The following is a 72089-nucleotide window of genomic DNA, read 5'->3' as shown; positions in this document are numbered from 1 at the left end:
TGATGCTTTTCAGTGCCGGATTGTCAAATGCTCCTAGCGACAAATCCGTCACTCCATCGCACTTTTCCAGCACCAGATCTTTCAGCTTCCTTAAACTACTTATTCGAGTCGTTCCCAGAAAAGCCCTTTCGGTAACTTGCTTACATTTGCTGAGATCAAGGCTTTCGAGTTCCGGTAACGATAGGAAGATGAGTTGAACCGTTTCATCGATGACGGCTTTACCACATTCGCTGAGGTTGAGTGCCTTCAGGTTCGGGAAGCTGATCGGTATCTGTCGAACGGCTGGCAATTGAAGTTCCTTGTAGCATATGCCCAAGGACTTGAGATTAGGCATATAGATCTGATCGAAACAGTGTTCCGTCAGAGCTACTGTGTTGCGGTTTTTGGTCAAGACTAGATTTTTCAATTTCCGTAGTTTCTGAAGATTCTCCAAACCACCATCGGAGTTGCGTGACATGTCATAGTAAAATTGTTCCAACTGCTCCAAATTGTCACAGATGGCCCTCAGGTACTGATCGTTACTGGCATCCAGGTTGGATTCAATTGCAATTTCCAGTTTCTTAATTTTCCTTTGTTTTTCCACAAAAGTATAGAACACTTGATCATCTTTCCGTAGCTTCAATTCTCCGAAAACGACCTTCTCCAGCTGAAGTTCGTCATCATCAAACAGAAGTTTTTTCAAAGCAGGATCATTGAAACTGTCCGCCTTGAACGACTTCATAGTTTTCTTGTGGTGCTTAACCATTCGAGCTACTGCTTTCACTTGCTCCCACAAGTCGCTATCTAGGTCACCAAACATTTCATTAACGAGCAGTTGGACCTTCAATTTGGCCAAACAGCACTGATTATTTGCCATATTGTAGTAGATATGACCCGATTCAAATCGCTGAATTTCGTCCTCGGGATATTTGAAGTTAAATTTCTTCAACTTCGACAACTGAAGTGTCTGACCCGTATCGTCCCCAGCAAAGATGCACTCTTCCACTTCCAGGCTCATGAGGTCAGGTATCATGCGAAGAAATTCGAAAAGTCTGTTACGTTCCAGGTGACATTTACAGAAAGACAACATCTGCAGGGAGTCGGCGAATTTCGATAGCAATCGACGAAGTTGACCGATAAACCTGACATCCTCGTAGATGACATCCTGGCGGCAGAGGTTACGCTTCGATTTGGAAACGTCGTAGAACGGAATGGACGTGAAGCAGATATTTTGATACAGGCATTCACTTTTGAGGAACAGTTCAATCGTGTCCGGTGTGAGTTCCTTCTTGAAGTGGACCGCCATCTTGGACAGGAACGATGACCGTTGGTAGACATTGTACCAAAGGTGGCAAACTGCCGACGCTTGCTTCAGGTCACTGTAGCGGAGGTTTTTGAAGATTGTCTCCAAAATCTGAAAGTTGTTGATTCAACAATGCATTAGATTCTGAGTTTCCTCACTTTTTAGTCAAGTTTTTTTCATTCATTGTCGTACAGCAAGAATGATTTTATTGTGTTTATATTCATTCGAAAAATAGAGGTGTGGTAGGACCTATTGATAATGTTTGTTGGTCCAATAATCTGGAAGATTTTTTTACTGTATACGGAATAACTGACGTGCACATTAACTGATAAAATATAATTTATTACTTAGCTAAAATACACGCGACTTTCTACTGACGAGTTAAAACGGAAGTCAATCCTGGATAATGACTGATAATAACTGAATGGAACTTTTTGAATATTTATAAAACTTCGTTTTGATTTTTCTAAAAATATTGTGGACATCGAACATAAAAAATAAATCAGTTTTTTTCCTATTTTTCGAAAGACTGGACTAAAAAAAGGTCGATTTTTTTATGATGCGAATATTTTTAAATGTAAATTTTGTCAAGAATCTAAGAAAAACACAAATTTTCTTGGATTTTTGATATATTTTTCCAATATTTTTGGAAAAATCAAAACATGCTAGAAATATTATTATTTTTTGGCGGTTAACTTTCTCTTAATTGATGAATTCGACAGTGAGCATTCATAAGGGCGTATACGCGATGATCGATTCTCTTCATCGATTTTCTCTTTGCATTGCTACAGCTAAGCGAAACAATTTTCTAGAATTTGTTCAATGCAGAGTTGTAACAGGTTGTATTGGCTATCAAAAGCAACAGCAAACGCACCGAGAAACGGTAGTTCTAGCGAGTTATTAACAAAAGAGATAATCGACGAAGAGAATCGATCATCGCGTTTACGCCCTTATGCATGCTCACTGTCGAATTTACGGTACGGTCGACCAGCAGGTGGAAATGATGTGAAAATGATAATGACGTTTTGCTACCTGTCAAATTGTATGGAATATTTTTTAGTACATCATCAGTTATGTAACTGCAAATCTGAAAACTAGGTGTCGGATGGGTAGTTTTACCTTTGCGTAAATTCATCAGATAAGAAAGAGGGATTGACAACCTCCCTACACTTCTTTGGCTAATTAATACACAATCAATTCGACAGTGAGCATGCATAAGGGCGAATACGCGATGATCGATTCTCTTCATCGATTTTCTCTTTGCATTGCTACAGCTAAGCTAAACAATTTTCTAGAATTTGTTTAATGCAGAGTAGTAACAGGTTGTATTGGCTATCAAAAGCAACAGCAAACGCACCGAGAAACGTTAAATCTAGCGAGTTATTAACAAAAGAGAAAATCGACGAAGAGAATCGATCATCGCGTATAGGTCCTTATGCATGCTCACTGTCGAATTGGTGAATCTACGCGAAACTGCACCAGTGCATGCGACACCTAGGTTTGAAATCCAAAACCACAAAAGTGATGATGTACTAAAAAATATTCTATACGATTTGACAGCTAGCAAAATGTCATTATCATTTTCACATCATTTCCATCTGCTGGCCGACCGTAACGTAGATTCATCAATAGAAATACTCAGAGGGAGAGATGGGCGGAGAAAACAAAATACAATTCAGCAGCAGGGATTTGTACCTAAATTATCTTGCAAACATGCTAGAAGCTGGCAATTCACATGACTTTTACTTTTGATTCGATTTACGTCCAAAATAATAATTGATGAATCTACCACAGACAAACAGACATAACACATTGAATATTTATCACTATAAAACATCGTCGCTAAAACATTACCGCCATCTGTTGAATACACTGTGGTGGGTAGTACGCTGAACAGATGGCGGTAGTGTGCAAACGTCAAACGCAAGGCAATTGACTATGCGCGCCACAGGTGGCGGTACTACCAACTACGATACTTTTAAATTGACTGTTACATCACAGACAAACAGACGTAACTCTTTGAAAAACTTGTTCTTGAAAACATAGTATCTCAAAACATATAACCTCAGTAGCGACATCTCTCTGGCTTCTCGCGGAAAACAAGCTGGCTCAGATTTTGACAGTTAATTTGACTCAAAACATTATCTCCGCCCATCTCTCCATCTAAGTATTTCTAATAATCAATAAGCATGAAAAAAGTGTCTTACCTCAACTGGTAACATCTCCATGGCGCTTCGTCACACCTTCGAAAAAGCTATAATTGTCGTAGCAGTTGAGTCTAATTGAATATGAAATTTGAATAACATTTTTTAAAGATTCTTATTGCAAGTTGCACTTCACGGTGAAAATGAATTGAATTACTCACGGTGACATGATACTCGTGGTCACTATCACTTCACTTCATTTTCACCGTGTTATAAAGACCAAAATGTTTAATAGCGGCACTTATTAGGAGTGTCAGCTCACCTAATGACCATGCATTTACCGAGGATTTAATCAGCGGCCTTATTGGGGAAGTCGAAACGAAGCATTTTTCATTCAACAGTCGTTTTGACTTGGTTCCATAATGAGGGCCCAGCCGTTGAATATTTGAAAAACCTCACCCCAATGGAGATGCTCTAATTTTACCTCCAAAATTCAATAAATTGCTTTACGAAAAATCGACACTCATTTCTCAGTGGAAAACATACCTACCTACTTATTCGTTATTGGCAGTACCATTTACCTCCGTTCAACACCGCATCGCGAGCTATTTCACATAGAAAATTTAAATTTTGAATCTGCAAACACTTCAAATACCGCGACCTTGAAACATTTTTTCGTTTTGTTTACTACTTTCAACTGCCCACCGATTTTCACCTAAACCCTCATGCCCAGTGAGCACTTTCTTATTTATGCCACCGTGGAGTTTGACAACTGTACGGCAGCCGCCCGCTTTACATGCTGTCAGTGACCTCAACCCTCACCTCATTCGTCCTTTTGCACTCATCGAAATCGAATCACTTTTGTCCAGATCATTCATTTTTTTCCATCGCAGATCGCATCGGTAATACGGAAATTTTTGAATACGGCGAGATAATAAGGTATATTTGTGACAGAAAACGAAGTGTAATTTAGTGCTAAAGACCGGTACCGGTATCGCTTGGTTAGGAATGTGGTCTAGCCGGGGTAGAGAAAGTGGCTGGCTGCTGCTGGTGCTGTCGGTGTGCAGTCTGGGGATTCTAGTACTGACGGAGCTGCCTCGTCCGCGGGGGGTTTCGATTTCCCGAGCCAGCCTCTATCCGGCCGACAATGGGGGTAAGTTTGTGTGTTTGGACGGACGGAAAACGATTCTGTGGGAGCAGGTAAACGACGATTATTGTGACTGTGATGATGGCAGTGACGAACCCGGTACGGCTGCCTGTCCAAATGGAATGTTCCACTGTACTAATGCCGGGTACAAACCGATGAATTTTCCGAGCAATCGCGTGAATGACGGTATTTGCGACTGCTGTGACGCTTCGGATGAGTATGCGTCGAGGGCCAGCTGCATCAACACCTGCAGCGAACTGGGGAAGGAGGATCGGATTCGGGAGAAGCAGCGAACTGAGATGGCCAAAATGGGTAACCAACTGCGAACCGAAATGAGTCAGAGGGGAAAGGCCATTAAGGAAGAGCAGCGCGTTCGCTTTGTTGAGCTGGAAAAAGCCAAAACGGAAGCCGAGGCACTTCGGAAGGAAAAGGCTACCATCAAGGAGGACGCCGAAGCGCTGGAAAGTGCCGCATTGAAGGTTTGTATTGCTTTATTAGATTTGCTGAACTATAGACGCTAACTAATAGTGCACGATTTCTCACAAGGTCTACCGCGATCGCGAGGAGGAAGCCCGTAAATCGAAACAGGACGAGGAAGCGATGAGCAATCGAGAGGAAGCGGTGGACATTTTCCGCAAGTACGATTCCAACCAGAACGGCTTGCTGGAAGTGGTGGAGTTGCAGACGCGTATCGTATTCGACCGAAACCGAGATGGAGCGGTAACGGTGGATGAGGCTCACTTTTTCCTGGATAATAACGATCAGGTCGATTTCGAAACGTTCGTCACGTTGTGCTGGCCGAAGATCAAACCGTTTCTAATGTTGGATTCGGGACTGTTCAAACCACCTAGCGATGTGAATGAATTGGAAAAGGATGAGCGCGAAACTGGTCAGTACGAAACCGAGGAAGCAGAACTGCAAAACGAACATGACGAAGGTTACGATCTAGATGGAAGTGAGCCGACTCAGCACTACCACGAAGAAGAGGGGGCAGCCGATCATGAAGAGGAAGAGGAAGACGACGAAGGGATGGACGACCAGGAAGTCGGTGAAGGGCAGGTTGAGAATGCCCAGGAGCCTAAAGTGGAATACGATCCGGAAACGCAGGAACTCATCCGCAAAGCCAACGAAGCTAGAAATCATCACAGCGAAGCCGATCGTCACGTGCGCGAAATCGATCAGGAAATGAGAAAGATCGAGGACCTGCTAAACAAGGACTTTGGAAAGGATGAAGAATTCGCTCCTCTGAATGGGGAATGCATCAATTTCGAAGACCGCGAGTACATCTACAAGCTGTGCCTCTTCGACAAAGCCATTCAGCAGCCCAAGAGCGGTGGCGCCGAAACTAGGTAGGTTGCATTTCCTCCACGTTTGGATAGACATAAAAATCGTTTTGTTTTTCGTACTTACAGATTGGGCACCTGGGACAAGTGGGCCAACGACGATTACACTGCCATGCTGTACGCCAACGGGGCTACCTGTTGGAACGGACCGGCTCGCTCGGCCATGGTCCTTCTGGAATGCGGTCTGGACACCAGGATTACCGCCGTCTCCGAGCCGAACCGTTGCGAGTACGAGTACCGCGCTCAGACGCCAGCTGCCTGCTCGGTGGACGATCCCAACCGGGACCAACAGCACGACGAGCTGTAGGCGGGAGAAACACAACAGTAGGGAATCATCGAATAACTACATTTCTGTCAAACAAACAAAAAATTCAATTCATTCGGCTTTTGGTCATCGTTAGAATTAGAAGAGAAAAAAAGATGAATCCCACCTAATGGGAATAAGAGAATGTTTTAAGTAGGACACGTGATTAAGTTTAAAGTTCGTTTCAATATTGTTCAACCGTAGGGCCGGCTCATTGATGTATGTATATTTGATTGACTAAATTGAGCAGATGTAGGGACTGTCGGAGTAAATTTGTCTCAGGAAAGTAAGGAAGTCTTGTTTAGACGATAATTTTTCGGTTTACTTTTGGATACACATTCCTTATTCTTTTTATCTTGCTGGAAATGCAATCATAGTAGAAAAAAAACGTGGTAATATCGATAAATCAGGTAGATGACTAAGCAAAGGAATCCTAATTGTAAGGGCGACTTCAGTGCACGATATTGGATTACACCTTTCCGATGTGTTTTACTTTTTGAATGGGTGAATAAAACACGAACATGAAAATGCTCAATTTTTTTTTGTCGAACCGGCATTTTATCACTCCCCAACTCAGCAGTAGATAGCATCTCTCCCATAATCATAATGTGGCGCGAGGCAAGGCAAGGCCATCTTGCCTAACCTTACAGCTTTTAACTCAAGTCCAGCAGACTTGGCAGCGAAAAAAAAAAATATGGGCGAATCCAGAGACATCCGGCAGTGAGAGAGTCTCCTGGACGAATTGAGCAAATTTAGCGGACCACTTTGTCAAGCAGTTTTAGTGTGACTTTCTACCAGCGATTTCACAGAACTGGACCAACTAATTCCATTTTTTTATGAAACGCACAAATGATGACTACTTTTCTCGTGGTTCTAGAAGAAAAAGTTTGAAAATAATGTTTTATTTCAAAGTTCGAATGGTAGTAAACGTCATTTAAACTACTCGAATAAAGTGGTTTAGCGGACTAATTAAATCAAGAGACCCTCTTACTCTTTGTGCGAAGAAGATTCCCAAGGTAAGTCTATAGACCTTATAAGGTTGGCGATAGGAATGTGTCGTCTCTCTCATTCTCCAGATATTCTTAATTGTAATTGTAATTGTTCAGTGTATAGGCTGTGCCAACCGCTAAGTTGGCTTATCTAGGAACTAACCCCCTAGTCTATACACCTATACTGTCCTTCCCGTTGCACTCGTCAGCTCGTGCGATACTCTAGACACACATGGGTAGGTTCGTGTCCTTCCAGGTTCTGGTACATTAACTTATATCTATGCATGGTAATTATACTTTGCAACTCACCTTTTGATTATAAATGTCGATAATGCTGAAACTATATGAATGTTAGTGATCATTATTAGGTGTGTGCTGCAATGGAGTAGTAATTGAAGGAAATGAGGTTCTCATGTGGCTTATAGGTAATTCTAAAATAGGTAAATCATGTAAGCACACACCTTTTCCAATTCTTATCCTACTTACCAGTTCCGTCCAGTATAAATTGGCTGAGTTTCCAAATGGCCTAATCCTTTCTGACTGCTTAGGTACTCTCTTACGTTTTTTCCTTCTTCCTATTGAAAATCTGGCCGTGTTCCCATTTGTTCTCAGGTAGGTAATATTGGTACATGAGGGGAAGAAAGAAATAGAACAAGTTAAGTGTGAGCCGCATGCGTTGGTTAGTCGTTTGGGTCTTGGTGTTGTGTTCCCTATTTTATTTGCTTCTATTCAGCTCTCAGATCGCCCCCTCCCCCCAAACTATTGCGGATGAGAAAAAGAACCCATATTTGGTAACCTCTCGCGAGCTGCAATGCATAAGATATGAATAACAAACAAATCTAGAACGGGGCTTAAACATATAACATTTAACATAACATTTTCTAAGACTGAACATGATTAGTATAGTATGAATAATGAGAATTGTATGCAGAAAAGACGATCCCAAAGAAAGTTCCCTAGCAATAAAACTATTACCACAAACGAAGTGACAGACGACTAACTGGCGAAGAAATCCATTAAAATAATGTGGTTCACTGTAATAGAATTTTCTTGGAAGCTTGTGCCATCATCCACCAGATGGGTTAGTTTTTTTGTTTTGATTTGAACAAAGTTGATTTTGTGTATAATGATTCTTTGACAGTGTGCAAAGAGTGTATCATTTTGTCATTTTTTTTATGCATTTCAGTTTTGAGTAGAGTGAAAGAGATAGAACCAAAACATTCTAATACATTTGGTGAAAATGCTAGTTCAATCTAGTAGTAGCACAAACGAAGTGACAGACGGAGCGGCTCGAAAACTTTGGTGACTAACCTGCTATTGCAATTTTTCAGTGTACCACATGGCAACACCACTACCACTGGATTGTACCACATGGCAACACTACTATTAGATTGAACTAGCATTTTCACCAAATGTACTAGAATGTTTTTGTTCTATCTCATTCACTCTACTCAAAACTGAAATGCATAAAAAAATGACAAAATGATACGCACTCTTTGCACACTGTCAAAGAATCATTGTACACAAAATCAACTTTGTTCAAATCAAAACAAAAAAACTAACCCATCTGGTGGATGATGGCACAAGCTTCCAAGAAAATTCTATTACAGTGAACCACATTATTTTAATGGGTTTCTTCGCCAGTTAGTCGTCTGTAACTTCGTTTGTGGTAGTAGTGTTGCCATGTGGTACAATCCAGTAGTAGTGGTGTTGCCATGTGGTACACTGAAAAATTGCAATAGTAGGTTAGTCACCAAAGTTTTCGAGCCGCTCCGTCTGTCACTTCGTTTGTGCTATTACTCTGTGCTACACACTTATGTCGTTTTCGTTTTTGCGATGTAGCTACACCGGTGCTACACTGCCGTACACCGAAATATTTTAGGGTGTAGATATAGGATGCACCATTGTTTACAAACAAATGATGTTGAGCTGTCAAAGACTCGCGCTTATTCCTGCTTACACTACACCAGTGCTACACCGCCAAAAACGAAAACGACATTAGAAATTATTACCGTATTCGGTAATTTTTTACCGAACTTTCAACAGCTGAACGTTCGGTAATCCGTTCGGTAAACGAAATGACTACCGTGCGGGACCGAAATCGAGAATCGAGAGAATCATTAACGGTCAATACTAAATAATGCTATCACTTTATGCTCTGTATCACATCTTTTTCCTATACATTTATCTTTATTTTACCATTATTTGCAAACACCAGGTCTTAAAATTACCTTTAATTATAAGAAAAAAGTATTTAAATTGCACATCTCTTGAATCAAAATCCGTACAGCGTTCTACGATTGAATCAAAATCCGTGCAATTTTGAATCGAAATCCGTACACTGTGTTGAGGATGAATCAAAATCCGTACAGTCATGAATCAAAATCCGTACATGCATGTAAATCGATCTAAATCAATGAAAAAAAAACATGTTGCTGTCTTGAATAAAGTATTTTTTTAGAAGTTGCTTGGCTAGGAGTCCAAAACATGTTTTTTTTTACGCGGTTTTTTTACACGGTTTTCCACGATTTACACGGTACGTTTTTAACGATTTCTCGACAACGATACAACCTATCGACTTGACTCCAATCACATTATCCGTTTCAAGCTATAGGTAATCGAATGGCATACTTAAAAAAAATCACAATTTTTGGTGTAAATACAGAAATTTTTAAAATATGTCTATATGGACCATATCATGCTTTAATTAAAAATGGCATGAAAATCCGATTTTTTAAAAACTTTTAAGCATGCGAAAAATCAAAATCTCGTAGGTTTTTTTTACACGGTTTTTTTTTTACACGGTACGTATCATCCCCCGTGTAAAAAAAGACCTGAGTGTATACTCGTTTAAATACACTATTTGAACTTTGTACGCTGATGGTCATTTCCCATGTAAAATCGTGCGCTGAATCCAAAAATGTAGTCCAAAAAAATCTCAGTAGGACAGTTTTTGAGATATAGCTAAAAAATGAAACATCACTTTAAAAAAAAAACGTGTTTACTACAACCACAAATACCTCCGGCTGTAATGAACGAAAAATTTCTTACCTCTAATTTAGCGTTAAAATAATTGACATTTATATTGTTGGATTCAGCGTACGATTTTACATAAGAATCATTCGTCAACAGTTCAAGTTCATTTTTTTTACTTTTATTTTTTTAACTAGTAATATCAGCGTTAGATGAATTGATGCTCCAATCGATTCAAGGGAAAGGTAACTGATTTCTTTTTATTTAAGAAGGTGACTGCTCTGGATTTTCATGCTAACTAATATCATGTTTAAGGATTCATTTCCTCCTAATTTTATTCTATACCAGTGCTTTGGGTTAAATATTATTACTAGAGCTTACCTCCGATCACAACTTCGAGGTCTTTGAAATTTGACATGTGGTAACGTGCAAGATGCGCCATACTTTGGAACTTGGGGGCACTCCAGCTCAACGCTACAAAACATTATTAACCGGGCCTAAACTGGGCGGTGTAGCTTGGACAATGTTGTCGAATCAATAATAGCAAACTGAAGAGAAGACTGCCGAAACATCTTTAATACACCGATAATGGAAACGCTCCACCAACCCACTGGCATCAAGCGATAGAATAAGCGGTTCCTAAGATGGTAGCCCTATAATGGCGGATAAGTGAAAAAAAATAGAACCATCTTCGAAACCAACAAAAAATACAATGAATTACCATCAAAGATTAGTTTTTGGTTTTGTACATGAAAAATAAAATAAACGTAAGTTAACTACTAAAACTTAATTTAATTTAAAACGTCAAGAGAGTAATAATCATAAAAATGCAGATCTTTCATTGCTTCTGTTCCGCAGCTTTCTTCTGCTTCTTCTGCATTGTTGCCATTGCTTTTTCAAGTTATAATGCTTTCTTGCTTCCAGCTTTCTTTCCTCTTCTGCCTCTTCTTCCTCCTCTTCATCTCTCGCTCAACCTTTTTCTTTTGTCGTTCCTCAATCCTTTGTTTCTTTGCGTTCTCTTTATCAATTTTCTCCTGTTCACTTTCATGTATATTTCCGGCCATTCCTCGCTGATGGCTACTGTTGGGAATGCTCTCTTGCCCATTTCTGTCTGATCTCTGTAATTTGTATATGCGTGTTGGTGTAGGGGAGCTGCGCTGTTTTCCTTTTCGGCTGGTTCTTGACGCTCTTCATTAAAAGATATTAATAATATAACATTTACAATACGAATAAAATAAGAGCGTAGCGATTCAATACGGCATCTCTTATGGTGGTGAATGGAACGGCAAAATCCCTGGATGCTTCTCGGTAAGATTTCCCAAATCCTCCGGCGTGTATTTAGCTTCCATGATCTGCTGAAAAACATTGGATAAAGTGGAGTCGTCATTGTTAATACACAAGTGTACGGATTTAGAATCAGCTGTTATATATGGATCGAAATCCGTACAGTACTAATTTTGATAAATAAATACCATATGAATGATCCATTACTTAGAATTGAGATATAAAACGATAAACACTTACATTTCCGATCGACCTTCAGGAAACTACTTGCAAAAATCACTTAAATACGCTTAACAACTGGAAGTAAATCCGAGTGATTTTCTTAGAAAATCGTTAAGAACGCAACCGATTGATAGAAATGCCCGACACATGATAAGGTTTTTATTTTTCTTATTTTAATTGCACGACCTACTGCTTAATTGTTGACGTAAACATCAAGCTAATGCATGAATTTGTATTCATGTATAATATTTACATTGTTATGATGCATATAAATAAACAAATTCAACAGGGTGTACGGATTTCGGTGCTGTACGGATTTCGGTCCCGCACGGTACCGAACGTTCCGTAAACACTTTTTTTTTTTATGAAATGTCAAAATTACCGAACGATTTGGTAATTTTTACCGAACAGTTCGGTGATTCTTACCGAACGATTCAGTATTTTTTAACGAAAGGTTCGGTGCTTTTTACCGAATTGTGCCGTAAAACTAAAAATATAAATGTTTTGTTTTTTAATTCTTAATTTTTCCGGATTGTTTATATTAAAGGTGCTTTTTTACATTACCATTTCATGTTTTTATTCATCATTAAAATTATGGCCCTTTTATGATTTTGGGATACGTTTTAAAAAATTTACTCAACTACAAAATACAAGTTTACTGCAACGCGTGCATAAATTTTGTTCCTGTTGTTTCAACGCTAATCATTGCTCCGAAGAATAGGAAGAATTGTTTGTCTGACGGTGCCGGTACAGTATCAAAAACGAAGAACGTTTGGATCAACATTTCAAACGCTTCCCTCATTCCATGTCCAATTGGAATCGCCAGATTTTTCCAGCATATTGCGCAATCGTCCGAGTCTTCCAAAAATGGCCCTCTTACGAACAGAATATGAAGCACCGTATTTTGATACGTAAAGTTGTCTTCGGCCTATAAAAAGGTTATTATTTGCATTATTAGATGAATTTTACGTGTCATGATATAATATCAATACTGTACCTCAATCCATTCAACAATCCCTTTAAGAGGATTTTTCCTCGATGCATTATTCTGCTGGGTTTTTCAGGATCCACGGGATGGGTTTTTCTCCCTTACAATCGCCAGCACCCGGATGAAATCTAGTAGGCAGAAATTAAAATTTTGAAACTCTAGACAGAGCTGGAATTAGGGCGGAACAGCTTTTGTAAACAATGACTTCTCTCGATGATTTCTCGGAAGTCATGGCTCTCCTTGGCAAATCGACATCACCATCGAGTAGAGGAAGACTTCTCCTACCCGATGGATATGTTGGTTTGTGTAGGCGTGCCTTGAATTCCGAGAAATCAACGAGAGAAGTCATTGTTTACAAAGGCTGTTACGTCCTAATTACAGCTCTATCTAGAACTAATGTTTTTTTCAGTGGCTGTCAGTGTTACCGTTGTTGATCTCCTTGAACAAATCGTTGAACTGAGTTAAAATCTTCATTTCAATTGGAATCAATTTATCCACAAGTGTAATCGCGTTCGGTTTCAATTTCCTGAAGTCGATTGTGATCTGAAAAAAGAAGCTTAAAACTCCTTGCGGCCGAAAATACGTCTTACCAGTTCTCCGTTGAATGCAGTAAACACAGGATATTCCATTACGTATTGATAAAAATCACCTTGTTCACGGAAAAGCTGACGATTGCCGAATGTTGTCGCCCATAACTCAACAATACGCGTCTTGGATTGTTGGTTGGGGACAATTGTCTTCAACTCTAAGTGTTTATAGGAAAGTTTGAACATACTGAGAGGTAAGCACATATCATCGGTAAGAGACATGTGTGTGAGAAAATTTGCGAAAAAATCTAAGGGCACCGGTGGGATTCGAAATCACAATTCCCATTCAGTACACGGGTGCATTGCCAATTATACAACGGTGGACCTATTGTTCACATCGACTGATACTGAGTGGTTGCGGTACAAGCACATATCGTCGATAATAGACGATTGTTGTGTATCAGAGAACGCTTGCGCAGAAGGACTAGGGTGGGGAACGGATTCGAAACTCAAATGTCATTAGCCAAATACATCCGTAGACCATAGGTCCACCGTTGTATAATTGGCAATGCACCCGTGTACTGAATGGGAATTGTGGGTTCGAATCCCACCGGTGCCCTTAGATTTTTTCGCAAATTTTCTCACACACATGTCTCTTACCGATGATATGTGCTTACCTCTCAGTATGTTCAAACTTTCCTATAAACAATTAAATTGACTGCAAAGTCGCTAAACCGTAAAATTCAACTCTAAGATCTGCAATTAAAGTAACACATTACGAACTTGAACTAATTTTTCCTTTATTAGGTATACCACTTCCTGAAGATTCTCATGTTCTGGATCATCCAAAGTACCGCTTGTGTCAGTAGTCGGTAGCGAGGGGTCTTCGATACGGCGACGTTTTACTACACGCTCATCCGATTTTTTGGCCAGATACTCCATGTGGTAATGGATGCGACCGGCGTGACGATTAGTTCCCCTTGCGTGAGGATGGAACCAAAGAGCCTAGATGAATAGCCGGATATTACTCGTCATGATCTCAAACATAGTATAGGTCATACGTTACCTGTGGAACATCACCAGTTTTAGTGGCCGGGTTGGGATACGTTCGCACAAGGGATGTCGAAATCTTATTTTTGTAAAAGTTGCTTGGACGACTATGAATATACATACAAGATGGTAATTTTTGACTACCAGTAATGGCTATACGTTCAAATTATTAGTTTGATTTAATTATTGCCTATTTATATCCACTTGACATGATTAAAACATACCATAGTAGAAACGTATAGCTATGATTGGTTCATCTAACCAACCTAGGATAATCTTAAAATAGCAGACTCGAAGTTATAAAATGGGAAGCTGTCGTATCGGTTTAAAATGTTTTTTTTTAAATTCGCTTTTATATTCGATTGGAGCTATAGAAAAGCTATTATGGTCATACATTTTTGCAGATGTTCAAATGTTTCCTATAACATCCATGAAATCAAACTGACAATAGTATTAATCTCGTGTGTCGTCACGTTTCCGTGCAAATCAAATGAAGAGCTACGTCATACGAGGTGACTATAGACGAGTGCACGGATGGATTTGAGTTCACTCACTCGACAAAAAGTGACACAACAGCGGGGCCCTGTTTACTAAAAATGAACACATGAATAATACTCGCGTAACATTTGAAATGGGCCTATAAACTTTTGAACACAAAACTTGTTGAGCCCTTTTCGCGCGAACCGAATACGCCCACACAAACTAACAATACCATCGGGTAGGAGAAATTCTCCCCTTCCCAATAATGCTCTTGGTTTACGTGAGTATACTTCGGTTCTCGTGAAAAGGACCTAGCAAGTTGTTTACAAAAATTGATAATCCCTTTACAAATGTTATGCGAGCATTATTCATGTGTTCATTTTTAGTAAACAGGGCCCCGCTGTTGTGTCACTTTTTGTCGAGTGAGTGAACTCAAATCCATCCGTGCACTCGTCTATTAGGTTTTGCACCGTCGGGGTTAACCTCAATCTGATGACAGTTCAGTGGTACCACAAACGAAGTGACAGACGGAGCGGCTCGAAAACTTTGGTGACTAACCTGCTATTGCAATTTTTCAGTGTACCACATGGCAACACCACTACTACTGGATTGTACCACATGGCAACACTACTATTGCATTGAACTAGCATTTTCACCAAATGTACTAGAATATTTTGGTTCTATCTCTTTCACTCTACTCAAAACTGAAATGCATAAAAAAATGACAAAATGATACGCACTATTTGCACACTGTCAAAGAATCATTGTACACAAAATCAACTTTGTTCAAATCAAAACAAAAAAACTAACCCATCTGGTGGATGATGGCACAAGCTACCAAGAAAATTCTATTACAGTGAACCACATTATTTTAATGGATTTCTTCGCCAGTAAGTCGTCTGTCACTTCGTTTGTGGTGGTACTGTTTACGTGGACTTAGTCGTTTTTTTCTTGGGTAGATTTTCTCGATAATTTTTCAGACTGCAGTGAGATGTAAACCACACTTCTGCATTGTCCACGAGCAACATCTTTTCACCGCGCTGTTCCTCGACAATTTTCAAGTTAAAATTCGGAAATTTTAGAATTTTTTTTTTTCGAAAAAACGACTAAGTGCTTGTAAACAGTACCACTGAACTGTCAAAAAGGTTCAGCCTATTAACACTGAGTTCATTTGTGACGTCACGCTACATTCTTCGGGTTCAAAATTCGCGCGATGTTGTTCTTGAATTTTTGTTTTAATTTGATCATTTTTGTGGTCATGCTGAGTCTTTTGAAATCTTGTTCATTGAGTGCCATGAACGTTTCGATATCGTCGATTTCTTCTCTCCCTGTTTAAATACAAACAAAAAATTAGAGCATGTCAAGTTTCTCATGTAACATTGTAATTACTTTTGGTTTGGTATTTGCCATTAGTAATCTTGATTGTATAATCTTCTTGATATATATTTCTGCATACTGCCATACGGAGACCAAAATGAAAATGTAGTGTGTGTGTGAAACATTCTTCCATCTGAATGAGTTTATCCTTATCCGTTTGGTTAATCTCATATGCCTCAAAAAAGTTATTATGCCATGTCGTATGGCACATACGCAATAAAAACATTACTTTGCTGTTCACGACCACAATTTCTCGAACTATTCCATATGTGGGAAACATATAGTTTTCGTGTTTTATTAAAGAAATCACAGATTTTTTTCGAAATTCAATGCCATTCAATGTTGCGGTGTTCGGGACGAAAACAAACTCCGTGCTTTGATCCAAGTATGTCTCACTTAAACATTCTGTACGTTTGACAAATCGACCCGATTTGTAAGTTAATTTGTCACAAAAAGGATTGTCCAACAAACCGACAATCATTTTGAAACATTGCCTTTTTGTCAAACTAAAACAAATGTTTCTAAAATTTCGGCAAGTAGCAGCTTGGTTTTTTCCGACTTTGTTGGCTTGTTCAAATTGCAAGCAGTTGTACTGTTTCATTGTACCACTTTTTAGAATACAGGTTACATAATGTTGTAAATGGTGAAGTTTATTGATTTTCCTATTAAAGTTAGCATAAAAGGTCTTTTCGAAAAAAATGATGTGCTCATCTAGTTGACATAGCAGATGTTGTGAAACAATAGGTGACCAAATGATTCTCACGACATTGATGAGGTGACCAATCATCTGCATATAGTGGCAGTTTTCGGGGACTAGGTGACCAAATAAGAAAGGAAAGCTTCTTAAAAGCAGAAGGGCTTGAGCTGCGGTTTGTCTCATCTTGTGCTTGGTAGGATCTGTAATCATATCATTCGTGAAATTGGCAGAAGGTTTGTTTTTTCGATCGGTGAAGCCATAAGTAAACGTGTTAATCCGGTTGTTGATGTATTCGACGTTGATTTTCAAGTCTTTCTGTTTGCAGTAGCGGGACAGTACCAACTGGATGGTCAATGGAATCACTCCTTCAGCTAGGTCATGCATACCATCAAGGGCGAAGTTATTGGTTGTAAGAAAATGATATTCACACACAATAATGTAAAAAATATTCGGCTCCGCAAAGCTAACGCATTTGAGCCTTGACAAATAAATGGATTATAAAAAAAAATCAAGGGCGAAATTGTCAGTGATATGATAATGGAGCTGATGCATACAGTATACAACCTGAAGCTTTTAGTCCACAATCTTTTGGGGTTATAGATCCATTCCGTACTGCTTCTAAATTAGTATCGTACCAAGCTTATTGGAAGCTCAGTAAACGGGTCTTCATGAAATTCTTTGCTTGATACCTGGCATACACGGCAGAAATAGTTTGCACTTGGCCCCAATAGTCCAAAAACGTCATGCACGGCTAATGTGTCTCCACAGAACATAGTGACAACTGCTTTGAGTAAAAACGGTTCATTACTATAGTAGACAACAATGCCCTGTTCCAAAAGTTTTAAGTCCTCGATCAATGGTTCTAGGATTTTCCTATAACCGTTTTGTTTTGCATCTAGAGTAGTGCAAAGTAGTACAGGGAAACCCGTTCGTGGTGAGCTGTTATATTGATCAGGCATGTTTTGAATTTTAATGCAAATGTTGGAAATTTTATTAATACCAGCCCTTGAGCTTAGGGCATTACCCAGCTCCACATCATATAGGTATATACTTAATCTGATCGCATCAGATTATTGGTTATGTATTGGTTATGTTTAGCTCTTTCAAGTGTTGTCTCGTACTAGACTCTCTGAAAATGAGTTTGAATATGTCTATAATACTGATGTAAGAAGAAGTTTCGTTAACCAGTACTTTTTTTTGGAACAGAATTTACATGACGAACGTCTTCTCGACGGCTCAGCAATATTTCCTTAGGAGCTGGTGTGGTTACGGCTAGCTTGTTGAGGAATTTAGATTGTTTAGAGAAAGAGCTCACTTTATTAAACAAATCATCCAGGTGAAAAATATTCCATAGTTCTACCTCTTTTTAAGACTCCAGGTGAATGCCTTTTGATTCAAGAAATTGCAGAGTGCGCTGTTCTAAGTAACCAGTAATGTGTTGGGTTATTGTGTCACATAGTTTAACAAATTCTGAGATTTTGGTTTGAGGTAGTCCCACATCGCATGTCATACGACATACACTAATATTTATTATGTTTTTAATCTCTTCCAAAGTATTTGGCTTCTCAAACCGGTCCTTAGATATTGGATAGGAGTCATCGCATTGCGCAACTGGTATAGAAAAACGCTCTCTGAATCCCGTAAACTGGCATTTTTCCGCCGCAATGCTGGCGGATCCAGCAGGATGTTTTTCTATAATATGACGCTTTAGTGAATAGAAATTGCCATATCGGCAGTTGCATTTTTGATAGGTGCAATCAAAAAATATATTTGGCACATAACCTAGAACTTTATCGTGGCAGAAAAAACACTCTATCGATGGTAATTCCTGGAAATAATCGAACTTATTGAATAAATGTTTACTTACAGAAAATTTCAGTGATGCGTTCATTCTGGTCTTGTATTTGTTTCCATACCTGTTCCATGATAAAAATTACACAACTTTCACTTGACACACTTTACACTGGTCTCGCTTCTTTCAGCTTGCGGTTATGTGTAAAAAAAGCCGTCCCACGATTTGACAGTCTGAATTTACGGATTTGACATTTACAGTGTGTTCGGTATTTTTTTACCGAATTCGGCGTTTACCACATTTTACAGATCGTATTGCAAATTTTTTTACAGCGTTCGGTAATTAAATATTCAGATTACCGAAACTTCGTTTAAACTTTACCGAATATTGGTAAAATTTTTTACCGAAAAATCGTGAAATTTATATCTTCCCGATAAAATTGCATAATATTGACTGCTTCTATATATACCGCCCATTATTCTCATTAAAAATTCACGTACAAATTACATGAAAAGCATTTTAAACAAAACGGAATGTCACGTAAAAGTTACCAGATGTCCAGTAGTTTTCACCCCGATTTTACGTAAGCAGTACGTGGAAATCAGGTCTTATTTACCTGTCTAATCACGTAGATAATTGAAGCTGAATTTTGATCGGCTACGTGCAATTCCGGTAAAAGTTACGTGAAAAATAGGGTGGACGAAAACCACCTATGTTTTCACGTCAATCAGATGTGAAGATTTTTCAGAGTGATAGGCAATGAGAAGTGTCATAAAGTCTGGTCCACGTTATTGATTGACTGAGAGAAGTGTAATTTAATCAAAGGTATTTTATAGAACGTTCATAAAAAAAAATTGCAAAATTACACGTTCGGATGATCTCGCGGACTTTCTTTGAAATTCCCGCCATCATCTGCCGCACAATCAATCGACAGACATTACTCGTATTCATCGGACGTGTGCAGAGATGAACTAGCCTAATACCCCGTTCACATTACAGCCTATATCACGTGATATAGGCTGTCTTGTAATGAGCACTCATACATAGGATTTCCAGTGAAAACTAGATGTATGAGTGCTCATTGCAAGACAGCGTATATCACGTGATATACGCTGTAATGTGAACGAGGTATAAGGCTAAAAATCTCTTTAATAAAGATTGAAAAAAAAAATCGGACGTGTGCTCTTTCTGCTCTGCTTGACTGGTGAAATATTGTAGCGAAAATGATTTTATTTTTCAAGTGAGCTAGAAAACATCTTGAAAATCTTCCGAAGTTTCAAATTGTTTTGCTGAAACAGCTCACGAAATTGTATATACATGCTGTCAAATGAACTCTTGGCTCCTCCTCCTCTGCTCCAGAAATAACGTATACATGGTGATGGGAGTGCACCTGCCATAAAGCTCACCTGACTCTTATAAAGTTTGATTGCATTCTTGTTTCAGCAACCCAGTTTAGGCATTATTAATATCAAATAAAAACACTTTTTCGAGCATCACGCTCGATGATTTACATTATCCGCCTACTAAGGTTGATGTTTCGACAGTTTCATAATTATAATTCTTAATTTGTTTTCAGTAGGTGGCAACACTTTTACTTGTGGTTCAAAAAGTAACTACCTACGTGAATTCTGAGCTCTTTTGAATGTTTGGCTTCCGTTTGACAGTTTGACTCGGCTCCCAGATGACAAGCATTTTGAGTTAGTTCGCAGTACTCAGGTATAAACGCACTACATACTGTCCTATGTATAATCAATGTTTATACTAAGTTCTTATTCTCTCTCTTCATTTTTAGCTAGACCCAGGTAAATAGCGATTAAGTGAAACTTTTACCTAGTTAGTTTAGATTTTATCTGAGAGTATCCATGAAGTTGCGAATCATCGACATATATCCAAATCTTCAACATAAGGAAAATGCTTGGGGAAATTGCTCTAATGTTGGCCTTTGGATCTAAAATTGGGCCCATCGCTAAAAATCTGCTCTTTGAGTCTTAGTGATAACCTTGTCAAGATGAGAGTTCCAGTTCAGTTTCCTATCCGTAACACCTAGGTATTTAACTTCATCCGCGAACTGAATTCGAAGAGCTGTGTTGCTGTGGTGTTGCGTCGGTCGGTTTTTCAAGTAGCTAGTTTTTGGTGCATTGCCTCCCTCCCAACAAGAGTTTTACGGGTATTTTTTTTTTTCTTGGTGCTGGCGTTCTTCCTTCCGGAGGATGCACGCGAATGAGGTGTTATACCACAGACAGACATACAAATTAGTACCGTTGCACTTCTTTAATCCAGTACCTCAAAACGTACAATTTGTGGTACTTGCTTAAAGCAGTACAATCAACAATCAATACGAAACTAACGATTTTAAATTGGCTCACCACTTTAGTAGCCTATTGGTCCCATTATCTCTATGGTACAATGGTAGTACAACCATAGAGGTAACTCTAAGACAAGTAGGTCCCGAAGAAACGTGCTCATCTTTGTGGCTCACCTCTGGTACTATCTTCGGTCCCAAGCTAGTCGAATCACCCCTCGAAACATAAGAAAATCCAATAACCCCTCATTTTATCTGTCAAACTTTCATAGCGAATCAAAACAAACATTGTGTAGTACTAGAATTTTGACTAGAATGGGATACGTTAATCGATTTGCTTGGGACCAATAGGCTAGTCAAGCAGTGAGCCAATTTAAAATCGTTAGTTTCGTATTGATTGTTGGTACAACAGTGAACTTTGTATGTCTGTACAAGGTATTAAGCAAAAATTCGGTGCAAATGAAAAACTTCGAATGTAATTCAAAATGTCGTGTCGGGTTGTAAAAACAACACGGAAGATTTTTTCTATTACCGCGAGTGAACAAACCGGTCCTTTTTCGGAGGCAGAATTTGGTGAGATCCATCTGATTCATAATCAATCATAAATGCATATTTCCATATATTACTAAATACACGCCAGATTTCGAAACATCACATTTCGAAATCTGGAAGTGTGTTTGCAGTACCATTATTCATATGATAACGGTAGTGTTTACATGCGGGGCTTATTGTATGTGAAAGTAACCTCGGAATGGACGTGAATTACCAGGCATTCTGAAATGGGTTGCTGAATCTAGTAGAGCTATCGCTTTCTAACTCCCGGACTAAACTTGCTTTAAGTTATTACATCAAGGATTGTTGTAAGCAAATTTCTTCCATAATACCACTACCGGCCAGTGGGGGTTAGATTGAGCACACATCGCTAAAAATCTGCTCTTTATCAATTTTATCTAGATAAACGCGTCATTGTGACGGTACTAATGGATATTTTTGGTCGATAGCCAGTTTTCCATGCTCGGTAATGGCGGCCTGTTTGTATGAATAAATGTATCCTTCACTGTGCTTTTTGACACTAACTGGCCGGCGTATGTTGTTCCATTTTCTTCTGTTCCTGGGAAAGGGAAAGGGAGGGGTTAAAATCCGAACCTCCAGATAGCACAGTGAAGGATACATTTATTCATACAAACAGGCCGCCATTACCGAGCATGGAAAGCTGGATTGAAAATTTAGTCGATTGCTGAATTTATGTATGGGCCCAAATTAGGGGTATTTAGGCCGACATTACATCCATTTCCTCTATAAACGATTACATTTTGGAGAAAATTTATGGAAAATGTTTTCTAATATGCTCACTTCGTGGCTCCCGATTATGTTTTTGACAGCCCGCTACGAAGTCTTATAAAGCCTACCATGATGGAAAAATGTAAATATTGCCAATTCAGAGAAAAATTAACATTTTGCGTCACCTTATCAGCTTTATACCACAGACAAACAGACATAACAGTGGCAATTTGTTCATCGAATACGCATTCAACAGTCAATTGAAATGTTTTTAGTTGGTAGTACCGCCACCTGTGGCGCGCATAGTCAATAACCCTTGCGTTTGACGTTTACACACTACCGCCATCTGTTCAGTGTACTACCCATCACAGTAAACTCCAGATGGCGGTAGTGTTTTAGCGACGATGTTTCATATTGAACAATATTCAATGTGTTATGTCTGTTTGTCTCTAAGACTAGAAGGTCTTGAAGAAACGTGCTCAACTTGTTGGGTCAGCTCTGGTACTCTCTTCGGTCCCAAGCTAATCGATGCACCCCTCGAAACATAGGAAAATTCACGAACCCCTCATTTTATCTGTCAAACTTTCATAGCGAATCAAAACAAACATAGTGTAGTACTAGAATTTCGACTAGAATGGAGTATGTTAATCGATTTGCTTGGGACTACTGTGTTACCTGACTTATAACGAATATACATTCTATGCGAGTACCCCGAATACAACGTATAGTTCGTCTAATTTTACATTGCAAATGCTATGCAAAATTAGACGAGTCATATATGTATTCGGGGTACTCGTATAGAACGTATATTCGTTATAAGTCAGGTAACACAGTAGCCACAAGTAGTGAGCCAATTTCAAATCGTTAGTTTCCACCGGTTGTTTAACCCCGTACATGCTATGGCTTATATTATGTAATATAGGCTTTCTTGCAATGAGCACTCCTACATCTAGTTTTCACTGGAAATCCTATATATGAGTCCTGATGAATGTGGGCGTCTTAGTGGAATACCTGTATAATGAGAGAGAGAAGGATTAGTATTTTCCATTTAATTCCACTACTTTATTTGCTTATCCTTGACAGATACGCGTATTTCGTCTACAATGTGCAGACTTCTTCAGTGTCTTGTACTAATACTCGACTGAAGAAAAACATCGCATTTACCGAATATATATTAATGCAGGTATATTTTCTCTTAGAAACTAGGTAAACTTAAATTTAATTTTCTATAGGAACAGGTACTCCGCTGCTTACTCGTTGATATGTCCTAGGTATTTTTTTTTTTTTTTGCTTTGGTTTGTTTTTTCCGTCGATCTTGTTTTCCGTGCTGAGCACCAATGCTACCGACGTGCCAGGAAGGCAGCTCCCACACCTGGACCCTACCTATCGACCCATCAACTCATGAACCGGGGACCAACGGCTTTACTTCCCATCCGAAGGAAGGCGTGATCAGAGATGTTATGCCTCAGAACATCCCGGCGGCGCCGACTGGGATTGAACCCAGGCCTGCTGGGGTGAGAGGTAATCACCTTACCACTACACCACCGGCGCCGTTATATGTCCTAGGTAGTAACTTGAAAAGCCATGTGTGTCCGTTTCCTTGATCCCTGTTGAGTAAAGTTGAATTACGTTGTTTGTTGATCTCGAGGCTTTCTGCAACATCCAATTTCCATGGTGTAGATACGGTTCGTAAAATCGTGATGTCCTCCGTCGATAGTTGGTGGTCCTCTGTGAAGATGTGTTCTGCAACCTTTGATTTGAAATCATATGTTAGGCCTTTTTCCTCTTGCTTTTTGGCCTTATTAACCTCCGCTATATGTTCTTTAAATCTAGTTGCTAAAGTTCTCTTGGTTTGTCCTACATATACTTTGTTACAATGATTACAGCTTATTTTATATACACTAGGGTGCTTCATTCTGAAAAAAGTGATGAATTTCTGATGGGCCACCCTCCAGTTCGATTCATAGCCCCAAAATATGAACCTGTGCAAAAATTGGTAAAGATTGATGAAGGTTTAGAGGTCGCGCCAATGATTTGAAATTTGTATGGGAATTACTATGGAAGAATTTAAAAAATCGCTTATATCGCTATAACTTTGCTTCTACTTGTCCAAATGTCGAAAAAATTTAGTATGTTATTGCTATGGCAATAAACAAAAAGCCTACAGTTGCTACGCTCAGTTTTGCAGCGTATCAAGAATTATAAAAATGTGAAAAAATGGCAAAATAGGGTAAATTGACAGATGAATATGTACAAGGCAACAACGCCAATTTCATCGCAACAACAACAGGCTTGTTGATCATTGTCATGACAACCACATATTTTTTTTTTTCAACGTTTGGACAACTACAACCAAAGTTAGAGCAATGTAAACGAAAATCAATAATTTCCCATACTAATTCACCAAAATCTCCATACAAAATCCAAATCATTGGCGCGACCTCTAAACCTTCATCAATCTTTACCATTTTTTGCACAGGTTCATATTTTGGGGCTATGAATCGAACTGGAGGGTGGCCTATCAAAAATTCATCACTTTTTTCAAAATGAAACACCCTAATATACACCTGCTTTACCTAAAACACTAACTGGGTCTTTAGTGGATCCTAACAATGATTTCAACTGGTTATGTCTACTGGTGAAAACTAAATCTAATCCGAATTGTTTTAACTGTGGTCTTAGTTTACAAGTAATATCTTGATCAAATGGAACGGACACTCGTTTCAATGGTTCAGGTGCTGTGGACAAGGACGATTACGATAATCAAATGGCAACGAAGATTAACAACGGACCGTATAGACAGCTTCGAGTAGACCCCTTACATAACAAGAACATAGTGAAACGCGTGGAGAAAGCACTGAAGGAGTGCAAATCGATATTAGGAGATGGAGCAGGTCGTATACGGGAAGCCAATCCCATTCTACCCAGGATCAAAGGTCTTCCCAAAGTCCACAAACCAGGAAATGAAATGCGAGAGATCGTGTCTGCAGTTGGTTCCCCCACCCACAAACTAGCGAAGTGGCTAGTCAAAGAGTTCCAGAGTATGCCGAATCAGTTCCAGAGCAAAGCAGTTAGTAACACCCAGGAGTTCACCCAGCAACTACAATCTTCAGGAGACATCAACGAGGACGAGATTATGGTATCTTTCGACGTCACAGCTCTTTTTCCCAGCGTACCGGTCAAGGAAGCGATCAACCATTTGGAGGACTGGCTATTAACACAACGAGAGGATGCAGCATGGAGAAACAAGGTTCGGACGTACCTTAAGCTGACCCGCCTTTGTATGGAAGAGAACTACTTCTCTTTCCGAGGTAACTTCTACAAGCAGACGAAAGGAGCCCCAATGGGAAACCCCCTATCCCCCTTCTTGTGTGAACTTTTCATGGCCAACTTGGAGACAATCCTGAAGGAGAAAGGACTATTACCAAACCGTTGGTGGAGGTTTGTTGACGATATCTTCAGCGTAGTTAAACGGGAAGCCCTTCCACAAAGTTTAGATGAGATCAACAGAATTCATAAGGATATCAAATTCACTCACCAGGTAGAAAAAGACGGGAAACTCGCATTTCTCGATCTTCTAGTCATCAGGGAATCGTCATCATCTTCCTCGCTTGAATACGAAATTTACAGGAAACCAACAAGCACCAAAAGAGTTATCCCCTATACTTCCAACCATTCGTTCCAGCAGAAAATGGCCGCCTTTCACCACATGATTCACCGAATGCAGACTCTTCCACTCAGCGATACAGGAAAGGTTAAGGAATTACAGTACATCTTCGAAACAGCAAGACTCAACGGATACAAGGAGACCACAATCCAGGCAATCATCGATAAAAAAGCGAGAATTCTACAAAGGAGATTATTTACAACCCTCACCACAGCACCTGAACCATTGAAACGAGTGTCCGTTCCATTTGATCAAGATATTACTTGTAAACTAAGACCACAGTTAAAACAATTCGGATTAGATTTAGTTTTAACCAGTAGACATAACCAGTTGAAATCATTGTTAGGATCCACTAAAGACCCAGTTAATGTTTTAGGTAAAGCAGGTGTATATAAAGGGTGATACGGTCAAAATTTGGTCAAGGGAAAACGCGTGTAAATCGGTGAAATCGTTTATTTAAAAAATCAAATTAAATTTCTTTTTCAAGTTCAATTAGTATAAAATTCAGGAAAAATATTCAGTTAGGCTTCCGCTTTTCCAAATCCGAATTGCCGGGCCTTACGCTTGACCCCTGCCATCAGATTTTGTACAGCCACCTTTTCCACCTTCTTCGCCGCAGAAAGCCAGTTTGCCTTGAACTGCTGCTCGCCCTTAGCAGTTTTTTTGGTCTTCTTTAGGTTCCGCTTGACAATAGCCCAGTATTTCTCAATTGGGCGGAGCTCTGGCGTGTTGGGAGGGTTCTTGTCCTTGGGAACCACCTGCACGTTGTTGGCGGCGTACCACTCCATGGCCTTTTTACCGTAATGGCAAGATGCCAAATCCGGCCAAAACAGTACGGAACAACCGTGTTTCTTCAGGAAAGGCAGCAGACGTTTATTCAAACACTCTTTCACGTAAATTTCTTGGTTGACAGTCCCGGAAGCTATGAAAATGCTGCTTTTCAAGCCACAGGTACAGATGGCTTGCCAAACCAGATATTTCTTTGCGAACTTTGACAGTTTCATGTGCTTGAAAACATCTGCTACCTTTCCCCTTCCTTTTGCCGTATAAAACTCCTGTCCCGGAAGCTGCTTGTAGTCGGCTTTGACGTAGGTTTCGTCGTCCATTACCACGCAGTCAAACTTCGTCAGCATCGTCGTGTACAGCCTCCGGGATCGCGCTTTGGCCGTCGTATTTTGTTTATCATCGCGATTTGGAGTCACTACCTTTTTGTAAGTCGATAGTCCGGCTCGTTTTTTGGCTCGATGCACGGTTGTATACGCTTAAAAAACTTAGACCCAGCTTATTTGCGGCATCTCGGAGAGAGAGGTTAGGGTTTCGCTTGAAACTAACGGCAACTCTCTTTGTCGTCTCAGCGGCTTCCGGTTTTCGATTTCCCCCCGATGCAGACTTCCTGGCTGTCGACAAACGTTCCCAAACACTTTAATTACATTTGTAACGGTTGATTTGGCAACTTTTAGCGATTTTGCCAACTTTGCGTGCGAGTAGCTCGGATTTTCGCGATGCGCGAGTAAAATTTTGATACGCTGCTCTTCTTGCTTGGACGGCATTTTGACAACTGAAGAGTGAATTCCAAAATCAAAATAGGAGCAACATTCTACACACACACACCTTCAAAATGAGGGGTGTTCATGTTTTTTAAATGCAAAATTGAAAGAAATACGTCAAGTTGATATTGACCAAATTTTGACCGTATCACCCTTTAAAATAAGCTGTAATCATTGTAACAAAGTATATGTAGGACAAACCAAGAGAACTTTAGCAACTAGATTTAAACAACATATAGCGGAGGTTAATAAGGCCAAAAAGCAAGAGGAAAAAGGCCTAACATATGATTTCAAATCAAAGGTTGCAGAACACATCTTCACAGAGGACCACCAACTATCGACGGAGGACATCACGATTTTACGAACCGTATCTACACCATGGAAATTGGATGTTGCAGAAAGCCTCGAGATCAACAAACAACGTAATTCAACTTTACTCAACAGGGATCAAGGAAACGGACACACATGGCTTTTCAAGTTACTACCTAGGACATATCAACGAGTAAGCAACGGAGTACCTGTTCCTATAGAAAATTAAATTTAAGTTTACCTAGTTTCTAAGAGAAAATGTACCTGTATTAATATATATTCGGTAAATGCGATGTTTTTCTTCAGTCGAGTATTAGTACAAGACACTGAAGAAGTCTGCACATTGTAGACGAAATACGCGTATCTGTCAAGGATAAGCAAATAAAGTAGTGGAATTAAATGGAAAATACTAATCCTTCTCTCTCTCATTATACTATATATGAGTGTTCATTGCAAGACAGTCTATATTACATGATATTATAGTGTATGCCCCTCTTAACAGAGAAGCTATTATTGTAGCGATTGAATAGTTACATTGTACGTAACTCATAAGCGTATGTGTAAAAAGCAAGCACGTAAATAAACGATGCGAGCAGGGTCTCGCTCTCTTAGTGCGTACCCAGACAACCAGAAGTCGTATAACAATGTACAGAAAGTATCGTAAATAACTACAGTTTAAGTCAATATCGCATATAAGTATGACATACATCGCATTATGTTTAAGTTAAATCGTATAGAATGCAAATTTCCGACTTATATACGACGCATCTTTTTTTCATCGTACTGTATCACAAATTAAATCGGATTACATCGTAAGGTTTTTCAAATTGAATTTGTTATTACAGATTGAATCGTATATAATGTCAAATCAACTCGTTTAAAAATAAATTAAAATTTGCACGTATATGGCCTCCACTTTTGTAGGCATAGGCCCTTTTTTTGCATTCTATACGATTTGTTTGTTTGTATATATGTTTGTATATCACAGAAACAACTTTAAATATACGTACATTCTGGTTGTCTGGGTAGTCTGCAGGACAAACAACAAGTGTTTCTGTATAACGTATTCATCCTGGAAACCAAATTAACAATACCTTGTTAGACCGTTTTAGAATCTTCGTTATCATTTTCATTTTATGATGTACAAGGGGGTCAGGGGCCATGTCACCGATGTGAATATTCACACCATCCATAATACACCAGGGAAGGGGAGAGAAGTGAGCAACACAGCATCTTTACCCATGGGGGTTAAAAAAGTTCTGCGAGGTATGGTAAACCAGCTGCTCAGGGATTGTAGAAAGGAAAGGGTTGGGTAGGTTTTGTGTGAAAAGCGCACAAGTTTTTATCGTATCGTTGAAAAATGGCCTCGTTTGGTTTGCGATCTCGTCACTATATAGCGCATCGATTACATCACACCGTCAATGAAAAAGAAATTAAAAGAGATTGAAAGAGATTATTAGTGAGTTTTAAACTGTGAGTTACCTATTAGAAATACATTTGTAAAATTATCTCCGTGTACTGAACAGCCATCTCTCTCGCCCTACCGCCACCTAATACCCCGTTCACATTACAACCTATATCACGTAATATAGGCTGTCTTGCACTCATACATAGGATTTCCAGTGCAAACTAGATGTATGAGTGCTCATTGCAAGACAGCGTATATCACGTGATATACGCTGTAATGTGGACGGGGTATGAACGTCTGAAGGAGTGTGACGTCAAACTCCGTCATCCATTCAATCAGCCGGAGAACGTGCCACCGTACCACATGTTGTTGGGATGATAACCCGAATAGGTTGTTAGGCACTCCTTATGATTATCGTTCATGCGGTGTTTCAAAGCAATTTACATCTAATCAACCCTCTGTGCGACCCAACCCGTGCAATGTATTTAATGTTGAGAGCCTTGTGTGCTTTATCATGAGTGGTCACGGATCTGGCAATATTCACATGACTATGCGTCCCGGTGACGACGACTACGATCCAGCCGGTTTACAATAGGTTTTATACAAGAGTACTAAAATAGATCGTAGTATACTTAAAGTTTTCGACGTTCCCATGTACTCCTTGTTTACCTTCAATACTTCCTTCTCTTGTTGTATTGTGTTTCTGGATATGCCACTTCCATCATCCCTCTGACACAGCTCTGGTACTCTCTTCGGACCCAAGCTAATCGATTCACCCCTAGAAACATAGAAAATTCCAATAACCCCTCATTTTATCTGTCAAACTTTCATGGCGTATCAAAACAAACATTGTGCAGTACTAAAATTTTGACTAGAATAGGGGACGTTAATCGATTTGCTTGGGACCAATAGACTAGTCAAGTAGTGAGCCAATTTAAAATCGATAGTTTCGTATTGATTGTTGGTATTAGGCTGTTTCATTTGAAAAAATTTTTTGTTTAAATTTGACACTTCGAAAATAAATTATTATGTTCGTAAGAAATAAGACTGGTACAATAGCAGGTTTATTTGAAAGTACATATTCCATCTGTCAAATTTACATTTAAATTCACCAAAGCTGTGTTCCATTTGGCGAAATTTTAACCTAAATTTAACACTTAATATAAATTTAAAATGTTCGAAACTCTCTCTGTGTTGCTGATCGGGCGATTTTCGAGAAGATGTCTGTCAGAAATAAGTTTGGTACAATAACAGGTCTGTCAAATTTAAGTGAAAATTCATCAAATGGACCAAAGCCTAATAATGCTGTTGCTGTCAGTTGCGTCGAATTATTTTCCCTGAAACTGGAATATTTTTTCCTTCCTTAACAACAACTTAGGCTGTGAACCATTTGCCGAGTTAAATTTAGCTCGTGGTTAAAAGTGACATTTCGAAAGTTATTTTCTATGTTCGAAAATCCCCCTGCTGTTGATCGGCCGGTTTTCGAGCCACAGTTGTCAAAATTAAACTTCTTGTCTGTCAGAAATAACCATGCTCGGATAGCAGGGTTAATCGATAACTTTTCATCTGTCAAATTTTAACCAAAAGTTAAAATAATCCACCAAATGGTTCAGAGCCTTAATGGGTACTCACGGCAGCCATTAACGATCGCAAAATACTTACTCTCTCACTCAAGTATCCTGTACACTCCTAGTGGTGCATAAGGCCAACGTTGAAAGATTTCCATCCTGGTTGGCAGCTCGCTTTTGCCTGGACCTGGTTAGATTTCTGTCGACTTATTTTATTTCCTTGTTGAGACTCCATCGACGATGGAGCTCAGTATCTAGTTGTGAGGCCACCAGGCATCGGTTGATGACGACCTGCAGCATTTGAGTGTTGTCCACTGATACACACCACATCTCGCTGGCACTGGCGCTGGGACACAGCCTTAGTCGATTTTTTCTTGGATAGATTTTCTCGATAATTTTTCAGACTGTTGTGAGATGTAAACCACATTTCAACATCCTTTCACCACGCATTTCCTTGGCAATTTTCAAATTAAAATTCGGGAATTTTTATTTTGAACCTTATTATCCTATTAGGACCTGCAACTTGACGTCACAAATGAACTCAATGTTCATCGAATGAACTATTTGACAGTTTAGTGGTACTGTTTACAAGTACTAAGAAGTTTTCTCGAAAAAAACATATTTTAAAATTTCTGAATTTAAATTGGAAATTTGTTGAGGAAATGCGCTGTGAAAGGATGTTACATCTCACTGCAGTCTGAAAAATGATCGAGAAAAAGAAATCGACTATGTCCACGTAAACAGTGCCACTGAACTGTCCTCCGATTGAGGTTAACCCCGACGGTGCAAAACCATATTATCGAGCGCAAAATACCGAATTTTTTTTTTCCTTTGGTTTGTTTTTTCCGTCGATCTTGTTTTCCGTGCTGAGCACCAATGCTACCGACGTGCCAGAAAGGCAGCTCCCACACCTGGACCCTACCTATCGACCCATCAACTCATGAACCGGGGACCAACGGCTTTACTTCCCCATCCGAAGGAAGGCGTGATCAGAGATGTTATGCCTCAGAACATCCCGGCGGCGCCGACTGGGATTGAACCCAGGCCTGCTTGGGTGAGAGGTAATCACGCTTACCACTACACCACCGGCGCCGTTAAAATACCGAATAGTCTTGTTATATAATAGACCTATAGAAAGAGTAGAGAACGGCTATGAATGAATATGATATTATCACTGAACAAAAACGTACCATTCACGTCTAAATTTTCATTAGATTACGAGTTTATTCTACTCTCTTTGATCTGTCCCGATTTTTTCCTCTCATTAGATTTTGATCACTCCGAACCGAGTAAGAACGCGAAATTCGCTTCGCAACAGAAGGTACGGGGAAAAAAAATAATCTAACAAAAAATATTCATAAACGGTTGAATGCTTGGTGTTGTGTTGCAAAAAAAAAAATAATCTTAATTTCGAAAATGCTTGCATAATAACAGTACTCGGTAGTTTTTAGATAAGGTTTAGTTTGGTTTTACGCATGGAATGTACTTAGTTAGTTGCTGATGTTTGGCTTGCATCCAATCAGTTAAAACTGACAAAAAATACCGACCTAACGATCGAACATAGGTTGCTACCTAGTTGGCTTAATTTTGCTTTTAAGATTTCTTTTTTTGCTTTAAATTTCGAAGGGCACGGGAGAAAAAGCCAATAACAATAAATAAATCGCCTAACGCTAATACATCTACCACTTTCCTCGTCAAATATAAATAATCAAGCCAAATCATTTTTTGAAAATGACTTCCATTGGCCACATTTTGTTTGCTACATTTGCATGGATTAATACTTCTTCTATCTCTTGCGTTTCGTCGTTTTAGTTGAGTGAATAGTAAAAATTCTCACCTCATCTCTAAATGTATGCTTGTGTGAGCTGTGTTTGAGTGTATTTGTATTGTGGGTGTGAGTGTGTTTGTTTGTGTGAGTGAATATTATTTGAGTGCTGCTGCTGCTGCTGGTGGACAATGCTAGGGCAGCTTCCAAAGTTATCTTCCGTTGCTTTGCACTTAATTGAAATAAATATCAGTAGATCGGTTTTTAGACTAAACCCTTCTTGTACAAAAAGCAGCGAACTTTCGCACAAAAGACGAACAGTACAGTAATAATGGGTTGTCTTTCTCACTCTTATAATACGATCCTTCGGTAGCGATCGGTGGTTGCTGACCGAGTATAGATTTGTACGGAGATTAGATACGGAGAATTTAAGACAGTGTAGGCAGAATGCGAAAACGCCACCCCATTCAGTTCGTTTCCCTATTATAGATCAGTGCCCGGAACCTAGCCTAAATTTCCCCACACACGAAAGAGAGCAGGATTAGTAATTTCCATTTCAGTTCACTACCTTATTTGACACTGAAGAAGTCAAGAAGTCTGTCAAGGATAAGCAAATAAACTAGTGTAATTAAATGGAAATTACTAATCCTTCTCTCTTTCTTTATAGTTCTAATGGGCTTTCAAGAGCAAAGGGCAACTTTTACGTGCACTGATCTATTCTCTAGATCTGGATCCAGCAACAACTTCTCATTGGGCAGCAGCAGTGTTTAGTGCTTGAAATTCCTAGAACTTTCAAAGGGCACCCAACCAAGTAACAATTTTGGTTTTATGCGAGTTCTTTGGACCATTATTGAAACTTGTAGAATGCTTTAAAACCTTGCAATTTAAAGAACGCCCCATCAGAAAATAAAGTTTCAATTATTAACAAACGAGCTGATTTCAACATGAAGTAATATTTGTAAGCTCAATCTGCTCAACGCGTAAATAAACAGCGCGCCTTGTTCTATTTAAAACGAATTCCAGAACATAACCCCTCAAATCCAAGCCCGGTCAGAAACCGCCGCGTACACAGGTAAAAACGGATGCCTAACTTATATGTATCGTTACCGCTAAGCTGCATTCGGAATATATTAATCATCTGTGATCTTACCGTACGTCCTACCCTAGTATAATAATAATTAATCATATAAATATACTTTGTTGGAGTCGATTTCTGCTTGCCGTCAGGAAATAATAGCATTCCCAAACACGCGTGGAAATTCACATACACATCTTATAAAAAAAATAGTACTCACACTTCACGACGAAGACGTCGCGACGACGGGGGGGATCTCACAGTTGCGAAGAAAAATCAGACTTGAAAGTAGTCACTGACGCCGGTGGTTTCTAGCTCGCACACCGACGGCGTCTGCGCTGCTGCTTCGGCCGGAGGAGTCTCGGAACCGGTATCCTCCGTCGCCATCACGGTCGACTCGTGCAAGCCGGGCGTCGCCGAGGAATCGGACGACTTCGAGAGCGAATCGTTGGACGATGGACCGGCCGTCGAGGGGGTTTGCCCGGAGGGTTCGTTGTGTAGCCGTTCGTAGGGATTTTCTTTGACGTTGAGATACTTGACGGATTCGTAGTTTGGATCCGATTCGCTTCCGGTGAGAGATTCGTAATTGGAAGAAAGTCGACTGTTGCTGTTGTTCGTTGCGGTGTTGTGCTGTTTGGTGTAGCCTATCAGGTTATCCGGCGAGCTGGTGCTATCAGTGGAAGGAGTAGTACGGGTTTCCGAGATGCTCGAATAACCGGGCGACGAGGTGAGGTTCGGGGGTTCCGGAATCGTGGAGTAATTGTTAGAAAGAATCGCTGCCGAATTGACCACGATAGGAGCGTTTGTGATGCTGGAATAGATGTCGGAATCTTCACCCGGATCCAGATTGTTATTGTTGAGGGTTTGCTTTTTCCGCTTCGTTTCCTCGGTGATACTCGCGTAGTCGTGCACCACCGGCGGTTTCTTCTTTTCCGTTATCACACTGTAGCCAGGATCGTAATCGATCTTCTCCTTTATACTACTGTACCCCGGGGTGCTGTCAGTGTCATCATCCTTCCCGAAATCGAGCCGATTCTTGGCCGACCGCTTATCCCTTATGCTGCTGTACCCGTCGTTATCCCTCGCGGGCCTTAGAATTTCATAGTTAGGATCCGAATCCGATTCGGCACCTTTCCTGTTCAACGTCTCGTACCCCGGATCGTTGCTTCCGGGAAGACTCTCGTAGCCAGGTTCTCCATCAGCGGACTTACCGACCCCATGGAATATTTCCAGAGAATTTCTCGAGACACTCTGGATCCCTTGCGCCACCGCTAGATTGCTGCTTCGCTTCTGAATCTGGGCATAGTCTGCGGATTTCCTAAGCTCAGCCTTACTGTTGGCACTGTCACCAGGGATCGTTTCGTATCCCGGATCTTGCTGCTGCTGCGAATGGTGGCGAATTTGTTTCTTGTCTAAGGTTTCGTAGTCGTTGCCAGAGTTGATCACCGGTAGGGGTTTCTTGCTCGGAGACCCATGCAGGGAACCACTTCCGTTGAGCTGCGTTAGCTCCGGATCCGATAGAAATTGTTCGGCATCGGCTAGCAGGGCCGTACCATCCTTCCGCAGCGGAACTGGACTCGAGTTTTGCGAGGGTGCTTTCGAGAGTTTGTTCTTTTTCATGACCTGTGGAAGAATGGGGGGAGGGATTGGACACATTGCATAAGTTGGTTGAACAAGTTTCCTTACCTTGGCATACATCCCCTCCAGATCCTTGGAGGGACTCTTCTTCGGTTTGATCGCGGAGCCGTTGGCCTGCTGTTGGGGCGTTCCATCGTCGGCTTTGGCCCCGGAAATGTTCTCCCGCGAGGTCTTATACTCGATCACTGAGGCAACCGAATTCCGACCGGACTGGCCGGTCTGCGTGGACGTGTTCGAACTGATCGAGGTGAGGTTTGAGTTGCTGAAGAAGGTGTTTGTCGACTGGTGCTTTAGATTCTTTGGTGTCGGCGGGAGGGGCGAGTTGGCCTGACGTTTCTCCGGCTTCGGAGATCCCAGGTTGCCAACCGAGCTGGTACAACTGGAGCTGCTGGCTTGGCGCGAGTGTGCATACGACGGGTGCGGCTGGTGAGCCCTAAGGCTATCGATCGGTGGTGGCGGTGGCTGTCCGGATGATTCGTCCATCGTACCACTATTGCTACTGAGACGGTTGTGAAGGGTGGTGGCTATTGCACTAGTAGAAGAGTTCGCTGGAAGTGGCTGAAGGGCATCGAGCGAATCTTCTTGCGGGAGGCCAGCCGAAGGCCGGCTGGATGCTCCGGTGTTGATCTCGACCGAGACCGTCACCATGTTCGGCGGTTGGATCTGGGCGTACGTTTCCGAACCGCTGGTATACAGGTCACCCTGGTTGTTCGGGTCGTCAATTGCTGCGTACATTTCGTCTGGAAGATGGGAAAGGGTTCAATGACAGGACAATTCCGCATGGATGAAGCCATTCATAGAGAACTTACCGGAGTCATCCGAAACGGTGGCATAGTGTGAGTCGCCCAAGATTTGACGCCTCTGTGCGGTGGTTTGGTTTTGAGATTGAGGTAAGAGATTCGCCAACGGTTCCCGGACGCTAATACTGGTGTAACCCTCTGGGTAAATTGGAAAGACATTTTAAATCAAGATGTTTTAATCTAACTAGATGAACATTTCCAAACGTCCTATCTGCTTGAATCGAGTCTCTGCAACACATTTGTGACTACTTCCGCCACACAGTTTGATGACATAAGCTAGTATCTAGTGCACAGGACGTCAAACACAACAGGAAAATATTCACAATGTGGGATCATAAGAAAATGCAACTTCCCAGATTTCCCGCCTGATTGAATTGTTAATTCAAAAGAAACGCTTGGAGGATACCTAAAAAATCCTGGAGTAAATTATAAACAAGCTCTGCCCAGAATTCCAAAATAATTTTGAGAATAGTCCTAAGAAATTTTGAGGTGAACATTCAGCAGGCAAATGCATTATTAAAAAAAAACTGTACACATCCATTACAAAAAATAAAACCTCCAGGTTATTCCGAGTTCACTGACGATCAATACAGAAAGGACCTTTTGAAATGTTATTCAAGAATTAGAGTGCTCATACTTGAGGAATCCTGCGAGTCACCGCTAAAGTGCTGCTGCGGTGGTTGTACGATTGGAGGAGTCATGTACGGTAGGTCTTGGCTTGCGGAGACGCGTCCAGCGATTGCTGATGCCGCGGGAATATCCTGAAAAAAAGACGAAGTTATCTATTAACCAAAGGATAATTCCCGCAAAAAAAAACTAACCACAGTAGAAGCTTCCCGATCGTCCAGCAAGCTTTGGTTGGAGTCCCCTCCTCCACCGCCTCCACCTGCCACGCTGGATAGGCCACGACGCGAGATGGGACTTAAGAGTTCATCGTCGTCCACGGTGACAGCGACCTGCGCCGTTCCGCTGGTACCCGGTTGGACGACCTGCGCGTATGGATGCTCCGCCCGACGTAGTTTATCGTACGCGTGCGGAGGAGACCGAACCCTCGCATACGGTGAACTTATGTCGTCCGCTTGGCTGATGGAGCTGTGCTGCGAAACGCTGGCCTGCTTCTTCAAGCTGGATGTGGCTGAAATCGATCAAGACCCAATTAGTCCACCCTCACCAGTTAAACAACATGTCGCAACTTACGACTTCTTCCTTGGGGAAGATCCTGAACCTTGTCGCCAACGGTTGCGTACAGTTCGGAGTTGTTATCGCCAACCGGTTCCACCACCGGAATATCCGGCAAACTTCGGTGCGGTGCATTGGAAGCCCTTGAAAGCACATGAATACTCACATTAGATACAACAAGCAACTCAAAAGCTCTAATATTCAAAGCAAATTTCAACCGGAATCCAATCAAGACGGCACTACATTAACACGCTAATGCCTATTTAAATAGCAAACAGAAACAGAACAACCTTTTACTAATGCTTTCCGGTTCGCTGCGATCTGGCTGGTCGGTTCCGGACCCCATTCCGGGGCCACCGCTTTCGCCACCCACCGTCGTCCCCTGGCTGGTTAGAGTGTCCTCCGGGTTGGTTAGCTTTACCATGCCTTCCAAGCCGAGCAGGTCATTTCTGCCGGGCAGGTTGTCATTCGGCAAACAGGAATTGGGGTAGTGATATGTGGTAGTAGTAGTAGAAAGGTGTAAATAGTACACACGGCACACGCACACAGCAAAACAAACACGTGACAAAGAGATGCATGGTTGGGAAAGTGAAGAGAAATATGAATTAATACAGTTATACAACTAATTTGGGAAAAATTGGGTAGAAAGGACACATGTGTGGGAATGGTTTGGGTGAGCTGCGGCAATTTCTAAGTTATTCTATTTCAGCGCCGAATGACGAGTTGATCGTTTTCAAATTGTCACAACGGTACAGATCTAAAATGCTGCATCTACATTAAATAATAACAGAACTAGTCTACTTCAAAGGAGGAGGAGAACGGCTAAAGAAAATCAGCGGTAATGGATTCTAATTGAAAAATCACAACGGAGTGTTAACTAATCGCGTATTCACTTTGTACATGGTGAATGAGGAATAGGCACATGGATGAGTCACGTGAAGGCGAACGGCGACGGGATGACACTCGTGATCGAACTAGGTGTGAGTCATCTCGGACAGTGGTTTTTAAAGGTTTTATTTTATTTTAATAAATGCAATCTTTGGGAAATAGAACAGAGGACAATACCTTTCTACTTCCGCTCGTAGATCTTGAGGTTTACGGTACACTACCCCTAATGTCCCTTCGTAAGTAACATTGATAGTCTTATCGAGGTTTTAAAGCATTCTACAAGTCAAAATCATGATCAACAGAATCCTTATAAAACCAAAATTGTTGGTTTTGGTTGGACACGAATCTCATTAAAATCAATATCTGACCTTTTCTTTAAATAAACCATACCCCGAAATATGATCATTGCAACCTATTTTTGAATACTTTATTTATTTTTTGAATACGATGGAGCACCTATTTTAATTGGAAGCCAATGGAAGACTGCTTTAAAAGGTGGCCAATAAGGTTAGATTTCTTAAGTAATGCATGGCACAGTGCTTAAATGGTTCCAAATCGGGTCCTGATTAGCCTCCCAAAGTTACAACTAATTTGGCTAGAAACAGACTTCGCACAAGCCATTTCAAGTTTACATGTAAATTACTATGGGAAATCTCAACTATTTGTTTCTTTGCCTTCTAGTATTTTTTCCATATTGAGCTGCGAAACAGTTCGATAGCCATTCTTATAGAAAATTCTCTCAGCTACAACTTTGCTGAAGATCGTTTCTATGTAAAACGAGACAGGAAAAAGTTATTAATTATTCAAGAGATTGGTAAACTTATGACATGATCAAGCAGCTGCTCTGTAGGCAACACTGTATTTTGCAGTGTGACATAGTAGCCATGATTTTTTTGTCCTATTCAACGCCCCAGAAACACTAATGTTGCCTGCTGAGCAGTTGATTAAGCATGATCATAAGACATCAGCGCATTGAACCATTGATAACTTTCGATCCTTGCATTTAATCAAAAAGTGGTCTTCAGCAAAGTTGTAGCTCGGAAAATGTCATACAAGTACAGTTGAAATCTTTTGAAGCAGACCGATATGGTGAATTATCAGATAGACATGAACAAAAATCTTGGTTTTACCATAGTAATTCCCATACAAACTTCAAATGGTTTGTGCCATCTCAATTTCTCACCAAATGTTTGAACCCATTTTGAGAGGTTAGTCAGGATCCGATTTGGAATCGTTTAAGTGTTGGGGAGCGAAAATTTCAAATTTTGCATCACTCTAATGGCCCATTTAGTAATAATGCACCAATCATTTTCAATTATTAAAGAGATCTTAGTGGATGAATTTGGAAACTTTTTACATCCGAGCAATTCTCACTGAAACTAGTCCATTTTTTTTGCACAGGGGTGACGTTTATAGATCAAAAATCGAAGCTGCACGCCATTTTGGAATCCAATATGGCCGCCATCGGTTTTAGAGATACTGTAAAATACCCTACAATATGCGTATTTCCGAAACGGGGATGACGTCAGAGGTCTACAATCAATGTTGGACACCATTTTGGGATCCAAGATGGCGACCATCGGTTTAATAAATACTGTCAAATACCCAACAATATGAATGTTTTCAGAACAAAGACGACGTGTGAGGTCAAGGGGGTGCTCACTTCACACAGTGTACATAAAACACAGTTGGGCACACTTATTGGCACTTTTTGGCACCCATGGTTAAATTTGCTATGATTGTTTAAGTTTCTGGCAACATTGAACTATCTCTGCGCCTGTGCAGCTCATTTGTCAAATGCCAAATCATTGTTGATGACGCATTCCAATTTTTGGATTCGGGTAATTGCAACCGCGAATATTCGGCGTAGACCTGCCAATGCCATAGATTCCCAGCAGCCTGTCCGAAAAGTAATTCATTCTGCGCACGGCAGACCAAAAACACGACAACGACATTCTACAAAATACTATTCGGCCCTTTACCAATAGGTACTCTGTATAATGTTTCGGTTTGAATAGATTGAAATCGGCTTGGCTTTTATGCGGGATTACAACTTTCGATCGTTCCGGTGGCAGTGGTTGGTGATGAGAAGCAATATCGAAGTAAACAACCGCCAGCAGTTATAGTTTGGCTCAAGGGGCAAGACAGTTTTTGATCATGAGTAAAATCGGAGTCAATGTTGAGTAACTCTGACCTGCTCTGAGTACCCCGCGTTGATAGACATCAAATACACATAGCAACCTGATTTTTGTGTTGCAATATGTCATCATCGGTGGGCGGAAACCGATTGATATACTTTTCTGCAATAATTTCATACGCAACTGAAAACTGGTGCTGGACTTGCTAGATTGTATAATTCTGTCCGGTGTTACAGAATGCACGGATTGTAACGGTGATTCAAGACGACCACCAAGCTTGAGTTAACGGATACCATCACCGATCGGATGAATATATTTGCCGGAACAATTGTAGCTGGTTTGAGATTGCGGCTTGTAGCGCCGTTTGTTTCTGCTTCTCCCAGTGTTTAGCATTTTGCTGAATTTCCATGAGTAGCATAATGGAATTCACCAACAAGATTGTCCAGCTGTTGAAAATGAAATTGCCTGAAACTATTGTTCAAGCTAACAGGGAAAATTTAACACTGAGCTCTCCTGGAATTCTCCGGAATTCCTTTTTTTAATTCACTGCGTTTAAGCTCAAGAGCGGATAGTGTCCTTATGACAACATAGTCGGCACTTAAACTGCTATTCATCGCATCATTTTTCATTTGACTTCCTCCCTTGACAACTTTTAGAAGTAGCATCCACAAGCACCAGGAACATCGCCACGAAGCTTATATGTCATTAAGAAGGGCTAAGATTGTCCCCAAATGCCACCAATCGAATATCTCCGGGTACAATCTGAGCAAGGCCTCAGTGCAATAAATCTAAACGGAATACGCGAAGACTCCCTCCTGAAGCGTATTTGTCTCAAACGCCTACGTCGAGTACAGCCAAAGACACCGCTGGTCGTTCGTAGATGCCCCCCGATGCGGTTTGCACGGTAGCCCACCTTACCTGACCATCTAGAGCCGGACACGTGGCAATCATTCGGCCTTTTGGCCAGCAGTTTCGTGGTAGCTTGGAATCCACAATGATTACCAGATCTCCAACTGTGATCGGCTTCACCGGTGTGAACCACTTAGTCCTACGAGTAATTGTAGGCAGGTAGTCCCGAACCCGTTGCTTCCAGAATGCGTCCGCTATCATCTGTGGCTGCTTCCAGCAGTTCCTAAACACGACAGGGCTATCGTCCAGAGGAGCCCACGATCTCAAGCCGTTGGCGGATCCCAAGAGAAAGTGATTGGGCGTCAACACCAGGAAATCGTCACCATCGCTTGGTACGTTGGTCAGAGGACGGGAGTTAACAATATTCTCGATCTCCACCAACGTGTTCTCCAGTACTTCGGGAGTCGGGATCCTGCTCGTCTGCATTCTTTCGAGGTTCTGCTTGACACTCCGAATCAAACGCTCCCATGCTCCACCCATGTGAGGCGTGACGGGAGGGTTGAAAGACCACTCAGTGTGGCTGGACGTGAACTCCTTCGCTAGCGCATCGTGGTCGAGTTTTTCTGTTGCGCTCAGCAACTCCTTGCTTGCAGCTCGAAAATTGGTTCCACGGTCGCTATATATTGCAGCAGGTATACCTCTTCTAGCCATGATGTTCCGAATGGCCATTACACAGGAATCGGTGGTCAGTGAGTGAGCGATCTGCAGATGGATGGCGTGGCGTGGAGTGGTTAAGCAAGTGGCGAGAACCCCCCACCGTTTCTCGGTACGTCTTCCAACCGATACCATCATCGGACCGAAGTAGTCCACGCCCGTGTGGGGGAAGGGACGAGTGAAGGTCAGCCATTGCTGGTGGCTGCGGCTTGGCGCGGAGGACTTTACATTGCTGACAGTCTTTCCGTATCTGATGGTACGCTGCTTTCAGGCGAGGAATACGGTAGCATTGCAATATCTCGTTCACCACCGTTTCGTGGTTTTAATTATTGAATCTATCATGCACTGCAGAGATGATGAGGCGAGTAACAGGATGATCCCGGGGAGGAATCACCGGTTCGGCTGCATCTCGATCGATAAATATACATGCCTTCGTTGGACCTTTGACACGCAGCACGTCATTTTCATCCAGAAAGGCACATCACTGGTAGAGCAGGCTTGATCTGGGAACCGTTTTCGCTGGCTCCTTCAGCAAGCGGTTCTTCGTGAAGATAGCTGTCTCTTCTGCGAAAGCGGTAGACTGAGCCTGGCGAAACAGATGATTTTCTGCGTCGATGAAGTCCTGTCTTTTCAGCGGTCCCGACACTCGCAGTCGTCCGTAGCAGCAACGTTTCAGGTTGTTGATATAACGCAGCACGTAGGCCGTTACGCGTAGCAGGTCGGTCCACTTCGAGAAATCCAGTGGGTGAATTGCTGGATCACTAAGCAGATGCGGTCGTAAATCCTCCTCGGTAGTTCTTCCAGGAAACGGATTCACAGGCCAATCTTCTTCTTTGAGGAGAAGGAACTCCGGTCCACAGAACCAGCGGCTGTCATTTGACAAGTTGGGGGCTCGTTTCCATTTCGTTCCTTCGGCAGCAACGTTGTGTTTCGTCGGCACCCATCGCCACTCGCTGATATCCGTCGTCTCGAGGATTTCGCTGACACGGAACGCCACGAACTGGCTGTACCGCCTGTGATCTGAACGCAGCCAACAGAGTACATCTTTGGAGTCTGTCCAGAACGTTCGATGGCTGACGTTGATTGCCGCTTGCAGTTCGGAACGAGGAATCGACAGAAACTTGAGCGGCGCAACTCTTGTTTTGGCACCAACCAATGCGCATTAGACGGTATCACCGTTCTCGAATCGTAGGTACATCGCCGCAGCAAACCCGTTCTCGCTTGCATCAACAAATGTATGCATTTGTACTACGGTACTTGATCCAATAGGTGTTTGCACTCGATAGCAGCGTGGTATTTCAACGTTTGCTATCTGTGGGAAGATCGCTAACCATGCCAACCACTTGTCGTACTTCGAATCCTCGATCAGGTCATCCCAACCAACCGGCGTTCGCCAGATCTCCTGGAGCAACGTCTTCAAGAACATCAACACGTGCGCGATGAGTCCCAATGGATCAAATACCATCATTAGAGTGCGTAGAACTTTCCTTTTGGTTGGCCGACGGTTTCGTGATATAAGCTCCACATCGTATCGCGCTGAGACCTTGTAGGTGAAGCAGTCTTTTGAGGTATCCCACCACATGCCAAGGACTTTCTCGGTGATGTTTTCTTCACCGATGTCGAGGTTCTTCTCCTTCGGCGTTTCCCCACTCACCGCCGCCAAGACGCTACGCGACTTCGATATCCAGTTCCACATCTCGAAACCGGCCGATGCGTGAATCCTTTTCACGTCCTGTACAAGCTGAATTGCTTCCTCTGCGGACTCCACGCTCACAAGCATATCATCCACATAGTACCGTTTGACAATTGCATTGACAGCTTCCGGATGATCCCGCTCGAACCGCATAGCGTTACTATTTTTCACATATTGTGCAGTACTTGGTGAGCAACAAGCACCGAAGGTCATCACCTGCACTACGTAGACTCTCGGCTCCGTCGCTTGGTCGTCGTCCTTCCAGAAGAAACGTAGGTAATGCTGGTCATTTTCTCGCATCTTCACCTGGTGAAACATCTCACGAATGTCACCAGAAACTGCCACCCGAAACTCTCGGAATTGCACCAGCACGGAAAGAAGAGACGTCAGCTGGTCAGGACCCTTGAGCAGGACGGAGTTGAGCGACACTCCATGGACGGTGGCTGCTGCATCCCACACAAGTCTCATCTTGCTCGGCTTATTCGGGTTAACGACCGGGAAAATCGGGAGGTACCACACTTGGGATCGTGGTGTTTGCAGCTCTTCCACTGTCAACTTCCTTACGTAGCCTTTCCTTTCGTGGTCATCGATCATCGCCTTCAGCGCCTCGGCTAACACGGGATCTTTCCTCATACGATTATCCAAGCATCTCCACCGCTTCAGCGCCATTGGTTTACTGTCCGGAAGACGGACATTATCGTACTTCCAAAGAAGGCCGGATTAAAGGGTAGAACAATCACTCAAAGTATATCTTTCAAGTATTTAGGTGTCTGGTTCGATTCCAAATGCACATGGGGAAAACATATTGCGTATCTAAAACAACAATGCCAACAAAGAATCAATTTTCTTCGTACAATTACCGGAACTTGGTGGGGAGCACACCCGGAAGATCTTATCAGGTTGTATCGAACAACCATCTTGTCGGTTCTAGAGTACGGTAGCTTCTGCTTTCAATCCACGGCGAAAACACATATCTTGAAGCTGCAACGAGTTCAATACCGTTGCCTCCGAATCGCGCTTGGCTGCATGCACTCGACGCATACGATGAGCCTCGAAGTACTCGCGGGTGTTCTCCCACTGACAGATCGTTTCGCTGAGCTGTCTTTCCGGTTCCTCATCCGTTGTGAAGTATTGAATCCTTTGGTAATAGAACACTTTGAGAAGCTGCTCGACTAAAATCCTCAAACAAGATTCATGAGTTTGTACTATGAGTACATGACGCTGGAGGTTGGTCCTTCTTCATTAATCTCCAATCGTGATTGCTTCCAAGCCTTCTATAGTTCCTCTGTAAATTTTGATCTGACCATGATGCAAGAAATCCATGGAATACCAGATCACCATCGGTCGATGGTTGTTCCCTCAATTTTTGCAATCAAGTACCACCATGTAAGTAACGATAAAAGATTTTTTCACAGATGGGTCAACCATAAATGCTTCCACTGGATTTGGTGTATTTAATCAATTTCATAGCGCCTCCTATAAACTGCAGAAACCATGCTCCGTATACGTTGCGGAACTCGCAGCTATATTTTACGCAGTAGAGCGAATTGCCTCACTACCTTCTGACCATTATTTCATTTTTACGGATAGTCTTAGCTCATTGGAGGCTATTCGTTCAATGAGGCCGATGAAGCACTCCTCGTATTTCCTGCCTGAAATACGATCTAAACTGAGTGCTTTATCTAACTGCTCCTATACTATCACCTTAGCTTGGGTCCCATCTCATTGCTCAATTCCGGGTAATGAGAAAGCGGACTCATTGGCTAAGGTGGGCGCTATGGAAGGCGATATTTTTGAGCGACAAATCGCCTTCAACGAATTTTTCTCCATTGCTCGTCAGCAAGTCCTCATCAGTTGGCAACAAAAATGGAATGATGGTGAATTGGGAAGATGGTTACATTCTATTCTCCCACAGGTGTCGAACAAACCATGGTTCAAAGGGTTGGACATGAGCCGCGACTTTATACGCGTTATATCAAGGCTTATGTCCAATCACTGCTCGTTAGACTCGCACTTCTATCGAATTGGGCTCTCAGGCAGCAATTTATGTGCGTGTGGCAGTGGTTATCATGATATCGAGCATGTTGTTTGGTCGTGTACCTTACACCGTGTTGCCAGATCTGAGTTATCCACATCCCTCAGGGCCCAAGGAAAACAACCCGCGATACCCGTTAGAGATGTCTTGGCGAGCCGAGACCTTGACTATTTGAATTTAATTTATGTGTTTTTAAAACGGATAGATTTGAGGATTTAGAAGTTAGTGTCATCTTGTGTTCTCTCAAGTTGTTAGCTACCCATCGGTGTACCCCCATGTTTGTCTTTTTCATCAGAGTGTCGCCTAGTTCGAGATCAAGAGCACATTGCTCTCCAAACCTTGTGTTCACAATCCCTACCCTGCGATCCATTTGTTACAATTTGTTACCCCTAACCTCGAGATAGCCGCGAGTAATCGGCCCCCGCTTTACTAACATTAGTTTTAAGTAATTTTGTTATCTAAACAATGAATATCGGCTCCGCAAAGCTACAGCAAATGAGCCTGGAAAAATAAACGAATTATTAAAAAAAAAAAAGAAAAAAAAACACGCGCGCTCCGTAATCTAACGTCCACGGTTCGGTTCCACACGCATCAGGCAAAAGAACGTAATAATTCCATACGAAACACCTTTGCATTTTTGCCACAAGAAATCAGTATGAATTTCATTGGAAAATAATGTTGACAAAAAAAAATAATAAATCGGAGCAGACTGGAACCGAACTATGGACGTTGAGCTTACGGGGCCCGTGTGTTGACCATTCGTCTTTAGACGCTTGGGAAGATGAAATGATTAAAGCCGTTTAAGAGCTACCTCATGTTACCAGTGCAGTTTCGAACCCCTTCGGATACGGTGGTTTTTAAAGTTTGTTCTCTGTTTTGTGCGCGCGTTCACTTTCATAGTTATCGGCTGCATTTGCCGGATTAGCGCTGGCAGTCTGCCTCCCGGATGGTTATACGTGTGTGATTTGTGGTTTTCTCGCTTTCCGGGAAGTTTTAGAGTCGAGAAAGAAAACATGATTCATCATGATTGCAAGCATCAGAAGATTTGGCGCTATCTGCGTTGATTGATTTTTTCTCCCGGACCAGAATATTTGTGGCATCGCGAGTGATAATTTTAATTTCAGTTTATGATGTTGGTTCGTTCGCAACTATTTTTAAAAAAAGTTTTTTTTTCGATCGAAAGTGTACCAAAAGTGCTTTTGAACATGTTTCAGAGACGTTTATTGGATCCGTTACTTTGCACGGCTGTGTTTTTTTTGGGACCAGCGGTTGTAAGTGTGCCTGCGAATTGCATTGCCTCCTGGGAGGCCGGTTCACGGTATTCGGATGTCACGCTTTCATCGTGTAGTTCTATCGAGAGTCTTTCAGGGACGATAGTTTTTGTTTAACTGCAGGAGGATATAAATCGTCCTCTAATCTATGGTAGCTTTTCGAAACCACCGTGAAGTCATGGATTCCTTTGCAACATATCGGGTGAGATATTTCCTTTATTGTTCTCTTAACATTCATCCCATTATTATGTGACACATTATATTCTGGGTGTGGGACGGTCCAACCAGGGCACCCGATTGAAGCGATTTGGATGGGGAGAGTGGAATTGCCAACTTCCTGTCGTTAACAGATCGTGAATTGAAGGCGGACTCTTCTTCCCCGCTCATTGGATTTTATTGTTGGAAGGAGATTATCTTTGATCCCGCGGACTAAGCGTAAGTGTCTCTGCTTACAGGTTCGCCCTCCGTTTTTGGCCCTTCATACAATGGTAAATTGCAGCGGCGTTTCCTTAACCTTAATTTACCTGTGCACCAACTCTCAAAACATAAACAATTATCCACATATTGCTTGCAATGGATAGATATTGAGTAAACTAGAAGATTAAATGTATTTTTCAACCGATTCGAGTATGAATATGGCATTAAATCTGGTATTGAAAGTTGGTGCACAATCAGGTGTTATACTTGATCAAGTCGTACGAGGTGGACAGTCCACTGTTTAATGGTTTTGCCTGCAACAATGAATGGTTTCCTTTACATACATAAGAGCTACCTCATGTTACGCGAAAATCATTCATAAGTTACGCTTTTGAAATTCATATGTGTTGTTCATAAGTAGAGTCTTATGAAATTCTTAAGTCTATTTGCCTCAGTGCAGTCTTTTCCGATTTATTATTTCTTTGTCAACATTATTTTTCATAAGGCAAATCAATGAAATTCATACTGATTTCTTGTGGCTATAATTCATAAGTGTTTCTTATGGAATTCTTACGTTCTTTTGCCTGCGTGTAAGCAACAATAATTTATGGTGGTCCTGAAGAGGACCGTTTTGTCGTGATGGATTAATAATGCTGAGCTATTAAGGTGTTCAACCCGGATGAGGCTGGCGAGCTGTATGTTGTTTGGAACGGTGGTGACGCGCTTGCCATATATGACTCACAGCGGCTCATGACGAGAGCAACTGAATCCGATCAGTAGCGGTGCGACTTCTTCCTCCTTTTTCGGTGAATGAACGCTCATGTGGACAGCGCACTGCTTGCGGGCAGCCTTTCGTTGTGTACTGGAGAACAATGTTCAACGCCACGCGCCGAAAGCACTGCTACTGCTGCTGATGATGACGACCGAACACCACCACTCACCACACGCGGTGATTGAATAAACAGCGTTCGGCGAGACTGGATGTAAATTGAATCTGAATTGAAAATTTAATTAAATGTTTCAGCATTTTGAAATATGTCTGAGTTACATCGAGAAGACTGGCAACTTTGCCAGAATCCAAGCGAAAGATACACTCAAAAAATTCCACACGTCATCATCATGGGTCTCACGCTTAATTTTGCACTTATTGTGAAACACATCCATTTCATGTGTGAATCTTATACACTATTGGTTCAAATTGTGACACACTTGGAGTCTATGTGCCTCACATGGTGATATCAATAGCTTTGCACATCATAATTCAATGTTCTACGATATTCTACTTTATCGACTTCTACTTTACCGACTCCAAAATTGAATCGACGAATATATAAACAAAGCTGCCAGAAGGCAGAGCATAAACATGCCTTTTTAATGGGTCTGATTTGGGAATTGATCCTGGACTGATGGGGTATGCTGCTTCAGTTGTCTTCGTTCGATCTCACGATCTTCATAAGTATGAAGTCACAACTCATGTTTTCAATGTTTACCTTGCAGAACAAGCATTTCACATCGCATCCATCTGTTTTGAACAGTAGTGTGATACACTTGAATTGATAAAGAAAAGGTTATCAACATTTCAAAGTTTGAAACACAAGAAATCAACGTGTAGAACACATTGAACCATGGTGAAATACACTTGAAATAAATGAGATTGACTTCTGACATTTCGATCAGACGTGTGAACTTTTTTGAGTGTACAGTAGTGCTGCACGGCGAATGAGAACGACCCAAATTTGAGTTTAGTTCACTCATAATCGCCCAAAGTGCAGGAGCTCAGTGATGAGTAAATTTGTCTCATGGTTTCCTGTCCTGTTGAAAACCTAAAAAATCTGCCGGAAAATGAGGAAAGTGACGAAAATTTCATTCAGTCTCGGAGTAGTACAAATAGACTGAGTGAATCCAATCTTTACTTTTCTCAAATTCGAGAAAACATGGGACAAATTTTACTCATCGCTGAGTTCCTGCACTTTTGGCGATTATGAGTGAACTAAACTCAATTTTGGGTTGTTCTCATTCACCATATACAGACTCAAAAAATTCCACACGTCATTATCATGTGTCTCACACTTAATTTTGCGCTTATTGTGAAACACATCCATTTCATGTGTGAATCTTATGCTATGAACCATGCCTGAACACTATGGATTTGAATTGTGACACACTTGGATTCTATGTGCCTCATATGGTGATATCAATAGCTTTGCACTTCATAGTTCAATATTCTACAATATTCTACTTTATCGACTTCTACTTTACCGACTCCAAAAATGAATCGACAAATATATAAACAAAACTACCAGAGGCCAGAGCTTTCACATATCTTTTTAATGGGTCTGATTTGGGATTCGATCATGAACTGTTGGGGTGTGCTGCTGCCAGAGTCTTCGTTCGATCTGAGGTTCGATCTCACTGTGCCACGGTTGTTCTCATATATGAGGCGGGTTGATAGGATAAAGTCACAACTCTTGTTTTCGATGTTTACTTTTCTGAGCAAGCAATTCACATCGTATTGAAATGCAAAACCCTTTAAATCCATCTGTTTTGAACAGTAGCGTGATTCAATGTGCAATACACTTGAATAGATAGTGAAAGATTTTCAACATTTCAAAGTTTGAAACACTATAAATTAACGTGTATAACACATTGAACCAAGGTGAAATACACTTAAAGTAAATATGATTCTGCATTTAAAAAATCAAGTGTTTAAACACTTCGATCAAACGTGTGGAATTTTTTTATTGCACTTTGGTGAAGGTGAAAGCAGCACATACACGCTATTTCAAAACTACCAAAATTTGGGTATAATCCACCCAGATCTGTCAAAACTGAACCTACCCAAAAATGAGTAAACTATGCTGTGAGTGACAAGTTGACAAATGGACAACATCAACATGAATCCGATCGACTTTGTTCATTTGTCAACTTGTCACTCCGAACACAGTTTACCCATTTTTGGGTAGGTTCAGTTTTGACCGATCTGGATGAATTTTATCCAAATTTGGGTAGTTTTGAAATAGTGTGTAGAAATATTAGCAAATACACTAACCTTTTATCTGAGGTTGTAACCTTACTATTATATTCGTTCGAAGCGTTCACATTTGAACGGCAGATGACGCGATTGTATGAGAAAATGGAAGAGTTGCCAGTCTCCTTGATATGTTGTCTTCGGTTATATGTAAACTTTTCGAACGTCGTCACTAGGTCGAATTGATAGATTGAGCATATTTTTTTTTATAAAACAATGATAGCCACAGAATAACATTTGAATTCTCGGACATTTTTTTTAAGGTATATGAGAAAAAATTTCATATTTTGAGGCTAGGCCAGTTTTTTACATTCTTGATCTTTGCGTGCCCTTCCTTTAGCTCAGTCGGTTAAGACGCAGCTACAAAGCAAGACCATGCTGGAGATGGCTGGGTTCGCTTCCTGGTCCGGTCTAGGAATTTTTCGGGCTGGAAAATAGCTCGACTTCCCTGGACACAGAGTTATGATTGTACTTGCCACACAATTATACTAATGCAAAAATAGTACAGGCATCGAAAGCTCTCGATAAATAACGGTGAAAGTGCATCTAGAACACTTAGTTGAGAGCTGTCTTGTAAGCGGTCACAGTATTCGACACATTTTCTGTGATATTCGACTGCCTTTGCTTGCGACAGTTGCAAAACAAGCTATCAAATTACAGTACCAAACTAAAATGTCATTTGATAGGCTCTGTCATACGACACTGTTGTCGAAGACCGTCACGAATGTATGTATTTTAGTTTTTCTCATAACAAGAGCTGCTGATGTTGTGCTTGTGTGAATTCTGAAAATAGCAAGCAACCAAGTCCTAGTAATAATATTTCTGATTAGAAATGGTTTAATTTACACCAAATTGAGGAATTAGAACGAAATCCCACATGTCATATGAAAGTTATTTGAAAATTTTCTTTTTGCTCGAATGTTGTTCTACCGTTTGTGTTGTGTAAGAGAGACGACGGTAGAGCATGAGAGTACGAATACAAACAGACTGTCACGGCACGGCAACGAAGCGAGTGTAGTAAAAAACGTCAACGGTTTACATCCCTGGTTGAGAGCACGCAATAAGCTAGTACGCGATAAGCAATAAGCTTGAAATGCGAGGAAGAAGAAGATCTTTGCGAGATTTCTGACTTCAAATATGGCGTATTTTAAAAATCTCAGATTATAAAAAAACATGCATCTTGGACTCGGGCAAAATTTTTGGATTCTGACACTCCGAAGCATTGGTTAGATAATTATGATGAGAATCCCAAATGAGTTTTGGGGAGAATTGTAGCGGAATTCTAGGGATGATTATAAAGGAATTCTGGGGAGACTTTCAATGGCACTTGAATAGAAATGTCGGGTAATTTTCAATAGTATTTCAATAAAATTGTAAAGTGAGATCTGGAGAGACAATTCTCACGTCACTTTTCAAATAGACCAATCTACAGTTATCGATTCTCTTCATCGACTCTCTCTCTCTTTCGTTAATAACTCGGCTCCAAAAAACATGTTTAGCTATTATTATGTAAAAAAAATTGCCCTAAATATGAAAAATATGAATATGAAGTTATTAACGAAATAGAGAGAGTCGATGAAGATTATCGATCAATGTAGATTGGTCTATTTGAAAAGTGACACGAGAATTGTGGGGATTATGAGTAGTATTCATACATAGTAGTAGTATTTGGGCTACAAAATGGTGAGTTGACAACCTGGAAGGAGCGGAATACTTAGTCCTGGTCCTCACAAGTTCCTACTTCACGCCTCCCCGAGTCATATGATAACGCTGGAACATGGACACAGCTGGGTGGCGTAGCCTGGGCAATGTTGCCAGTCCGGCAATAGCAAAGTGAAGAGGTGCGACGCGAACACTGGCGCGGTAACCATAGTACGGTGATAGAGGAAATGCTTCACCAAACCTGAGCGTCTGTTCTCCATGTTAGGAGCGGCTGATCACCGTCCTAGTGCCAGCGTGGGACTCTAAACAGAGCTGTGCACGATGGTCTCCCGGCGAGACAGGGGGTTGGGGCAGGCCCATCAAGCCGCCCTGGAAAAAAACAAAGTTGCAAATACTGAAGAAAGGAATACGGATCGGAACAATCGGCATAGACCTACGCGACGAAATAAGGACTACGATTGGAATCTCGGAACATTAACAGGGTGTCGACTCAAAGTCGAAAATAAAATTCCCTGACTTTCCCTGACTTTCCAGTCGGTTTTCAGAAAAATTCCAGTCCACAAAACTTCGTTATTTTAACCTAAGAAGCTACAACGTGATGTGCTTTATTATACCGTAGCTTAAATTAAGGTTAGTTTAAAATGAGCAGCAGGGTAAGCTTTCGAAAATATCAAGAATAGCATACTCATGGCACTTACAACAGAACTTGATACTAATACAATTTTTACAGACCATATGACCGACTACCTACGAAGGATGTGAATAGACCTAGGGCTATAAATACATATTATAATATAATAATGAATAACTACTGCTCACAACTAGGCTCCCTATTCATTACTAAGTAAGGGGTACCACAAAAGATCAAATAATGGACGCAGTGGTTCAACTCCCCCAACAAAAAAAGTAATAATAGGAATATTTAATCAATGTCACCAAGCTCTCAATTTGTGTTCATAATTTCACAGCCAAATAAAAATCAACCCGTAGACGATCCTTTCTCTTTACATATAAATTATTGTAAAATAGTAGAGCAGTGATTATTCTTGCTTTTGCAACCGAACCTGAGGATGCACTGCTCATGCATTAGTCAGTTTCTTACTTTCTGGAACTCCATATGACAACCGCAGACATGGTAAAATAATTTAAGTTTAATTATCATTAACATTTTATTCTCTCAGTGAGTTCACATTACAACGAGAAATTGCAAGTTTAATATGTGTTTATTTTCGGATTACGTTTAAAAATATTTATCATTTGAGCAGAACAATTTTCTCCTGCAAACGACGATCCTTGTCTACTTGGAAAGCGAATGCGATTTTTCGAACTCACTGAATAAGTTCATTCAAAATTTGTAAGTTTTCGAACCCGCTTGCATGAGTAACACCATCATAGATCTGACGTCGCGCTACGACTGAAGGCCCAAACGCAATGTGGGCGGAAGCGGAACGGAAACGCTGTCACAAATGACATCAAGATGCCTAACCGCACTCGATTTGATTCTAACTAGTTTTCAATCCGACAAATAGGCTTACTCAGATCGGGCTTTTCCGCTACCACTGCCGTTCCGCTGTCATTGCGCTTGGGCCTTGACTCTTCCCTCATGTTTTCAAAGATATTCTGCATTTACCGAAAAACCTCTCTCTGCATTGGCGTTGCCATGCGATAAGCAGCAAATCGTTTTCACAACCAACAATAGTTCTGATTACGCCGACCAATAACCTGTGCCAAAAAACGTCCAGTCGTTCCGTTTTTGCGATCATATTGATCAAATGTGCATTTACCTGTGCAATATTGTTATTATTATTTATTATTGGTCGGATACCACGTTGAATTGACGAATCATGGCGACAAGAGAGCTGTTAGCTGCATGATTGGTATTGTGCGCTTCTTCGTGTAGCAAAGCTCTCGGATGGAGTGTACGGACAGGTGCATATACATTAATCTTAGCCAGTAACTCCGGCACATCATATTCAGCAAGCAAAACTTTGGCAACGAAGACAGCCTGCGATGCGTTTCTCCGCTCACCAAGAATATCCAAGCCCAGCAAACGACAGCGATCAGCATACGGTGGTAGATTAAGCGGGTCGCTCCAAGGAAGATGGCGCAATGCGTATCTGACGAATCTACGTTGGACTCGAAGCTGTACAATCCATACTGCCTGGTAGGGCCTCCAGACAACACACGCAAACTTAAGCAATGAGCGCACCAACGAGCAGTAAAGAGCTTTAAAACACAAAGAATCCCATAAAATTGCGCACACACGAAACATAAAAGATCTCCAGAAGCTTTTGTAATTCTAAGTAATCAGCTCCAGAAGCTTTTGTAATTCTAAGTAATCAGCATTGCGAACAGCAATGTAAATTTTCAGGTCATCAGCAAAAAACAATTTACCTCCGCTAGGCAGGATAAACGTTGCATCGTTCACAAATAGAGAGAAGAGCAGTGGTCCCAGTATGCTTCCCTGTGGAACTCCGGAACTGTTCGAGAAGCAGTAAGATGAGTAGTTTCCGATGCAGGCAGTAACTTGCCGTTGTACGAGGTGCGATCTCAGCCAACTGCAGAAGGGAGCAGAACATCCAATTTTGTCCAGTTTTGCTAGTAGAATGACGTGCACAACTTTATCAAACGCAGCTTTAAGATCTGAGTAGATGGCATCCACTTGGAGTTTCTTAGATACATTTTCCATGCAGAGAGACGTAAAGCTGACGAGATTCGTTTCGACGGAGCGGCCAGGAAAGAAGCCATGTTGGCAGGTGCTAATGTAGTTTTTGCAGGAACCAAACAATCTCTCATTGACCAGCGAGTCGAACACTTTCGATTCGACCCCGAGCGAGGTAATCCCACGGTAGTTTTCCACATTGCATTAAAAAGCAGGGTCATCATTGCATCATTGTGGCTAAGATATCACAGCATTTTTTCAGCACAGCAGATTGCATAATGCTCGGTCCGGGTGAAAAAGAAGATTTAGTTTTCCTTATCGCAGAGAGAACCATTTCAACATCCACAGTAAAAACATCCATGTTTACGACATCGGTTGGGTCATCGCGGACTGCTAGATTGATTTCAACTTGCGATGGTGAGTCGTTCGAGAAAACGCTCGAGAAGTGCCTTGCAAAAAGCCTGCATTTATCCTCAGTTGTCAATGCTACGTCGTTGCCCAGAAACACCTTTGACGGGAGACCAGTTTCCTTTCTTTTAGTATTTACGAACGACCAGAATCATTGCTTCGCAGATTGCGTTCAGTGCGAATTACATACCGCTGGTAGAGAAGCTTGTTGTTGCGGCGATAGTTGTTACTGGCAATTGAAAAATTCTGTTTGGTCAAGAAGCAGAAATACAGTCGCGCAGAAAGCAATTATAGCGATCGACAGCTATGTCGATCTCCAGGTCATTCAACACGTTCCAGTCTATCCGGACAAGGAACGTCGCAGCAAACGTAAATCAGTCTTCCGGAAGTTGAGACGATAGACAATCGAAGTTTCATCAAAGTGAAGTTGAGATCTATTTGCGATAGAAATATCCAAAGCAGGATGGAAATTGTCAAGAGGAACGATGACATCAGGCGCCTCAGTAACGGTACAGTCAAGAAGTGAATTTTCACTAACGAACACCAAGTCTAGGAAATGAGACTGAAAGTTGGGAACTAGATTTATCTGCCTCAATCCATGAAAACCAGTACCGTCCACAAGCAAGCGGCTGGCTGGAGTAGTAACAGATGCTATTGGATCTGGATATGCAAATCCCTGACCTGAGTGCGACCAGATAAGCCAAGGTTGATTGAAATCACCGAGCATAAGAATCATGTCCAAATAATAGTCCAAATGTAAAGCCATAGAAGAAACAAATTCTACAGGATCCATATGAAGTTGCATTATACTACAGTCGAGACGTCGTTCAGGGGCAATGTACACCGTTCAGATGGTCAATATTAATGAACCTTTCCATAACGCCTCTAACCATTTGAGACATCGCGTTGCACAAAAAAGGCACCATAGGGTTGTCCATCTGAAATTCGCATTGAAATGGCTCAACTTCGACAGCAACTGATTTAAAGAAAGCTAGCTTAATACCACGTTCAGACTACAGAGTTATAACATATTATAACGGTTGTCAAATAATTGCAACACAGAAACCACCATCAAGATAGTGCTATAACATGTTATAAATCTGTAGTCTGAACGTACTGTTAGCCATCAGCAGCGAGACATTCAAACAGTTTTTAACATCTTGGTAGGAAGCTGACGTTGGTTCAATTTTGTCTTTCTGGACGCCTTGAATAAATTTTCGTATTTGCGGAGTAATTTTGATTGCCCTCTGAACAGCAGCACTATTTTCCAACCATCGGTGACCGCAAAACTTTAGCGGGAATATGGTAGATCCAGAATACATCGTGATAAACGCTCGTCTTGCTGGTACATCTTTGAAGATATTGTAGATACCACGCAAATATTTGACAACATCCCAACTGATACTGTGAACACTATCCTTGAATGTATTATGCAAAATATACAGCCCACAGCTTCCCAGATCTATCAGCTTCTCGCCACCTTTTTGTACCTCTAGCTTCAATTTACATTGGGCCCATTCATGGACACTTGAAGCAACTTGTTCGAAGAGATACCGGCAAGGGCGTCCATAAACGCAGCGAGTAGATCTGATGCCCGGGATCTTCCCAAAAACTTTCACGTCATGCACTGATAAAATTTCAAAGATTGTTTTATGTATCCCACACATGATTTTTTGCAATGTGATCAACATTATTTTTTTCCCTGACCTACATTCCCTGACTTTCCAGATCATAAATAGAATTCCCGGACATTCCCTGACTTTCCAGGTTTTTCCAGGTAGTCGACACCCTGATTAAACTGCAAATCACTCGGCTTCCCGGGCTGCGATAGATTAATCTATGACGAACTTCAACCACGCAACTTCGAAGTCGTAGCACTGCAGGAACTTTGCTGGACGGGACAAAAGGTATGGAAAAGCGGGCATCGAACGGATACTTTCTACCAGAGCTGTGGCACCACCAACAAGCTGGGAACCGGCTTTGTAGTGCTGGGTAAGATGCGCCAACGTGTGATTGGTTGGAAGCCGATCAACGCGAGGATGTGCAAGTTGATTGAGGACCGCTTCTTCAACTACAGCATTCGGCAGGTTCGTGCCCACATATCATTTGTTCATCGATTTCAAATCCGCATACGGCACAATCGATCGAGATCAGCTATTATGCACGAGTACGGATTTCCGGATAAACTGACGCCATTGGTCAAGGCGACGATGGATCGAGTGATGTGCGTTGTTCGAGTATCGGGGACACTCTCGAGTCCCTTTGAATCTCGAAGGGGGTTACGGCAAGGTGATGAACTTTCGTGTCTGCTATTCAACATCGCGTTAGAAGGTGTGATCAGAAGAGCTGGGATAGACACAAGTCGCACGATCTTCAGGAAGTCCATCCAGCTTCTTGGCTTCGCCGATGACATTGACATTATGGCACGGAACTTTGAGACGATGGCGGAAACGTACATCAGACTGAAGGCTGAAGCTAGGCGGATTGGACTTGCCATCAACGCATCAAAGACAAAATACATGAAAGGAAAAGGTTCTAAATTGACGGTGCTCAGATTGACGGTGATGAAATCGAGGTGGTCGATGAGTTCGTGTATTTGGGCTCACTAGTGACCGTCGAAAATGATACCACCAGAGAAATTCAAAGACGCATTATGACAGGGAATCGTGCCTACTTTGGGCTCCGGAGGACGCTCCGGTCGAATAAAATCCGCCGCCGCACTAAGTTGACTGTCTACAAGACGCTGATTAGACCGGTGGTTCTCTACGGCCACGAGACCTGGACTATGCTCGGGGAGGACCAACGCGCCCTTGGTGTTTTCGAACGGAAGGTGTTGCGTACCATCTACGGTGGAGTGCAGATGGATGACGGAACGTGGAGAAGGCGAATGAACCACGAATTGCACCAGCTGCTGGGAGAACCATCCATTGTCCACATTGCAAAAATTGGGCGACTACGGTGGCTTGGCCCCTCGTAAGAATGCCTAACGACGACCCAGTGAAAATGGTTCTAGAAAGCAACCCAACAGGAACAAGAAGAAGAGGCGCGCAGTGGGCAAGGTAGATGGACCAAGTAGAAGGCAACCTGCGGACCTTTCGCAGACTACGAGGCTGGCGAAGTGTGGCCATGGATCGAGTAGAGTGGAGACGACTTCTTCGGACAGCAGAGGACAACAAGGCCTTAACCTGATTGGTAAGGTAAGTATGAGTAGTATTCAAAGGAATTCGGAAGGCGATGGAAAGTGAATTAACCACGAGGAAACTTAATGATGATATGACTACAATCCTGAAACTACACCTACGACTGAAAATCGATGGAATAATCAAATAGAATTTCTGACAAGAGCTGCAGCGGAATATGGATAGGAATTCCAGGGGAATATAATTCCTAATAGAACTAAACAAATCTCTAAAGGATTTTATAAGAATTTTGAAGAAATATCAAACAGTTTGGGACGAGGCGGTAAACTTGAGCATATTTCCAAAAAAGCTCTGAGTAGTGTTCCAGGAGATTCTGAAGAAATTTCCACGGGGATTCTAAGGACATCCTCCTCTAAAGCAAGGAAAATCCAAGAAAAAAATTTGATAACACTTTTCTAAATTCAACATAGCGCACCACTAGATTTCCACGAATATTCCAAACGAATTGTAAAAAATATACTAATGGAGACAAATTAAAGTAACTTCTTGCGAGAATTTTTAGGAATGCAAAGATATATGTAGAGTAATTTCAAGAGTTTTCTGGAGGGAATTCCTAAAGTGTTGTAAACTACGGGCTTTATGGAGATAATTTCTAGGGAATAACGGACAGAACCATACGATTATTCAGGGGAATCAGGGTTTTTCTTAAAAAGGCAATCCTGTTTCCAATATCTATAGCTTACACGCCATTTTGATTAGATGAGCATCGAATACGCTAAGAGATGAACTAGCCTCAGGCTAAAAATCTCTATAATAAAGAAAAAAAAAAAAAAAAAAAACATCGAATACGCTATTAACAAAAAGAGGCGTGAGTTTAAAAGGCTGAATTCCGGGACAAACTTTGTTCATTGCCCCTAAATTGAACAGTGAGCGTTCATAAGGGCGTAATTGCAATGATCAATTCTCTTCGTTGATTTTCTCTTTTGTTAATAACTCGCTTGTATTAACATTAACATCGTTAACAGTTGCTTTTGATAGCCAATACAACCTGTTACAGCACTACATTAGTCAAATTTCAGAAAATTGTTTCGTTTAACTGTTGCAATTTAAGGAGAAACTCGACGAAGAGAATCTATCATTGCAATTAGGCGCCTAATAAACACTCACTGTCGAATTATCCGATGTTTCATGGAAGTCGAAGATGGAAAAATAAAATCGATTATCTGTTTGAGTGGAACTGCTCTGAAGGTAGTACTGAGGAAATTAAAAAAAAAAAGAATTATTCAAGCTGAACAATGCATTAGGTCGTAAGTAACATTGACAGATTATCTTCATCGACTTTCGCTTTGCATCCTCACGGTCGTCTTAAGACATCTCCAACTATTTTCAGTACACAGATCAATGAAAGAAGCTATGATCTAGCTTTTTCTAAACACGACAAGAAACGATTCTGTACCTAAGTTATTAACGAAAGAGGGATTCGATTAAGAGAATTGATCAATGTTACTTAGGACCTAACGCACTGTTCAACTTAAATTATGGAGAAATAATATGTCAAGGTTTTGCGAGAATGATTCGGAATTAAAATATTTTTAGAGTGGATGATGCCACACAAAATCTGTGAAGAGTAACAATGAAATTGATAAAGTACCTAATTCACACATAGGAAGAAAAAAACACCATATGAACAAAATGCTTACAATTTCGATTCTAAATTGTTATTATCAATGATTCATTTAAATTAGTAACAAGAAGAAAATTGCAAATCTCCTTCTAGTAATTTAGTCGATGATAACATTGAAATAAAGATTTAAAACTCATATAATTCTTTAAAAAAATCTCACCGGTCCAAGTCGAGAATGATTAAATAAAAAAACATGTAGGGGAAACTGATCAAAGAACTAGATAGAGTTAACTTTTCACTTCATCAATCGTGGTTAATAACACCGGGTTGACATTTAAGCTTCAAAATAACTTCGAAACGCAATCCAGCATTAATATGAAAAATCTTGGAGAAATCCCCAGAATTCATCTAAAGTGCTTTTAGAATGCACTCTAAGAAAGCACCATCGTGAGAGAGACACATTTACTTTATAAACAAGCTGTATCTCTTTGTCAACACTTGCGAGTTATTGTCTCTGAACAAGAGCAAAGTGTCAATAACTAGAGGCAATGCAGTTGACAGCCATATGCCTTAAAATTCATATAATAAGACCTATCAAATCATCGTAATTTCATTCAATCATGTCAGAAAAGGAAAAAAAAAACACAACTCGCGCAACAACAAGCACAACGAACACCATCTAAATGCCGCCAGGTCGCATGCACCCCAGCGGCGTTGAGCGAACAACAAGCACATTTACACTAAAATTGCAGTCACGGGGTCATGCAGATGTATGTATGATGCCATGCAATTCAAAGAAGTAAAGCGAAGAAACGCAAACACACAATCTGCACTGGACTAGCGCTGAGATGAAGTAGTTCGTAAATTTGCTCAGGTGAACTCAAGCTCGCTCAAGTCGGATTATGTATGGTAGGGAAGGAAGGGATTGAAGGAGAAAAAAAAAATTAGATCATCACTCGCTACAACAATATACACCTACGACAGCGAAAACAACACCACGCTAGGCAATTCGTCCGTCGATCGTAGGACGAACAACGACGCACTTACTTGATCTCCTGCTTCCGGCAGCAGAGGCACGAGGCCAGGGTCGTGACCAGTGTTACCATGACGACCAACGACAGGGTGCAGTAGATCCAGAAGCTGCTCACAGCGAATTCCGCCAGCTGCAGCATCCCTCCTGCTGTTTGTCGTACTATTGGCACTTACGGGATTAAATTATTCTCCGTTTTGCTTCAAGCTTCAGAGAGCTCACCACTTTCCGGCTGTTTGGTTTGAATCACGGGCGGATGGTTCCTCCACGGCAACGGCGGCGTTGACAGTACTCATCGGGACTGCCGCGGTGGATTGCATTGGTCGGGTTTCACTTCACTATATTATCTTTCTTCTCTGTTATTTAGTTGATGATGGTAGTAGCTAGTCTCTTTGTGCTTGCACTGAACGGAGATGATTCACAACTGAGCCGAATGATGAGGCAATTACTATAGATCCGGGAAAATCACACAGCCTCTTCACACACAAATTCCTGTTGATTCAGCAGAAGAAGGGTTGGAATTTACTACAAAGTGAATCTAATTACGTTCTGGTGCACTTTGCCTCGGATGTCTTTTGCTTTAACCGTAATAGACGACGTGCTCTTCCGAAGGAAGTGCTGCCGTTCCGTGTTAGTTGATTGAAACTAGTTAAAATTTTGAATTTCCCGCATATTACCCTTCTAAAACATTCCACATTCTAGTTAACCTTCAACCCACAAACTGGCAGCACCACAATCCGAAATGGCAATAATCCGACACCACTGAAAAGGCATTCGTTTAGCACAAACCCGGGAGCACGATGGCCCCTTCTCTGCTTCCTCATCGTCCGGAGGCCATCAACTCCAAAACTAATACTCGCATTGTTGTGCTTTGCGGAAGGAAAAGGCCACAGCCAAAGCAAAACAAAACTTACAACCAGCTCTCAATGCTGTTGCTGCTGCTGCTGTATGTCCGTTCCCGCAGTAATACCTTTACGTGGGGTTCACTCACTGAGTTGTAAAAGGCAATCTCTCCTCCTCCGATCTGCTGCTCTGTTGTTGTTGTTGTTTAGGAGAGTTGTTTTTGGATACGGAACGGGGGCACGACGACGGGCGAAACCTTTCCCCCAAACCAAAACCAAAGCTGCTCTCAAACTTGTTGGCTGCTGCTTGTTAGGTGGTACGCCTCTATTGCTGTGCTGCTGGGGCGTTTCGCTGTCGTCGTGTCGTGAAAGAGAAAGGCCGTTCGTCCGCGCGTCAGCTACCTTCACCACACCAACCTTCTCGTTGTTGTTAATGCTGCCATTGGCATTGCACGGCAATGATGGAGTGGATGAATGGAGAAAAATTAAATCTAGCACAACTATTTTTCTTCACCTTTTCTGATCCGCGCGCACCGAGCAACGAACACACAACGCTCGCGAGTTCACCCTCACTGGCCTCCCTCTTTCCCTTGGGAGTTTGGATAGGATCGGATTGGCCCCCGTCTTGCACAAACACACACCGTTGTTTTTCTCGCGTTTCCTTCACGTACCCTATCCGAATGGCGCGCGCGAGTGGCCAGCGCGGGGTGCAGTATTAAAACACAATCGTTGAATTTTTATACACACTACATTAGCTTTTCGCTTTTTGTTGCCTTCTTCCACCCAGGTTGGAAACTCTCTCTCGTCAATTTTTTTTTATGCCCCTTTGCACTGTTGGAACCGGGATTTGAATGCACTTTTTCGGCTTGGTACTCGTCGGAATTCACTCGAAAATGGAATGTAACCGGGACGGAACACTAGCCCTGCCCGGGAAGCACATTTTTACGATGATTTTCACGAGTTTGCCGGAGGTTTCCGTGGGGAAAATTTAGCTTCCTGCTTGCCCGACGACGAACGGAGTGAAACGCGATCACGGGAAATCGAAAAAACATTAGACGAATGCCTTGACGTTTCACTCCAGCCAACAATACGAAGCGAGAGCGGAGAGCAAATCAAGGCAATTTAATGTTGAGGTGAAAAATCACAACAGTCATATTGTACTAAAACTTCCACCTCAAGGAATTCCGCACGTATTTTCAAGATTAAATCTTTCCTATCCAGTTTATTGTAATGTTATAACTGAAGCTTTTGAATTGGAAAGCGAAAAAAAAAGGATTCCTCGCTGCCGGCATTCCACTTTCCCGCGCTGCTTTGCCAACAAGCTGAGAATGTAAGATCACCCGGGAGTACATGCACCTTGATCGATCTCTCGCGAATTCGCGAGAGCCAAATGACAGATTCGTGGAATTTTAGTACAATAGAAGAAACGTGCGATGTTTTTTCAGAGTAGGGACGTTCATTATGCGTCGCGTTTAGCTACACGGAGAAACGAAACACTTAAAATTAAGTCTTTCGTACTCATCTTGACACCTGAGTGAAACCAGTCAAAATTTAGTGTTCTTTGCGAAGAATCCAAATTTGAGTATTTTGCAAAGACTTCGTTTTGAGTAGAATTGAATTGTTTCAGGAAGAGTAAATGTTGGATAAAAACTACACAAAACCGGGTTTTCATTATAGAAAATTTAGTTGAAAAGGGGATTTTTCAGTTGTTTTCTATATTTGTGATGAGTACTAAAAATCAATGTTATGTTCGGCTTTATTTATCTTTATTACAATAAAATCTATCAACAGGGACACCTGAATAAGCAATAAATCACAACCTACTAAATCCATCGTGTTGAGTTGGTTGACCGGGTAAAATTCCAAATTTGACCATTTTCGTTGGATGCACGGTTGGCTCCCGATACCGGCTGGTACACTCGAGGAAACGTAGCAGACCCATAAATTCAGCCTAAATGATCAGTATTTGTGAAAAAAATAAAAAAAAAGAAGCAAAAATTAATCATCCTGAAAACGGGATCGAAAAAATAATATGTCAATTATCCGCTGCCTTCGGATGCTGGTTATATTCCTAACAGTGGAGTCATCGGTAGCTGGAGGTGGCAATTATGCCCACAATATACGTTTTGGCCCGCACCTAAAAAGGAATTATGTTTAATTCGCTGCCACATTCCGGGAAATCTATCACGTACTGTTTAGTAGAACCAACAATCAATACGAAACTAGAGATTTTAAATTGGCTCACTACTTGACTAGCCTATTGGTCCCAAGCAAACGTTTAACGTAACACATTTTAGTCGAAATTCTAGTACAACACAATGTTTGTTTTGATTCACTATGAAAGTTTGACAGATAAAATGAGGGGTTATTGGATTTTCCTATGTTTCGAGGGGTGAATCGATTAGCTTGGGACCGAAAATAGTACCAGAGCTGAGCCAAAAAGTTGAGCACGTTTCTTCGGGACCTACTTGTCTTAGAGTTACCTCTATGGTATTAGACAGTTTAAAAAAAAAAAGATGTCCGTCATCTTGTTTTGCAAAATGACGGTGGACATCGAGTTTTGACAATACGTCGTCTTGGAACGAAAGACGAACACAAATGGTTGGGTATTTGACAGTTTTTCAAAATGGCGTTCAACGTCGATCCTCTACAAGTCGTTCCCGTTTCGGAAATATCCATATTGTGGGTATTTGACAGTTTTTTAGAAACTCTATGTCGTCCTTGTACCAAAAATACCCATATTTTAGGATATTTAACAGAATTTTCTTAAACCAACGGCCGCCATCTTGGATTGCGAAATGACGTCTAACATCAATTTTAAACCTCTACACGTCGTCACCGTTCAGAAAATGCCCATATTGTAGGGTATTTGATAGTATTTCAAAAACATCTTGGATTCCAAACAGGCAGCGGACATCGAATTTTGACATCCACACGTCGTCCTTGTATCAAAAATACCCATATTGAAGGGTATTTGACAGAACTTTCACAAAACCGATGGCCGCCATCTTGGATTCCAAAGTGGTGTCCAACGTCGATTTTCGTCGAAAATTAGCTCACTACCTGACTAGCCTATTGGTTCCAAGCAGATCGATTAACGTACCCCATTCTAGTATAAATTCCAGTACTACAATATGTTTGTTTTGATTCGCTATGAAAGTTTAATAGATAAAATGAGGGGTTTGTGGATTTTCCTATGTTTCGAGGGGTGTGCCGATTAGCTTGGGACGGAAAATAGTACCAGAGCTGAGCCAAAAAGTTGAGCTCGTTTCTTCGGGACCTTCTAGTCTTGGAGTTACCTCTATGGTTGTACCATAGAGGTATCTCTAAGACTAGAAGGTCTCGAAATAACGTGCTCAACTTTTTGGCTCAGCTCTGGTACTCTCTTCGGTCCCAAGCTAATCGATTCACCCCTCGAAACAGAGGAAAATCTACTAACCCCTCATTTTATCTGTCAAACTAATGTCCAGCCAATGTCGCTGCATGAGAGTCACAATAAGCGATTTTGTCATTTATCTCACCCACTCTTCGCTCTTCACTCTTCGCGAAGAGGCGATCAGAAAATCGCTCATTGTTGCTCTGTCAAAGCTAAATTTGCAGGTTTTATGTGTCAAACACAAACTTTAAAATGTTTTCTTGTTCCTTACACATACAAAATACCATCATAATATCTTATTATTCCATAATTTCCTAAAACATTTTTTTAGCCAAAATGAATGGAAGGCCCTGTTGCCAATCGCTTCATTATGTGCCGAGTTCCAGATGATAGCTAGTTCAGCGTTTTCAGTAATCGTCCGTTTCAGCCTCTGCCCTTTTTCTATACTGATCGCACAGTGCTCATAGTGTTGTCGATTCCCATTCCAAGTACACCGCTCGTCACCGATCCAATTCTGGTGGGTTTTTCTGCAGTGCTTCGGATCCGTGTTTTGACCGGGCAGCTCTTCCATCTCTCGCTGCAGCAGCCAGTTTAGATCGAGGAGCAGATTTCGTCTGGTTCTTAAAATATTACAGTTAAATATACGTTTCAACATTTTTTCCTCATATTTACCTTAAAAATATGCAATTGTGCTCCTGGAATCTCAAAATCCTATACATACTAGTTTTTCGATCACAAACTATTTTTCGGTTTTCATTTTGAAATTCCATTCTCCATCGAGTGTATACTACACTGAACCAATATGACATATTCCTGTTATGTGGAAATCTTATAAATTTGCGCTATAAGATAATCCATTGAAAATGATATGATTGAAAATGTGTCAGGTAAATTCTATATGAATATCTGATACATTTTCAATGCTGATAATTTCGTAAGTTTTATATGATCGTCATATGATAAATGAAAATCGGTCAAATTATAATAATGAACTGAAATGGATTTGAAACCCATAAGCATAAGCTTTACTTTTTACCACAATATAATATATGTGTAACAAATCAATCTAAGTAAAGTTTATGTGATAATCACATGAAATTTACTTCTTTTTTTAACACATATATTTAATCGATTTCTAAAAATAAATCGAAAAATAAACATCAGGCAATGGGAGCTTTCACAGTTGTCTTTTTTTTTATTGTAGCTGATTTGGGATTCGATCCAGAACTGTTGAGGTGTGAATGCATTCGGTGTCTGCGCTCGATTCCACTGGGCCACGGCTGATTTCAATATTGAGCTCGTTCAATTAGCACGAAGTAAGAACAGCTCTCCCGACATGGAATGTAGTGCAACGTTATGCTCGTTTTGCTAGAGTGAAGAAAAATAACAAATTTATGCTCCGTTTCGGTGGTTTCGTGTATTCAAATCTTTCTTAATGCTCCTGTGTGCAATAAAACAACGACTACATTATATGAGTTCATGGAACTGGTTCATGAAGTTCGGGTACTAGTGCTGGAATCTGAATTAGCCGTGTAGAAGGCTTACAATTAGAATCTTAGCAAAGTAAATATTGCAGTAGAATCATTTTTTTATCTCAATACATTCTTTTCCGCAACCCCTTATCTAATGGAACAATAACAAACAAAGATTATTCTATACAGTATCATTGTCGTTAGCAACAATCATGTAAGATGTATTTAATTGGGCGCGATATTCATCCAGAAAACCATGACAAAACAAATGTTTGCTGTTGGATTTCTTAAAAGGCAAATCAATATGACTATATAATGATTGGGATAGATCTGTTTACAATCATTAAACCTCAAAAATCAAAGGAAGCTATTCCAATGAGATATACATGTTTTACTATACTGCAAACTTAAATGACTGTCCAATAGTTTCTACATGGATGTTAACACGCGACATATCAAAAAACGTCAAAAGTCGTTAAAAGCAATTCCAATAAAATATACATGATTATCTTATAAGATATATCTTTTAGTGAGCAATATTCATCATGAAGACAGGTATATGTTACTGAATTTTCTCATAGTGCAAACTTATATGATTTTCCATTAGTTTCTAGATTTCTGTTCTCTCCCATGACATATCAACAGTTTTTCACCATGAAATATATCAGACAATATTCAAATACATCTTACCTATCGCTAACCACATTCGAAGCAAAGTTTTATCAAGTACTAAGTATGTGAAATTACGATAGAAATCATTCCATACCCGCATAATCGTGAACCATTAATTGACCTTACCGAAAATGGTTAAAAATTGTTTATAATCCCTGCTAAACATCAACTGAAATGGTTATGGAACTTTACATGAACGTTTAATGATAAAGTTTGAACCTTATGTATTATGGTTTGTTGGAAGTGGACCTTACAAATAATGGGTTGTTAAGAACCATTACCATTCAAAATTCTTGTTTTCTCCATACATTTTCGGAAAGAGAACTATATTAGAACCTTTTAACTTATGGTTTGAGAACATTAATGGTAATGGTTATGGTAGTGAGTAAAGTCCATTAATGGTTTTGTATTATCGCTCAACTTTACGTGGAATATATCGTGAATTGGTAATCAGTAATTTACAGGCAACCAATTCACGATATATTCCACATAAAGTTGATCGATGTTACAAAACCATTCATTGACCTTACTCACTACCATAACCATTACCATTAATGTTCTCAAACCATAAGTTAAAAGGTTCTAATATAGTTCTCTTTCCGAAAATGTATGGAGAAAACAAGAATTTTAAATGGTAATGGTTCTTAACAACCCATTATTTGTAAGGTCCACTTCCAACAAACCATAATACATAAGGTTCAAACTTTATCATTAAACGTTCATGTAAAGTTCCATAACCATTTCAGTTGAAGTTTAGCAGGGATTATAAACAATTTTTAACCATTTTCGGTAAGGTCAATTAATGGTTCACGATTATGCGGGTATCGCAGTCATAGTTTATAAGTGATAATCCAATGGAATCTATCAATCATCACATAGAATGAATAAATCTGCTGACATTGCTATGTTATAAGATGTATCCAATAAACGGTACATGTCGATTTGTTTCAGTGTAGTTTCATGAGTGCTCACACATACACTCAAAAAATTTCACACGTTTGATCGAAGTGTTTAAACACTTGATTTTTTAAATGCAGAATCACATTTACTTTAAGTGTATTTCACCTTGGTTCAATGTGTTATACACGTTAATTTATAGTGTTTCAAACTTTGAAATGTTGAAATTTTTTCACTATCGATTCAAGTGTATTGCACATTGAATCACGCTAATGTTCAAAACAGATGGATTTAAAGTGTTTTGCATTTCTCGCCTAACTTTTCAAAAGGTCCTATCTAACATTTCACTCTTTTCGAGAAAAACGAGGTTGAAGATTGACAAAATCTTTTTTGATACTATTTTAAACCAAATCAACTTTTGACATTTTTAAGACCTTTAATAGTAAAATGCGATAGTAAAATTGAAATTGAAATTATAATCTACCCGTTTCATACATTCTTTTCTATGAAAACGTGAAAAATGTTACATACACACAAAAAACGAAAATTGTATCGGTAAAAATATTAACCTTTCAATTTAAAAGTACCCCAAAATTTGTTACTTGAACTATGAAAATATTTGAAACAACAAGGTTATTTTCAATCCAAAAGTAGATGTTTTGATTTTAACTTGTAGTTTTAAAAGTGCAGATTTTCAAATCAAAAATTGTTTTACTGTCAAAACAACTTCTTCGGGGGTAGGTTTCTACCCATTTTTGGTTAGTTTTTGAATAACGTGAGTAAATAAAAATAAAAACGCGCAAAATGAGAATTGAAAATTTTGCTTTATTAATTTCTATTCGACCAGTTTTCAAAACAAATCCCTGCTGCATTCACCGGATCATCCGTGAGCTAGACCGGCTGAAAATATAAATAAAATACGGCGATACCACAGGATCAATATGGTAAGTTTATCTACGATAATGCCTTGTTCAGACTAGAGAGTTTTTTACGATAATAGAATCGTTTTCTTTTCGGAAATTTCAGCATCAGTCAAAAGTAAGATCATCGTTCCGGATTGGGTCACACCGGACTCTGAGCCAGATGGCTGAAACGATAGCACCACAGTTTAAGGTTGAAGCAGGGGAGTGGATTGCATGGACGGCTCAACAGATGCTGACGAGGATGGCGGACAATTCCACAATTCAATATTTTTAATTTTTTTTTTGTTAGTTTTACATTTAAAAAATATATATACGTAAAAATCAAAACAATGAACTTTATGTTTAAAAAGAAATAAAATTTTATTTGATTAACTACGCTCTCATTTTGAAATAAGATAAAATTTATTTTGACCTAACCTACTCTTAATTTGACAGTTCTACAATTTCATTTCAAAAGTAGAAACTTTTAATTTGACATTTATAAAATTTAATCATAAAAGTTGTGACTTTTAAAATCAAAGGAGTCAGCATTTTTATTTTAACTGTTCATGTCTTTTGCAATTGAAAGTTTCTAACTTTCTACCAAAAAGAACCAATGCAAACTTTTAATTCTACCAACGGTTTTTTTAATTCTATTAACGTTTATTTTTTGTGTGTAGGACATTTTGCTCTTGTCAGGTGTACATTGGACATGTTATATAGGACGTTTTGTTATAATCACAGTTACATAGGTCATTTATGTTTTCAACATTATTTGTTTGTTTTTAAGCATTATGAGTGCATAATTTAAGTTATACGAGCTAAACGAACAATATGAGTATTGGACAATGCATCAACTTTTTTTTAACGGTATATCGCAACACTGCCCACAGATTGTTTTGGTCGATCGTTGGTGGTAGCGTGAGCTGCTTTTTATTTGATAACAGTGTTTTTTTTAGGAGCTGTTCACTAACTACGTAGACAGCTTTTCGGTATGCTTAACCCCCCTCCCCATGCGTAGACAATTGTCCATATACAAATTTTAAAATTTGTATTGGCCGTGGATAATTGTCAACCCAACCCAACCCCCCCCCCCCCACGTGGAAATAGTAGAAAAATGCTTAACATGAAAATTCCGATGTGCACAATCATATTGTTTTGGTTTGTTTGAACATTTTAGACGTTTTACTCGTATAAACACAAAGGACCGAAGTACAGATCTGCACTGTTTTGGTTTTTCTGATACTTCAGACGTTTGTCTTGATGAACATAGTCAAACGTCTTATGTAACAGTGAAACATCGTTAATGCAAATTTTGATTTCAGACGTTTTGTTAATTTAGAATTTTCTCAATTCAATTGACATTAATCTGAATGTCTGTGTGTGCATAATGTTCTTAGATACAATTGTTACAATGTGCATTTATAAACTCGATTTGTTTACATTTGTTACTTAGGACCTTTTGAAAAGTTAGGCGAGATTTCAATACGATGTGAATTGCTTGCTCAGAAAGGTAAACATCGAAAACAAGAGTTGTGACTTTTCCCTATCAACCCGCCTCATATATGAGAACAACCGTGGCACAGTGAGATCGAACGAAGACTCTGGCAGCAGCACATCCCAACAGTTCATGATCGAATCCAAAATCAGACCCATTAAAAAGATATGTGAAAGCTCTGGCCTCTGGCAGTTTTGTTTATATATTTGTCGATTCATTTTTAGAGTCAGTAAAGTAGAAGTCGATAAAGTAGAATATTGTAGAATATTGAACTATGGTGTGCAAAGCTATTGATATCACCATATGAGGCACATAGAATCCAAGTGTGTCACAATTCAAATCCATAGTGTTCAGGCATGGTTCATAGCATAAGATTCACACATGAAATGAATGTGTTTCACAATAAGCGCAAAATTAAGTGTGAGACACATGATGATGGCGTGTGGAATTTTTTGAGTGTAGTTTTTTGCTATGTGCCATTAAACATGCTGTTCATTTGGGGCACACATAGTTGGCATAAGTAAGACACATGACGTTCATGTGTCGTTTTTAAAATTTATGTGTGGGTCGTTTTAAAAAAGTTATGTGTGAAATCATATAAATAAAACCAGCAAAGGTTTTATCAGTGTAAGATAACATATTGAATATTTTTCATCATAAAACATCGTCGCTAAAACACTACCTAACAGATGGCATCTGTTAGGTATAATGAGATGCACGCTAACTTGAAAGTACCCATTAATGGTTGAAAAAGACCCATTTTGAAGAAAAGAGGCTTAACTCATTAAATGAGTAAATTTTTTACCCATTAATGAGTATCTGTTACCCATTAATGAGTAATTGTTAATCATTAATGGGAAACAGATACTCATTAAAGGGTAAAATTGTTTAATCATTAATGAGTTAAGCCACTTTTCTTCAAAATGGGTCTTTTTTTACTCATTAATGAGTACTTTCAAGTTAGCGTGTGTACAGTACGCAAACAGTGATGAACAGTCATCAAACGCAAAGGAATTGACTATGTGCGCCACCGACAAACCGACATGACATTTAATTCTGACTTATGTCCGAAAATCGTAAACGGCCGATTTAAATGTGCAGTGATCCGAACTGTCAAAACCATAGGATTTATTGATCTAGATAAAAATAATTTGTCCAGAATAGATCACACACGAACCAATTCATAGCTTTTGCATGCGGGTTCATGGCTTAGCTAAATATTTTCAGCGAGCAAGGAGTCAAATGTCAGTAGTGTTCTTTGGTTAGAAATTTTATTGTTTTTGCAATGGTCATTCATGTCGGTTTGTCAGTGGCGTTACTACCAACTAAAAAACATTTAAATTGACCGTTGAATGCGTGTTCGATGAGCAAATTGCGAGCGTTGTGTCTGTTTGTCTGTTGGTTTTCTAAACCTATGGCCGCCATCTTGGATTCCAAAATGGCATCTGACATAAATTTTCGTCCAATAATCGTCGTTCCCGTTCGGAAAATATCCATACACTGAAACAAAGACCATAGTTAGGAATACTATTTTGCAGAAAACACTTATTTTCAGTATAACTGTGCTTAATGCCGTTAAATCTACCATGATTTCAGTATAAATTCAGACTATAAATATAAACAAATTTAATACCACTCTGTCAAAACTACTATGCTTACTCAAACGGCATAGTAGTTTTGATTTAAAAATAAGTAAAATTAAATGAATTTCGTTTCTGCACAAATCTATTGGT

At 40.5% G+C, this 72089-nt stretch overlaps 3 protein-coding genes and 1 pseudogene across 11 annotated transcripts in view; 1 reads left to right on the top strand and 3 right to left on the bottom strand.

Moving 5' to 3' along the window:
* LOC135717506 (uncharacterized) overlaps positions 1–3561 on the bottom strand; it is a 3974-nt gene extending 413 nt beyond the window's left edge. Inside the window, exons 1-2 of the mRNA XM_065239620.1 lie at positions 3490–3561; positions 1–1393 (exon numbers count right to left, since the gene is read on the bottom strand). The exon at positions 1–1393 is cut by the window's left edge and continues 227 nt beyond it. Coding sequence (XP_065095692.1) covers positions 1–1393; positions 3490–3510 — 1414 coding nt within the window. The 5' untranslated portion in view covers positions 3511–3561. The remainder of the gene's footprint in view (positions 1394–3489) is intronic.
* A 734-nt stretch (positions 3562–4295) lies between these two features.
* On the top strand, positions 4296–6749 carry GCS2beta (glucosidase 2 subunit beta). The gene is made up of 3 exons (XM_065239619.1): positions 4296–5052; positions 5120–5922; positions 5986–6749. The coding sequence occupies exons 1-3, from the start codon at positions 4435–4437 to the stop codon at positions 6221–6223; spliced, it is 1659 nt and encodes a 552-aa protein (XP_065095691.1). The 5' UTR covers positions 4296–4434; the 3' UTR covers positions 6224–6749.
* Positions 6750–12748: 5999 nt separating this feature from the next.
* Positions 12749–18732, bottom strand: LOC135717520 (uncharacterized; annotated as a pseudogene).
* A 13153-nt stretch (positions 18733–31885) lies between these two features.
* LOC135717514 (uncharacterized) lies at positions 31886–62560 on the bottom strand. 9 transcript variants are annotated; one of them, XM_065239635.1, is made up of 9 exons: positions 61405–62560; positions 60715–61189; positions 37429–37587; positions 37157–37281; positions 36781–37094; positions 36597–36720; positions 35969–36097; positions 35208–35899; positions 31886–35144 (listed from the first exon to the last, which is right to left on the bottom strand). In XM_065239635.1, the coding sequence occupies exons 2-9, from the start codon at positions 60837–60839 to the stop codon at positions 33798–33800; spliced, it is 3015 nt and encodes a 1004-aa protein (XP_065095707.1). In that variant the 5' UTR covers positions 60840–61189; positions 61405–62560; the 3' UTR covers positions 31886–33797. The 9 variants fall into 9 exon arrangements, with proteins under 9 accessions (XP_065095707.1, XP_065095709.1, XP_065095708.1 ...); XM_065239637.1 differs by having other exon boundaries at positions 61487–62560; XM_065239636.1 differs by having other exon boundaries at positions 61612–62560.
* Between the last annotated feature and the right edge of the window lie 9529 nt (positions 62561–72089).

This window comes from Ochlerotatus camptorhynchus, unplaced genomic scaffold (assembly GCF_037179485.1).
Source record: "Ochlerotatus camptorhynchus isolate MF236.1 unplaced genomic scaffold, CSIRO-AGI_Acam_v1.1 ptg000060l, whole genome shotgun sequence".
Taxonomy (NCBI): Eukaryota; Metazoa; Arthropoda; class Insecta; order Diptera; family Culicidae; genus Ochlerotatus; species Ochlerotatus camptorhynchus.
This window is presented reverse-complemented; position numbering and strand designations above follow the sequence as displayed.

Excerpts from the sequence above, each read along its gene's own strand:
- LOC135717514 (XM_065239635.1), bottom strand. The coding sequence starts at position 60,839 with ATGCTGCAGCTGGCGGAATTCGCTGTGAGCAGCTTCTGGATCTACTGC. Across the intron at positions 36,098-36,596 it reads TGACTCGCAGGATTCCTCAA|AGGGTTACACCAGTATTAGC; the intron begins GTATGAGCACTC and ends CAATTTACCCAG. Across the intron at positions 35,900-35,968 it reads CACCGTTTCGGATGACTCCG|ACGAAATGTACGCAGCAATT; the intron begins GTAAGTTCTCTA and ends CCCATCTTCCAG.
- GCS2beta (XM_065239619.1), top strand. The coding sequence starts at position 4,435 with ATGTGGTCTAGCCGGGGTAGAGAAAGTGGCTGGCTGCTGCTGGTGCTG. Across the intron at positions 5,053-5,119 it reads TGGAAAGTGCCGCATTGAAG|GTCTACCGCGATCGCGAGGA; the intron begins GTTTGTATTGCT and ends ATTTCTCACAAG. Across the intron at positions 5,923-5,985 it reads AGCGGTGGCGCCGAAACTAG|ATTGGGCACCTGGGACAAGT; the intron begins GTAGGTTGCATT and ends TCGTACTTACAG.